At 45.1% G+C, this 70,268-nt stretch overlaps 1 protein-coding gene across 1 annotated transcript; it reads left to right on the top strand.

Moving 5' to 3' along the window:
• Positions 1-10,672: 10,672 nt before the first annotated feature.
• LOC148527171 (chondroitin sulfate proteoglycan 4-like) lies at positions 10,673-60,092 on the top strand. Its single transcript, XM_088469427.1, has 10 exons — positions 10,673-10,828; positions 32,425-32,588; positions 33,745-37,293; positions 38,585-39,055; positions 44,139-44,315; positions 49,136-49,334; positions 52,260-52,391; positions 52,590-52,762; positions 56,968-57,151; positions 57,772-60,092. Exons 1-10 carry the CDS (start codon positions 10,744-10,746, stop codon positions 59,808-59,810), a joined length of 7,173 nt encoding a protein of 2,390 aa, XP_088325553.1. The 5' UTR covers positions 10,673-10,743; the 3' UTR covers positions 59,811-60,092.
• Positions 60,093-70,268: the final 10,176 nt, after the last annotated feature.

The following is a 70,268-nucleotide window of genomic DNA, read 5'->3' as shown; positions in this document are numbered from 1 at the left end:
ACAGATTTAAGTTTATATCACAATATTGCATTATGGCTGAAACATAGTTAAGGTGCATATCCATTAGGCGACCTGAAAGTCTGAACGTCTAGCGTTCAGACCTTCAGGTCGCCGAGGTGTGGTGCCCACAGTGAATGACGTTTACTGAACTACATTCAGTGCAGGAGCCCAACTTCCTATATCTGAGCATGCTGAACCTGACAAGCGTCGTCAGGTTGACAGGCATGTTCAGTAGATAGTCGGGGTCATGCACGCACATCGCTGGTCCTTGCCGGCTATCCATTAGCAGACTTTGTGAACACGGTGACCAAAACCACTTGGTTTTGCTTGGATTGTTCACAAAGTTGTGTAATGGATAGGCCCTTTATTCTGTTCTGACAAATCAGGAGTATAACTAAAATGATTGAATCCACAAGAGGGCACAATTGTACTGTTTATGCTGCTGACAAATCTACATTTTACAATAAAAAAAATCAAATCCACTATTATGTATGTCTTCAGTGTTTTAAGAATGATCGAGGCGTAGGAACCGAGGGGAGGGGGGGAGGGGAGGGTGCAGTTGCCCCCCCCCCCCCATGATATCTGTTTGGGTGGGCAAAAGCTGTGTTTTGCCCGCCCCCCTCCCCCCCATGAACTTCTACACAAAAGTGAATGGGGATGAAGCGATAATAGATCTATTTGAACTCGCCCACTGCTGTCATTTCTGTTTAACAAAAATGAAGTTATTTTCATGGTTACGTACATATTCTTCTCGCAAACATTTTTTTTTTTTCTTTCTTAGAAGCCCCACTTATTTTACCATCACAATTTGCAGTAACCATTAGCAGACACATGAGACCAGGAAGCTGCACGTCCCACTGACTGTTCTTGTAAGTTGTACAACCATGGTACAGAGGGCCTGATTCAGACCCGCTTGCGAGCGCTATGCGCTCACAAGCGGGTCGATGGTGGCCCAGGGTGCATGCGCATGACGGAGCCGGCTCTGTCGTGCGCATGTGCAAGACCCGGATAGCGACGGGCAATCCGTCGCTCCGGTTCTCGCAACAAAGGGGGCGTGCTGTCGATGTTGAGTGACAGCACGCCCCCTTTGGTGGGCGGGCCGGGGGTGTGGCTGCCCAGACAGAGGCGTTCCCATGGGAACGCCTACCATCTGGGGCCGACCCCACTGACATCACAAGTGATGTCAGTGGGAGTGCTTTCGGCTCTGTTAGAGCCGAAAGCACTCTGGGGCTTGCGGCAACGAGACCCTACCACAAGGGTCTCATCGCAAGCCCGATGGTCACGATGGTCTTGACCATCACGACCATTTTCCTGGCCGCTCGCTATAGCTGTGGGTGGTCACCCACAGCTATAGCGAGCGGCCAGGAGGCCGCTCTGAAAAACAAGAAGGACGGCCCTGATTCAGAGCGAGCGCTCTGTCAGAGCATCCAGCTCTGAATCAGAGCCAGAGAGAGCGAATGATTGCGGTCTGCGGACGGTTTAGAATGTTAGCTGCAGTCTCAGTCTGTTGCCAGATCGTAGCACATACCAGATATTATAGCATATACCATAACCAGTGAGGCTGTGACTATAGATTTAAAATTACTCCCAATCAAATGAGATTAGTTTGTCAACGAAATCTGAACAAAAACAAAGTTAATGACTATGAAAAATGAAAATTTTTAGGTTAAACAATTGAATTTATCTATCTTTCTAATGGAGCATACACACGGTCAGATGTGTCAGATGAACGATTGAACGATTTTGCAAACGATTTGAATGATTTGAACTACGAATGATTTTTGACTGCATTAAAATGACTGAAATCATCCAAAACTGACTGCAAACACATCAGATGTCAGATATCGTTATCTGAACATCGGGATCACGCATCATTCATTTTTCAAACATGTCAGATATGTCAGATTTTCCTTCAGGTATGAACGATTGAACGATTTTTTAAATCGTTATCGTTCAGATCTGAAGAAAAATCTGACCGTGTGTATGCACCATTACAGCTATTGTACTAATTGGTAGTTAATGTTAATAATAATATTTATTTAATAATGTAAAAATTAATATTTAGAATAAAATAGAAAATTAAACTGGGGTTGGCCAACCCCAGATGCACTGACGGAAATTAATATAGGATTGGGAGTCTTTGTATATCTACGGTCACTGTTACAACTGTCATAAATTGAGATACCAAACGCGAGAAAAAGGGGCTCCAGGCCCTATAGTAGTCTTGGGCCTTTTACCCCCCTGAAAATTTTCGTTCCTACACCCCTGAGTATGATTATGTTAATAAATTTTTTTTTAACCTTTATCTATACTTCATGTATTTATGTGTTGGTAGGGGATTCCTAATGGTTTTAATGTCCCTTTAGGTATAGTGTAGATTTTTGTTCCCTGCAATATAATAAATAATATTAGCAAAAGAAATATACAGAAACTGTATAATTATTTTCAGACACTTGAAACTTTATTTTACAGAGAGATTGCAGGGACTAAGGCCCTGATTCAGAGCCGGTCGCTCTGAAAGAGCGCTCGCTCTGAATCAGGGCGTTTTTTTTTTTGTGCGGCCTCCTGGCCCCTCGCATAGCTGTGGGTGACCACCCACAGCTACAGTGAGCGGCCATGATGATGGTCGCAGTGGTCAAGACCATCGCTACCATCGGGCTTGCGACGAGACCCTTTGGTAGGGTCTCGTGGCCGCAAGCCCCAGAGAGCTTTCGGCTCTAACAGAGCCGGAAGCTCTCCACTGACATCACTTGTGATGTCAGTGGGGACACCCACAAACGACAGGCGTTCTCATGGGAACACCTCCGTTTGGGCAGCCACCACACCGGCCCGTCCACCAAAGGGGGTGAGCTGTCACTCAACATCGACAGCTCACCCCCTTTGTTGCGAGACCTGGAGCGACAGAGTGCCCGTCGCTATCCGGGTCTCGCACATGCGCATGACGGAGCCGGCTCCATCGTGCGCATGCGCTCTGGGCCATCATCGACCCAGTTGTGAGCGCTCAGCGCTTGCGACCGTGTCTGAATCAGCCCCTAATTGTGCCGAGCTGCCAGAATGAGAGGTGAAATGAGTCGTGTATATAAATAAAACTGTTAATTTTACTTTGACAATGAATGAGGAAAAATGAATGGATAAATGTGTGGACTGAAGCAAATAAAAAATATATTTGTAGTGCACTCACACAATCAAATGAATTATCTATAGCAGAATGGCATGCAAAGAGTGCTACTGAAATGTTATATTAGCCTAGTGTTACAGCAATAAAAATACATTATGGCATATACCTTATTGCAGCATTACTATCCATTTATTTATATAACGCAACCAATTATACAGTGCTGTACAGAAAATATTGTCATTTACAGCAGGTCCAGCCCCAGTTGAGCTTACAGTATAACATACAATAATTGGGTACATGTTGGTCAGCAGCCAATTATCCTACCAGTATGGTTGTTGGGAGAACGTACAAATTCCACACATATAAAGTTGGTAATCAAGCTTGTGATCCCATTCACATCAGTTCCAGCCCCATTTCAGCTTACAGTATAACATACAGTACAAAGACAAAGTCAGGAATCAAGCTCGTGATCCCAGTATCTAAAGTATGGGGACTGTGAAAATTATCGGGGGACAATTGCAAGCAGGAGATGTTGCTAATATCTCCTATGTTACATTAATGATGAATAACCCTGGCACTTAGGGCCTGATTCAGACCTGGCCGATGTTTGCAATCTGCTCATGCGTACAAGAGGCAGTGTGCGTGCGCGAACCTGTCACTTCGAACGGGAAGCAATCGCACCCAGTACACAGACGCTCCGCAAACATGAGTGACAGGGCTTACCGTTTGTGGGTGGTGACGGGGTGGTCGATGGTAACGGGGGTGTGGAGGTGCGAACGCAGGCATGTCTGTGCATTGGTATGCCATTTCAGGGGCGTACATTATTAAGACGCATTGTCAGTGTACACGTCACATGTCTGAATTAAACACAGCAGCGCTCGCAGTGCTTGCGGTAGGGTATGGTCAGCCACAAGTGCTGCGTATGGGTCCGATGTCAGCCGATGTTACAGATTGTTTCATACACTTCCTGGAGATGACGTTTGTTACTAAGGGAAAGTGGGCATCTTGTGTCAGGCTGGTGGGCGTCTAAATTCATACCGCGATCGCACGGCAAAACATAGTGGACATGCCAATGTGTTGCTAGCGATCGCGGGAGTTGCATACTTTGGCTGCGGACAATTGTGTGCGAACGCAGCCTTGCGACCGGGTCTGAATCAGGCCAATAATTTCTACAAAAATAGGTGAATTCAGAGGTCTATCTGATTTCAGATGAATCCCCTGGAGCAGGGCTGGCACAAATGCGCGCTAATAGAGATGGCGGCTACTTTCACAAGCGGATGATAGGGCCGCATAGGCGAACTCTGAACACAAGCAAATATTCGCCTTTATGTCTGGGCACACAATGCAACCACACCTGCGGCCGACTTGTGGGAAACACTGAATCAAGGGTCTGATTCAGAGCCGCTTGTAAGCGGCCGCTCGTTCGCTCTGAGCAATGTTCGCACAACTGCGCATGCGTATGGGTCGTAATGTGCATGCGCAAACCAGTTATTGCGGTTGGAAATTGTGCGCACGCAAAACAGCGAGGGGCTGCTAATTTAATTGACAGAATGTACCGTTTGTGGGTGGTCACAGGGGAAGGTGCTTGAAAACGGGGGAGTGGAGATCCGAACGCAGGCGTGCCAAACGGTCAAAAGGGCATTTAATGGGAGTGCATAATTAGTAAAGGAGCATCATCGACCACGTCACTTGGTTGTCTTTTAGCCTGAACTGCTCGCAGTGATAGCGGTAAGAAAAAGCTACCACAACCACTGCGAGCAGTTCTGATGCCTTTCGATGTACCTGATTAATCTAATAAATACAGGAGATGACGTGTGATGTGAACGGCAAAGGGGCGTCTTTACAAAATAGCGAGCGCATTTTTCGTTTGCTCGCTCAGACATAAAAGCGTCAACAAACCGCAAAGAGCGAGCGCTCAATTTAAATAGCCGGCCCCTTTTTTGGAACGACCGTCCGCAAATAGCGTCCGGCTGTGAACTTGGCCCCAAGTCTGGTGTCTTTAGGAAGGTGAAATGGGGCCCATCAATCATTTCATATTTGCGATGTATTCCCCAAAAACACCCTTTTTCTGGGGATACCCGCAAATGTTAAGAAGTATTATGGAGGGATAGCGGGATATATCTCTGATATCTGCTGCTGTCCCTCCATTTCCACCAGCACCGCAACCCCCATAGGTTTCTATGGGAGATGCAATGCTGTCAGATTTACCTTCGCATTCCGGAACTTGGCCCCCGCAGCTTACGCCATCTGAAGATGGCATAAGCTGCTGTAGCCTATGGGCTACATATCGCAATACTAGCTGGAAGACCCTCCCCCTGCAATGGCCACCGCGCATGTGTGGTCTGTACTGGCTTCAACTAAGAACCTGGGGTGCGATGAATATTGTCTCTACTCGTCATACCAGTATGTGGTATCTTGGAACTAGGGCCCGATACAGCCCCACTCGCTAGATGCGTTCGCACGCAGCCAAAGTATGCAAATCCCGCAATCGCATGGCAAGGCATTAGCACGCCCACTATGTCTTGGCGTGCAATTGCGGTGTGTATTTAGACACCCACCAGCCTGTCTTAAGACGCCCACTTTCCCTTAGTGATACACGTCATCTCCAGGAATTGTATGCAACAATCGGTAACATCGAGTACCATCGGAAGCATACACAGCACTTGTGGCTGACCATACCCTACCGCAAGCACTGCAAGTGCTTCAGTGTGTAATTCAACCATGTGACGTGTACTATGACGCTGCATCTTAATTATGCACGCCTCTGAAACGGCGTTAAGACGCTCAGACACTCCTGCGTTCGCACCACCACTGCCCAGTTTCCATCGACCAACCCGTCACCACACACAAACGGCTCATCCTGTCACACAATCTAGCGAGGCGTTTATCTGCAAGGGGTGATCACTTCATGATCGCATGGACTGGTTCGCGCACTGCGATGCGTACGCATGCGCACGTTGCAAACATCGGCAGGCTACATGTGAACGGGTCTGAATCAGGCCCCTAGATCTAAGCATCTAATCAGTCTCATTTCAAAGTCAGCAAACTCTCCATAGTGGTCAATTTGCCACATACTCATCGGCCAACATGGTTGCTTCCTCTGGGGACTGTTTGTTATGGTTACATACCCACTATAAGACCTCAGGAGGCAGCTAGTATCTGGAAATTCACTTGATACATCTTCAGATTAATGGCAAAGCAGGCCAGGAATCCTCTGCAAAGTTCTACACAATTGCTGCACACTGTGGGACTCAAACCATAGTGAGTTTGTCCTTTCAGACTGGAACCTAGATATCGGAACGATACTGCCATATCAATGCTATGCACCATGGACTCGAAAATTTGCAATGTCTATCAATGACCTCACTAATCTCATTATAAGTGGTGATGTGTTGGTGCCCTCTGTGCAATCCTGTCCTGGTGTCACATCTGCCCAAGCAGCTGGGTGCTGGTAGCAGCACTGTGCCTACAGCAGTGGTTCCCAAACTGTGCGCCGTGGCACCCTGGGGTGCCTCAGGACACTTGCAGGGGTGCCTCAAGATGATGGTCCAGCACCAGGTCACATTATTTATGGTCAATGTAATGTAAATATATGGATAAACAGAAAGACAAACCTGTCCACCACCACATAACTGATCCTAAAGATGACAGGTAAGCACAATTTACTTCACTACATTGTTTTCTGAATTTCTCAATCATAAACTATTGGCTTAGGGGTCACGCGAAAACAATGCTAATACACTAGGGCGCCTTGGTTCCAAAAAGTTTGAGAATCACTGGCCTACAGTATGAATTCTATGGTGCTGGCTCTTTTCTCTTTGGTAGCAGCTGGTCCAAGAACCACCAGGATATTTGCTAATGTGTTTAGATCGCTGGTATCTTTGCATGCGGGTGATTTTACTACACAAGTTAGACACTGCTTCATCTGCTGAACCTCCACCCATGATGCCATCTTCCCTCACACAGGTGTGTTCTTGGTCCCGCTCCAATAGGCAAACAGTTAACACCACCTTAGTGCCAGATCACCAAATAACTTTCACACAGCTCTAGGAGATGCTACTCAACCCTTGGTAAGAAATCTCCCGCTAAGCACTGTTTTTTGCACTTGTGCTTACTTCCTATGACATCTTGTAAATCTTTGCTGTGACTCATGTCCAATTCATTATGGTGACCAATTTCATCTATTTGTGACCCTTCCACAACTAGGAGATCCCATCGCTTCTCTGCCAGCCGACTAGTCTGCCTGTAGATCAACCTTACGCGTCAACCAGGCCTTTCTGGAACCTCAACACAGGGCAATAAATCACGTATGCGATGAGTGACACTCTTTTATTGTATAAAAGCATACAAAACATGCAATAGCACAAATGACAATTACGAGGAGGTTTATACTGCAGCCGTAAAACTCTACCCCCCATTATCAGGTAGTCACCGCCTTGTTGGCACAATCCAAGCAGCTGTGTCAAGTCTTTGGCCCTGATTTACAGGCGCTCGCTATTTGCGAGCGCTCGCTCTGAATCAGGGCGGGCCGTTTTTTTTTTTCACCGGCCTCCAGGCCGCTCCCTAAGCTGTGGGTGACCACCCACCGCTTTAGCGGGCGGCCTGGCGAATCGGGCTTGCGACGAGACCCTTGTGGCAGGGTCTCTTCCACCGCAAGCCCCAGTGAACTTCCTTGTTTAATAAAGCAGGAAGTTCACTACTGACATCATGTGTGATGTCAGTAGGGCCGCCCCCAAACGGCAGGCGTCCTTCGGGAAGGCCTCTGTTTGGCCAGCCAACCCGCCTACAAAACGGGGCGAGCTGTTGATCAACATCGACAGCCGCCCCGTTTTGCTGAAAGCCCCCGAGTGAGTCAAGTTCTCACTCGCTCCGGGGCTCGCGCGTGTGCACTACCCGGCCATCGACCCGCTTGCGAGCGGGTCTGAATCAGGCCCTTTGTTCTTCGACCCACTTCGCATTTAATACATCGAAATTTGCTACCCAGCAATTAGAGCAAATGGTACGCCAACGATTAAATATTTACTATTTTCACCAATGTAAGAATAACTGTTAACCATGCAAAAATGATGCACAGTACAGCGCTAATGATATAATGTCCTCACAGAAAAATGATTAAATACCAATGAAGTTGGTTTCTAAAATAATTTTTATCGGTATTCATTTATTGTTCTGTGGGAACACTATGGGCCTGATTCAGACCCACTCGCGAGCGGCTGTCCGCTCGCAAGTGGGTCGATGGTCTGCACTGAGCATGCGCACGACGGAGGGAGCTCCGTCGTGCGCATGCGCCAGACGTGACGAGCGAAGGACTTTCCTTCGCTCTTTGTGTCTGATCAAAGGGGGCGTGCTGTCGATGGTGATTGACAGCACGCCCCCTTTGTTGGGCGTGCCGGGGGCGTGCCTCCCTGACGGGGGCGTTCCCAAGGGAACGCCTACCGTCAGAAGCCGGCCCACTGACATCACTAGTGATGTCAGTGGGAGTGATTTTGGTTCTGATAGAGCCAAAATCACTCCGGGCCTTGCGGTTGATAACCTCAACCGCAGGCTCCGGCTCGCAGTTTCGATGGTCGCGATGGTCAAGACCATCGCGGCCATCAAACTGCACGCTCGTATAGGCTGTGGGTGGTGACCCACAGCTATACGAGCGTCCAGGAGGACGCTCCATAATTATGGAGGGCGGCCCTCATTCAGAGCGTGCGTTCTGCTCAGAGCGTACGGCTCTGAATAAGGGCCTATATCCTATGATTGTCACAGTATTCTATACTTCTAATTTTGACTAAGTGTTGAGAAAGGAGTGACCTCTTGTGAGTAGCTGCTTGTAACATTATTTGAATCTTGAAGTATTGTCTATTAGTAATATTAGTGCCTGTACAAGTATGGGGCAGATTCGTTTAGAAGAAGTGCTTACCTCGGGCAGATAGCCTAGAGCTTTAACACCCAGGGCTATTCATTTATAGGCAGGGGTGTCTTAAGCATGTGCATTCCCCATCCGGGGCCCCATCATCTCTCCCTGGCGGCCGCCAGTGCACTGACAGCAGCAGCAATTTCCCTACTGCGCAAGTGCAAAATACAGCGGCGGACATTTTCTAGGAGTTGTGTGTAGCGTTGCTCCAGCCAACGTGGGACTTCGAAGAGGTAAGTATTAAAAAGTATGGGTGCAGGGTGTGCGGTTTCGGATCCCCCTGGACTCTGGGGCCCGTGTGCACCGCACACCCTGCACCCTTTATAAATACGCCCCTGATTATAAGCCTATTTCCTCCTGCTGTAAACCAGCAGCTCACGCTCGTTAACCCATAGAGTACAGGGTAAGTACCTGGAGCTCTGGGTTAACGCGCTCACAGTGGCGCGTTAAGGGCGAAAGCCATTAACACAGGAGGGTGCGAACTTAAATCTGCGTTAAGTGCAGACTGCGGGCAATAATTGAATATCCCCAGGCACTGCTACAAGTCTGAAGTAAGCATTGCTTCTAAATGAATCTGCCCCTAAATCTGCATATACGCCTTATGACGTTGTGACCCAGCGATGCGGCGACCACGGTACATTGTGCGATCCATTCACACTGCACACTCCGGTGTACGATGGTGCAGTGTATTGTTACATGCTTAATGCAAGAGCACTCAGGGGCCTATTCATTGTTATTTATCGTGATAATTAAGTAAATTAACACTCTATCTCGCCGCTGTGTACGCGGAGACAGCTTCAGGTGGCGTTACCCAATAGAAGCCTATGGGCTTCTTATCGGGACGTTCCCCCATGGAAGGGATCTGATTGGATCCCTCCCATCACCCCCCGTAGCCCGCATTCTTCTGCGGTGTTAAACCCGGAGGTCCCTCTGTCCAGAGCCATCGCAGAGGACAGCTCTTATCGGGAGAGCTGTCCTTTGCGATATTCTTGGTACATACCGCGGTAACGAACCATGGTATGTACCCAAAGACAGGGTAACGTTCGGCCGCGGCTCAGGTGGACTCGGATCCCTGTTTGGGGCGGTTGGGATTCCACAGAATTCAGATTAAATTCCTACCACTGTCTCATTCATTTTGGTATTTACAAAGAAGCATAATGTCACTTTTAATGTGAGAAATAATATTTTTTGTTTAGGTATTTCTGGTTTACAAAATATCATATCTGGTTTTCTAAAACCACAATGCAAGTTGCTGATAAATAGTACTCCATCCAGTCACTGCATTGTAGGAGCCGTTTTACACACTACTAGGTAATCATCATGCAATGTACTTGTGTCACCAATGGTGTACCTACATGGGTAACTTATTTCTCAATGTATATAAACTATATTGCATATTACATGAGAGTAATAACGATAATTGCTATAGTCTCCTGGGTGCATTCTCTTACTCCAAACAAACCCTCCCCACATCCCTCTCCTGCGACCCTGCTGAGGTCTCCCCCCTCCCTGGAGTAATGAAATCTCTGGAGCAGACTACACAGGAGGAAAGTTCGCAGCCGGCAGCCCTCACTCCCCTCTCCCACCCCCCAGCACTGGCTGACGTCAGGCCGCTCTGCGTGCTCCTGGAGTTCGTACAGGCAGCCGGCTGCTGGGGGCACACAGGGCAATGGAGTTAGAAGGAACACTCTGCTATAGTATTATGTGAGCTCCCGCAGAAAGAATGAACTTCTGGGCCAACAGCTTCCCCTCCGGAGTGATTGTACTGGGAGTCCTGCTGTGCGGCAGCTGCCTGCAAACTAGAGCAGGTAAGAACGCAGTACACTGTGGGCAGCCCACCTGTGCCCCCACCCTGTGTACACTGGCACTGTGCAGCCCTCACCCTGTTGCACTGACACTGTGCAGCCCTCACCCTGGTACACTGACACTGTGTGTGCAGCACTCACCCTGTGTACACTGGCACTGTGCAGCCCTCACCCTGGTACACTGACACTGTGCAGCCCTCACCCTGTGTACACTGGCACTGTGCAGCCCTCACCCTGGTACACTGGCATTGTGCAGCCCCCACCCTGGTACACTGACTGCAGCCCTCACCCTGTGGACACTGACACTGTGTAGCCCCCACCCTGTTACACTGGCACTGTGCAGCCCTCACCCTGGTACACTGGCACTGTGCAGCCCCTACCCTGGTACACTGACTGCAGCCCCCACCCTGGTACACTGACTGTGCAGCCCTCACCCTGGTACACTGACTGCAGCCCTCACCCCGTGTACACTGGCATTGTGCAGCCCCCACCCTAGTACACTGACTGCAGCCCTCACCCTGTGTACACTGGCACTGTGTAGCCCCCACCCTGTGTACACTGGCACTGTGTAGCCCCCACCCTGTGTACACTGGCACTGTGTAGCCCCCACCCTGTGTACACTGGCACTGTGCAGCCCTCACCCTGGTACACTGACTGCAGCCCTCACCCTGTGGACACTGGCACTGTGTAGCCCCCACCCTGGTACACTGGCACTGTGTAGCCCCCACCCTGGTACACTGGCACTGTGCAGCCCTCACCTTGTGTACACTGACTGTGCAGCCCTCACCCTGTGTACACTGGCACTGTGTAGCCCCCACCCTGGTACACTGGCACTGTGCAGCCCTCACCCTGTGTACACTGGCCGTCAGCACGCTCAGGGGAACGATACACCATCAGTCAATCACTTTATTTAATTCATTTTATAATTAGTATCCGTTTAAATTGCTGCTTTGTCTGAATGCTCATAGATATTAGCATGTAAAGTTTTCATTAATAGTGTAAAGTTCATTCTTAGTAAAACCAGCGTCTTGCACTAAACTTGCCCATCAGTGCTTGAAACGGTTAAACGGAACGTTGCGATTATAGCTACACTGTTATTTTGTATGCAATTATAGTAAGATCGTCATCAGCAACAAGCTTATAGGTGCTATAGTTCCTGCAGAAACCACATTTGTGTACATGAATTACATACATACACTGTATTAATGATGCTCAGTCTGTACATGTTGCTGTAATGATTACAGTACTATCATCTGTATGTCCCTGGGACATTGATGTTGATGGTTTATTGTGGTTTAGTAATTGCTTATTCAAACGCTGTTGTGAATGTGTTTTGTTTTATTCTTCACCAATTTAGGAGTTCTAGTTAGTGGTGTCTACAGTGCTGATAAGGCTGTAGGTAGCCCTGTATAATTAAATAAAACTCCCATGCTAAATATCACACATTAGAATCCTATTGTGATAAAGAAAGGAAATTCATATTGCACATTATTTCTTTGGATACACAGTGATATGTGATTTTTTTTTTTTTAAATATAAAGTAAAAGGGCTCTATTTCTCATTAGTGGGTCAGTGCACTCCTGCGCATAGAGATTTCACCAGGGGGATCCAGCCTCTCCGGCTTTAAGGGGCTAACTGTTTACTGAAGGCGCACTCATTAGAATCTTAGGGGTAGCTTTGCTGAAGTCTCTAAAAATAAAAAGTGGTGGTGTCGCCCATAGCAACCAATCAGATTGTAGCTATCATTACTTTATAGCATTATTTGTGGTGATGCACATTTTATGTGATTTAGGGGCCATTTTATCAAGGCTTTTTTTTTTTTTTTTTACATAAAATTCTAAACTGGAATTTCTGCATAATTTTATGTATACCTAATATGTACTTAGGGGTCTATTTACTAAGACTTGGATGGAGAAGTCCCAACCAATCAGCTCCTAACTGCCGTGTCACAGGCTGTGTTTGAAAAATGACAGGAGCTGATTGCCTGGGACTTTCTCCATCCAAGGCTTAGTAAATTGACCCCTAATAGTCTAATGCAGAAGATTTCACAGAAATCTCCTGCAAAATACCAGCTACCTCACAGTGGACTGCAGTCCCCATTTTAGTTAATGAGGACTACCGTGTGAACCCTATTTACCAAACATTTTAAAAGCTTTGCTTTTCGAAGTTTGGCCCCTTTTATTTACGTTGTCCTCAGATGTGTAAACTGATTTATGCTATAGGGGCTTTCCTGCCTGCAGCCTCTTTACGGCTTTAGAATCTGATGCTGTGCACAGGAATATTGTCAGATTCTTTGGAAGTGTCTTTCAATAAGGTGAAAGACTCCTCCAATGTGAGATGTAACTGGTTATCGCTGTCCCTGCGAGTTATTATAGAGGTCCTCTCTATAATATGTCCCATATTTGTTTAAATTAAAAAAAGTGTGCCGCATTGCTGCAATTATGAATACATAAGCCCATTAGAGTTTTGTAAAATGTTTAATACATATAAAAAAAAACTAAGGGCCTGATTCAGAGCCGCTCGCTATTTGCGGTCGTTCGTTTTCTAAAAAGGGGTGGCTATTCAAATGAACCGTTCGCACTTTGCGGTCTGTTCACGCCTCTAAGTCTGAACGAGCGAGCAAAACTTGTGGTTGTAATTTTGAAAAATACGCTCCCTGGCCGCTCGCACCATACGTCATGTCCGCTATTTAATAGATTAATCGAGTACATCGAACAGCGTATGAACTGCTCGCTATTCTTGAGGTTGGTTTTTTCAACCACTATTTTGCGAGCAGTTCTGAGTTAAAAAAAACCAAGTGACGTGGTCAATGATGCTGCTGGATTAATTATGCACTCCCTTAAAACGCCCGTTTTGACCTTTAAGCACGCCTGCGTTCTGAATTTCACTCTCCGTTTTCAAACACCTTCCCCTGTTACCACCCACATACGCCTCCTTCTGTCACTCAAAGTAGCAGGCATTCGCTATATAGCGAACAAACGATTTTCGGCCGCACTGACTGGTTCGTGCATGCGTATTAAAATCCGTACGCATGCGCAGATGTGCGAACATCGGTCAGAACGAACGAGCGGCCGCTTACGAGCGGCTCTGAATGAGGGCCTAACTCCCTACAACACATCATTAATATAGCATGCATAGGTACTAGGAATAGTGATGACTGTACCATTTATATTTAGTCATTTGAATTTGCTTTTCATCTGATCTAAAATGCTTCTAAACTGTACACGTGATGTTACATAGAAACCTAGTATTTGAAGGTAGATGAGAATTACTTGGCCCATCTAGTCTTCCCTGGTGGTCAGTATGCCGGCACCGATATCCCAACACCAGTCAGCGTCACGGCGCCAGCACTACGGCCGCTGACATCCCATAGGTAAGTATTGGGGTTAAGGGTTAGGTACTGGGGGGAGGGTTAGAGTTCGGCTGTGGGAGGGTTAGGCACTACGGGTGGAGGGTTAGGGTTAGTCGCTACGGAGAGGGAGGGTTAAGTTTAGGGGAAGGGTAGTATACTTACCTGCCTGTGTCGAGATTTTAACCTGTTCAGGATGCCAGCATTGGGATTCTGAGCGCCAGGATCCTGAGTGCCAGCATTCCGTACCCAACCTCTGTACACTGCAAGCTTGTTCATTAGATGGCACAGTGGCACATGATTAGTATTGGTGGTTCAATGAGTCCTATTCCAACCAGTGCACAATCTGTGTGGAGTTTATACAGCAGTCTACCCTTGATTGTGTGCGTTTCCTCTGGTATTCTTCTAGAGTCCAAAAAATATATACTATTAGGTCATAGTTACCGACATTCTGGTAGCCCCTCTGGGAGGGGGCCTCAAGGATGGTGCAGCAGGAGGTGTAGGGGTGGCTGAAGTGGGCAGTGCGGGGGTGTGATGGAGCGATCTCATCCTCGCCCCCCCGCTTTATAATGCCGATATTACCAGCATTATAAAGCATAGGGCGGGGCTACGATGATGCAATTCAATGCAAATCGCCTCATCACCCCCGGACTGCCCACTTTCGCATGGCTGGTGGCCATGCCGAGGGACGTGCCTACTATTGCGGGGGGCCGGGAACGACACTAGATTTTCAGGAGGCTCCCAGCAGTCCCTGTAGACTAGGCAAGTATGTATTATGTTAACAGTTTTGGATGAAAATAACCTGTGAGTGTTCTGGATGTTTGTGTGCTAGAAACATGTACGGTGGAAGCTCCCCTGGGCAGGGACTGATGTGAATGATTACACATTAGCAGTGAAAGTGCTGCGTAGTATGTTGTCGCTCGGTATGCAAAGTTTAATTATAATAATATTCTAGTGACATCCTCGGCTTTAGGCATTTTTGCCACTGATTTATCACTATCTCATATATACGGGTCTATTTACTAAGCAGTGTTAGGAAACAGAGTGAAAAGTGATAAGGTGCCAGCCAATCAGCTCCCAACTGTCATCTCACAGGCTGTGTTTGAAAAATGACAGATGGGAGCTGATTGGCTGGCACCTTGTCACTTTCTTATCACTTTTCACTCTGTCTCCTAACACTGCTTAGTAAATAGACCCTATAATATCTTAATATGTATAGTTTGGAACAGAGAAGGGAAATAGGGGACATGATGGGAAGAGATGTACAAGAACACGAGGACATGCACTGAAACTGGAGGGAGGTAGGCTCAGAGGAAATTTTATGAAAAATTGCTTCACAGAAAGGGTAGTGGATAAGTGGAATAGCCTCCCATCAGAGGTGGTTGAAGCTAAGACAGTGGAACAATTTAAACATGCTTGGGATAGGCATAAGAATATCCTTAAGAGAGACCTAAGGAGCAAGTAGGCTGTGTTTGAAAAATGACAGTTAGGAGCTGATTGGCTGGTACCTTATCACTGTTCATTTTATCTCCTAACACAGCTTAGTAAATAGACCCTGTGTTTCTAATAGTGACAATATAAAGATTTGTGGACTATACTTTACAGTAAGGCATGGATTGTACAAAAGGTGATGACATCAGAATACATTTTTTATACAGGTGATATTTACAGGGTTTTATGTATATTAACATGACATGTATTAGCGTATAATCCAACAATTGTCCAGTTTAAGATACTGATATTCTTGTAGCTAATGTGCAGTGATCTTTAATGCTGCTCTGCCAGTTAGGGAGGAAGTTGAGTATTATAATTCCACTCTTCCTCAGAGCCTAGGGGGCCATCCATCCAGCCATTTTCCCCTGGATTCTGTAGTAAGTCTTACTGCTGGCGTGGTATCCCTTTGGTGACTAGCTACTAGCATGGTATCATTGCTGCTAACTGCTGTTATTGGAACCCAGTGTGGGCTAGCTGCTGGGCTGGGATTCCTGTGGTGGCTAGCTGCTGGCATGGTATTCCTTTGGTGGCTAGCTGCCGTGGTGGTTAGCTGCCTACTTGGGATCCGTGTGGGATCACTGTGGGTGCTAGCTGCCGGTGTTGAATCCCTGTGACGGGCAGAATTTGGTGTGAGTTCCCAGAGATGGTTAGAAGGTGGCAATATATTCACCCCTCTTAGGACTGTAAATATGTACCCAGAGTGTACCGTCACGGCAGCCCAATACATGGCACCTCTTCCCGGCATAGATAGATAGATATGCACCATATTTATTTTCCTTTTTTGGGGGGAGCGGGCACCAAATTATAACTTGCCTCTGGGCGCCTGGGATGAATTTACGCTACTGGGAGGTCCCTACCGACAAAAAGGATGTTCCTGGACCTGGCGAGGTAAGTAATGATAAATACCAGTGGCATAGCCATTTTGTATCACTGCGATACTAAACAAAATATGCAGCTGATATTTAGGTTTGTTGTTAAATGGGGTCCATAGACGCTAAGGGGCATATTTACTGAGGTGCAGGTTTTTAGAAGTGGCAATGTTGCACATAGCACCCAATCAGATTCTAGCTGTTCTATTCTAGAAGATGCTAGATAAATGTTAAGTAGAATCTGGTTGCTAGGGGCAACATCTCCACTTCTCAGTAAATGTACCCCTAAGTTCCAAACATTCCTGAGATACCATTTTATCCCTAACTGGAAAATAAATACATAGGAAATGTTTTGAGCACAGTTGTTAGTAAGTTATGACTCCTTTTAATTTTCCCAGTATGTAATGTATTTCCCTGCAGCAATTGTGCCTAATTTGTCTCCTATATCGTCTACATTTCTGTAGCCTGTAATGTGTGGAGGAGTTACAAGGATTAGAAAGCAGATGTCATGTACTACTTTAAAGAGCAACAGCTGAGACCCATTCACCCTCCTAAAATATACAGAAGTGCAGATCTGTAGTCTTTCTACCTCCTTAACACATTCTATGCCAGAAAACAAATTTGGTGGAATATCGCCTGAACAATGCTACATTATGAATATGTATTAAATGTGTCCAGTCAATATATATGAATTAAAAACAGTAAATTTAAGAATACTGACAAATTTTGTATAGATAGGCTAGTAAGGTAAAATACAATGTGGCTTATTTACCAGGTCACCAACATTGTGTTTACGGTACAGATGTGTCCACATACATCTATCCTCCGTGCGCTACGAGTCTCGTTACACAACGCGTGAGCGCTGTGTGACACGGTAGTGCCGAGCGTCTTTCTGTGGGACTTTTTCCCTTCATAAGCATCTTATTCGCACAGTGATGCCGCTTCTGCTGGTTAAAATGATATGCAGCATGCCTATGTTCTGTGTGCGACTGCGGGTGTATCTGCATACGAAATGCTTCATTAGTGTCAGTGGCTGTGAGACTGTAAGGTAGAGTTTTGCATGCAGATACATCCGCTACCGAGTCACGACACAGCATGGTGCGAATAGAAGGGCTGGTCAGGTCCGTAGAGAGCCCGCCCGGGTAACGGAGGTGGCGTGGCCTAATCATGGGAGGTGTGGCCACGCCTCCTTGACAAAAAATGAAGAATAAATCACTTTTGCAGCACCGCGTAGCTGTCCCGTGCGCCGGGGAGGGGGGCGCTGCAAGCCCCCCAGCCCGGCGCTAAGCCGGGGGGCGCGACCAGTGTGATCGTGCCCCCCACAGCCATAGGAGACTGCTCAGGCTGCAGCAGCAGCCGCGAGCAGTCTTGCACTGTAGCCCAGCACAAGCTGTGTGCTGAGCTAATGTGAGGGTGGGGGGGCGACGCCGGCCCCTCTAGCAAGCCCGGGTAAACTGTACCCACCCCCCCCCCTGTAGGTGCCCATGCGGCTGTTTAGCACTCAATGACGCTAAGTGTATGTGGACACATCTGTAGGTGCCAAAACATTATAACCAATCAGACTTTGGCTTTAGTTGTAACTTGTAACTTGTAACTTAAAATAAACAGAGAAAATCACGGTCTTTGCGTGTGCCCAGAACTTTCCACGGCTGCTCAGCTGCCCCAACCTCTCTCTAAAGCGTTTGGTTGCAGAGCAGCAGGTGAGGTGACCTCCCAACCTTGCTCCCCTGAGGGACACCGAGGCCTATGGGAGGGACAGCAGGGACAGTTGGGAAGTTTGCCCAAGTTATACTTGTCAAACCTGGAGAGGAGTTGCAGCAGGCCACTGAGGGGCGGAGCTTGGAGCCCCCTCCCTATGGACCCATATTTCCCAGTTTTACTAGGAAGTGGGCAGGGTGCGGTAGAACCACCCACTCTGCAGTGAGTCCGCGAGCTACCTGAAAAATAGTGAGTCACCCGGACATTCCATGAGAGTTGGTAAGTATGGCCTAAGTGCAGTGGGGGTCATTCAGACCCGCTCGCGAGCGCAGGACGCTCGCAAGCGGGTCGATGTTGCCCCACTGCGCATACGCACGACGGAGGGAGCTCCATCGTGCGCATGCGCGAGACCCGGATAGCGACGGGTTCTCCGTCGCTCCGGATCTCGCACCAAAGGGGGCGTACTGTCGATGTTGATTGACAGCACGCCCCCTTTGGTGGGCGTGCCGGGGGCGTGGCTGCCAGACGTAGTCGTTGCCATGGGCACGCCTAACGTCTGAAGCCGGCCCCACTGACATCACTAGTGATGTCAGTGGGAGTGATTTTGGCTCTGATAGAGCCAAAATCACTCCAGGGCTTGTGGCAGCGAGACCCTACCGCAGGGTCTCCGTTGCAAGCCCGATGGTCGCGATGGTCTTGACCATCATCATGGATGCTCGCATAAGCTGTGGGTGGTCACCCACAGCTATGCGAGCGTCCAGGAGGACGCTCCATTTTCATGGAGGAAGGCCCTGATTCAGAGCGAGCGCTCTGGTCAGAGCGTTCAGCTCTGAATCAGGCCCAGTGTTCGTAATTGCTGTTGAATATATAATTAACAACCATGGAAAGTGTAAAAATATCAGTTAAAATTACAGATAAAAAATGTATAGGGCCCCATTTATCAACGAAGCATGAAGACTTCCTTTCTGCATTAACAAACTGCGGTAATCTAAGATTACCGCTATTTGTCCCGGCATCTCTAGATGGCGAGAGCGATGCAGTCATCATTTATAGCAATGGGGACCCAGCGCTGCCTTTCAACGAAGCCTTCCAGGCTCTGCCGGGCCTCCCTATCATGCACATGCGCAGACGGGACCGCTGGTGTTTACCTTCGTTGATAAATGGGGCCCTCCATTTTCAATGGTTCAGTATGTTTTGTTTATATGTGTGGCATAATCTTTTAAATTAAATTTATGTTTAGTCAAAACCTACAGAGTGAGGAAGGTGCTGCGCTGACAGAAGGTTTGACCCCTAGGAGTTAATTTATGAAGCTATCAGGGTGATTGATATTGTTTCAGGGAGTCTCCCTGACAGTCAGAGTGAGTTGGCCCTGCCCAATTTTAAAACGCTAAAATGTGCCCTGCCCTTATGGCGGCACCCCGCTAAAACAGCCAGCCGGGTCCCGTTCCCACCTGAGGGCCACAGTATCCAGTGGAGGGAAGAGTTGCAGTGAAACAATCAACGTCTGGTGAATAGATGCTATGCGCATGCTGCAGGGAGAGATTTGGGGCTGCCCAGCATCTCCGTGAGTGCTGGGCACTACCTACAGTGATGAATGGGGGCGTTTCTTAAGGACACGCCCTCTTTTCATGTGATCACAGACTCTTTTTTTTTTTTGGACATGCACGTGCCTTCGGTGCGTGCAATAGTGCCCTCTTTACCCACAGACTTCCTACCCCACTACAGTTCTAGAGTGAACACCAGTCAAGTATGATTCAAAGTGAAACACACAGCTTAGTAAATTTACACGCAAGTACCAGAAGTTCATCTTTTGTTGATTTTGAGCATGTAAGTTCCCAGGACACAAATTGGCTCTTTAATAACCTGCAAGATGCAGGCACAGGGTGATTCCAGCGAGTCTGCTTGTATTTTTAAAGTCTCAATCATTTAAAAGGCAATAATGGGCTGGTTTCGCCTTTTTAAATGATTGTCGCTTTAAAATCACTGGAATCTCGCCCGTTCCTTCATCTCGCAAAGCTCACTGTGTATGATATATGGTGCTCCAGCCAATCAGCTCCCAACTGTCAACACCTTTTTCGTACACCATTAAAATACGCAACGAGCTTTATCACTTGTTGTGAATGATAAAACTCGTTGATAAATGAGGACCTCTATTTGAAAAGTGACAGTTAGGAGCTGATTGGTTGGTACATTATCTCTTTCTACTTTATTGCTCGGCTTAGTACATCTCTCCCAAAGACTTCTATCACAAGATAATTTTATATCTGCTTCTAGTAGGGAGTATTCAATCTTTACCTAGATTGGGGATATATGTTCTATATCGCTGAATATTCTCTGTGTAGATATCTAATTAGCCATTTATAGAAAAATGCACTAGTGCACCCTCCTCCCCCCACCTAATTAGGTATTCCTCTCATTTTATTCACTAGAGCACTTTCCATCTCATCCTACACATACATCACCACCAATTGTGATATTCCATGATGCAAGGATAAGGGGTCTTATATTCATGACTATCTTCATAAAGAGAATATCATCATTACCAGCTTCATAGTTTCAGGCCTACTTTCCACATCAGATGGAACTTTCGCACCATCCTCCCTGTTACATGGCCAGCGTTGACCTGGGGGAGGCGGGGGTAAATCTATTAAACTGCATTTTTACAGAAGGGGAGGTGTTGCAATCAATCAAATTCTAGCTATCATTTTCTACACTATGAAGGGGAGGTGTTGCATGTTGCAACCAATCAAATTCTAGCTATCATTTTCTAGACTGTTAAAGGGAGGTGTTGCAACCAATCAAATTCTAGCTATCATTTTCTAGACTGTATCAGACACATTATCACCCCATTTGCATTGATATTGTTATAGAATTACAGATAAATCTCAGAGGATAAATTCATAACAAGATTATTCAATAATTTTTTTAAATTCTTTATATGACATTGCAGAGACTACATTCTAATCAGTCAGTTTCTCAATAAATCAGTCAGGATCCCTTTGCCATATAACATTTGTGTCTACTGTAAACATCGGTTTTCTGAGTAAAGTCTGACCTTTTAATATGACAATGCATTTATTTTGGTACTTTGATTAAAATGTGTAGGAATGATATGTCACCCCAACAAAGCATACCATATTTAAAATACAGATGAGTGGTTCGGTTTTGATTCTGTTCTTTTTGCCAAATTAGCACAAGTTCGGATTAGGTTGGATTTATCTTATTGGCTATCCAAAACAAGTGGGAGCCAGATAGCCAATATGATGCAGTTTTTGAGATCCGAACATAACCGAGTAAAACCGAACCCGCACATCTCTAATCAAAAGTATATAACCTAACGCAAGTGGTGGTACCCCTGAATTTATTGACGCTAGGATGGGGTGATCTGGTATATAGTCCCACCCCCTAAGCCTTTGGTCGTCTTAATGCTTTTTGTAGTATTGGGTAGGGGTGTCTAGGTGCTCATGTGATTTTATCATAAGCCCCCCTCCCCACCCACCCCACCCCACCCCACACACCATAGCAAGATGATGAATTCTGGCTTTGAGCAGGAGTCTGCCGATCTTGTGCTTAAGTCCGGAAGCATGTTGGTGCCATATACCTTGTGAGTTCTCTGTTGCACATGCGCATATCTTTGTGAAAATGGCATAGGAGCCATTTTCGTTGTGATTTCTTCAGAGGCTGCCGCACAAGGTAAATATATTGAATGTACGCAGAGTGTGCGGTGTGGGCCCATGAAATAACTACTGTTGTGCACATTTCTTGAAATTGGCCACCCCCTTTTTTTCAAACAAAGATACCCCTTAATGTGTAAGTGCCTCCTTATTTTTTCTCATACTTGCCTACGTTTGAAAACTAGTTTCAGGGAGATTTTAGATGGCTCCACGTGCAGCGTGGAGTGGGGGCGTGACCAGCTCCACCCAATGGGCGTGTCAAGCTCCACCTATGGGCGTATATATTGCCACTCGGATGTGTACTGTACCAAATTCATTTATTTATGACCAATGTTATAGGCAAATCAGTGCTAGTGGCTGACAGTCATAAATATGCAGACAAACAAAATTACAGCCCTGTCCACCACCGCCACATAACTGAACCTAAGAATGTTATACAGTCAGGTCCATAAATATTGGGACATTGACAGAATTTTCAGATTTTGTCCTCTATTCACCACCACAATGGTTCTGAAATGAAACAAACAAGATGTGCTTTAACTGCAGACTTTCAGATTTAATTTGAGGGTAATTACATCCAAATCGGGTGAACGGTGTAGGAATTACAACAGTTTCAATATGTGCCTCCCACTTTTTAAGGGGCCAAAAGTAATGGGACTATCAACTCAAAAGCTTTCATGGACAGGTGTGGGCTATTCCCTCATTATTTCATTATCAATTAAGCAGGTAAAAGGTCTGGAGTTGATTCTAGGTGTGACATTGGGAGGCAATTGGGAAGCCTAAATACCGGCAGCCGGCTTCCCTACCGCCATTTCCCGGCAAGGGTGAAATGCCGGGCGTCTAGATGTAGACGCCCGCATTTCCCCGACGCCGGGAGACCGGCGCCCGGCATCCCGATCGTAGGGATGCTGGGCGCCGCGAGCGGACAGCCGTGGGGGGGAGCGTTAGGTTTAGGGCTCCCGGGGGGGACTTAGGGTTAGGCACCCCCCCGGGAGGGTTAGGGTTAGGCTAGGGGGAGGGAGGGTTAGGGTTAGGCACCCCCGGGGGGGACTTAGGGTTAGGCACCCCCCCGGGGGACTTAGGTTTAGGCAGCGGGGAAGGGGGTGGTTAGGGTTAGGCACTTAGAGGGGGGATTAGGGTTAGGTACTTGGGGGGGAAGTTAGGGTTAGGCACCCCTAAGGAGGGTTAGGGGGGTTAGGTTAGTAAATACTTACCTATCCACGATAGGGATTTCCAGCGCTGTCGGGCTTCCGCTGCGTCGCACTCTGCTCCTGTCGGGCTGCCGCTGACGGGAATCGAATCGCTGATTGGTATTTCATACCAATTCTCTGACATTTGCATTTGGAATCAGTTGCTGTCAACTCTCAATATGAGATTCAAAGAGCTGTCACTATCAGTGAAGCAAGCCATCATTAGTCTGAAAAATCAAAACAAACCCATCAGAGAGATAGCAAAAACATTAAGTGTGGCCAAATCAACTGTTTGGAACATTCTTAAAAAGAAAGAACGCACCGGAGAGCTCAGCAACACCAAAAGACCCGGAAGACCACGAAAACAACTGTGGTGGATGACAAAATAATTATTTCCCTGGTGAAGAAAAACCCCTTCACAACAGTTGACCAAATCAAGAACACTCTCCAGGAGGTAGATGTATATGTGTCAAAGTACACAATCAAGAGAAGACTTCACAAGAGTGAATATAGAGGGTTCACCACAAGATGCAAACCATTGGTGAGCCACAAAAACAGGAAGACCAGATTAGAGTTTGCCAAACAACATCTAAAAAAGCCATTACAGTTCTGGAACAACATCCTATTGACAGATGAGACAAAGATCAACTTGTACCAGAGTGATGGGAAGAGAAGAGAAGGAAAGGAACTGCTCATGATCCAAAACATACCACCTCATCAGTGAAGCATGGTGGTGGTAGTGTCATGGGGTGGGCATGTATGGCTGCCAATGGAACTGGTTCCCTTGTATTTATTGATGATGTGACTGCTGACAAAAGCAGCAGAATGAATTCTGAAGTGTTTTGGGCAATATTATATGCTCATATTCAGTCAAATGCTTCAGAACTCATTGGACGGCGCTTCACAGTGCAGATGGACAATAACCCGAAGCATACTGCAAAAGCAACCAAAGAGTTTTTTAAGGCTAAAAAGTGGAATGTTATGCAATGGCCAAGTCAATCCCCTGACCTGAATCCGATTCAGCATGCATTTCACTTGATGAAGACAAAACTGAAGGGAAAATGCCCCAAGAACAAGCAAGAACTGAAGACATTTGCAGTAGAGGCCTGGCAGAGCATCACCAGGGATGAAACCCAGTGTCTGGTGATGTCTATGTGTTCCAGACTTCAGGCTGTAATTGCTTGCAAAGGATTTGCAACAAAGTTTTAAAAAGTGAAAGTTAGATTTAGGATTGTTTAGTTTGTCTCATTACTTTTGGCCCCTTAAAAAGTGGGAGGCACATATAGAAACCGTTGTAATTCCTACACCGTTCACCTGATTTGGATGTAATTACCCTCAAATTAAATCTGAAAGTCTGCAGTTAAAGCACATCTTGTTTGTTTCATTTCAAAGCCATTGTGGTGGTGAATAGCGGCCAAAATATGAAAATTCTGTCAATGTCCCAATATTTATGGACCTGACTGTATAGGCAGAATGTACTTCTTTTAATAATTTCTGCTGAATTTCTGAATAACCTTTTGGCCAACGGCTGTCATGAAAAAAATGCTGATACTCTCTAGGACATAAAATATTCTTTATGGATCCTGAAAAGTGGGACAGATCCTTTGCATGCTCCTCCACAACCATTTACCCAGACACATTCACACAAATAGATCCTCCCCTCCTCTCCTCTCCCGTGGCATTGCAGTCAATACATTTTGCAAGAGTTGCTAGTGAGCTCTGAACAACACTCAGTGTCATGCAGCTCCGGCGCCGGCTCCTCCGTCTGTCCTCCACTCCATAATCACTCTCCCAACAGTCTACACTGGCCGGGTGTATGAGCTGGGTGCAGGGGAAAGCGTCTCCGGGCATTAGCACTGCACTCATGACTCCCTGTCCTGTACCCGTGACCCATTGTGGTCGTCCCCGCCGCTGATGCCGTCAGCATTAGTGTGCCTGTTTGATTTGTAGGCTATGCTGGCCGCCGGCATCCACCCCGCGGTAGCCGGCTTTTAACGTGACGTCAGGAGTGCAGTGCTAGAGACGCCTCCTGGGGGCGCCGCCTCCTGCACACCGGCCAGTGTAGACTGTAGACTGCTGGTGCTGGGAGAGTGATTATGGAGGACGGACTGAGGAGCTGACGCTGGAGCTGCATGACACTGTGAGTGTTGTTCAGAGCTCACTAGCAGCAGCCGCCCTCAGTATTTCCAGCTTCAGAAACCGGGAGATGAGTTATAATTTGCGGGGCTGCGGGAGGCTCCATTAAAAATCGGGACGGTAGGCAAGCCTGCTTTTTCTACTAAGATTTCTGCAGTGCACTGTGTTATTGTCTGGCAGTCTATGTACTAAGCCTTGGGGCCAAGTGTAATAGGGTGAGAATTTAGCAGTAAAAATGGGATGTAGTCTGGAACCCGACGGTCTAAATGCCGACCGCCGGGTTCCAGACTACTTTATCCCGACTAGGGACAAATGACAGGCGTCTAAGTGTAGACGCCTGTAATTTGCCCGACGTCGGGAGACCGGCGCCTGGCATCCCGATCGAGCGGATGCCGTGTGCCGCAGCGGACAGCAATTTTTAGGTTTAGGGCTCCCGGGGGATACTTAGGATTAGGCACCCCCCCCCAGGAGTTTAGGGTTAGGCTAGGGGAGGGAGGTTTAGGGTTAGGCACCCCCGGGGGGAGGTTAGGGTTAGGCAACCCCCCGGGGGGCTTGGGGTTAGGCAGCGGGGAAGGGGGGGTTAGGGTTAGGCACAGGGGGTGGAGGTTAGGGTTAGGCACCCCTAAGGGTTAGGAGGGTTAGGTTAGTTGATACTTACCTTTAGGATGATCGGGATTTCCAGTGCTGTCGGGTAGCCACTGTCGGGAATTGAACCGCCGGCCATGCGCCCGCCGGTAATACATATCACACCCGTAAAAATCTCACACTAATGCATTGATCGAGTTGTATTTTCAATACAGGAAACACCTGGATGAGAGTTTAAATCTTGAAAGTTTTTTTTGAGTCTGAAAAACATGCAAAGTCCTGTGACTTTATTACATTGGCTGAGTTTAAAAATGTGACAGTTTTCTCACATTTTCTGAACTTTCACCCTATTACATTTGGCCCTTGGAGAGAGAGAGAGAAAGTACCAACCAATCACCAATCCTAACTGTCACTTTACAGGCTGTGTTTGAAAAAAAATGTCAGTTAGGAGCTGATTTATGGCCATCCACGTTATCGCTCTTCAAGGCTTAGTACATAGCGTTGTTTAACCACTTATGGTGCGTACACACTAGATGATATGCTCCCTGAGTGATATCGTCTAGTGTGTCCCCGGCAGGGTGTGCTCAATGTCATTCATGACATTGAGCTCACCCGTTGAACGATATCATTAACGAGATCGTTCAGCGCCGGGCTCTCTTCCCTGTTCCCCAACATGCAGCAACCTGACGACATCGTCAGGTTGCCCTGCATGTTAACCCGATGAGCGATGATGACGAATGACCCGCGGGAACGCGCGTCGTCGTTATCGTTCATCGTTTTTGTGATAAAAATGGACGATAAAGTGGACGACTGAATGTTAACGATATCGTTATCGTTCAGTCGTCCACTTTAATCGCCCACTGTGTACGCACCATAAGGCAAAGAAGTAAGGAATCAGGCACCTGAGGCATTAATAAAATGGCAAAAAGGGAATTATCTGTCAGCAGTGGACGCTCTCTCGGGATCAGGGGCGACAGGGGCGGTTGGGCAGGGCAGGTGTGAGCCTGCCGAGAACAGGTGCCGGCGACACCTGTTCCCGGGAGGAGGGCGCTCTGCAGCTGCGGCCATCCTACTGCATGCAGCAGCACAGTGCTGCTGCATCAGCTTGGGGCAGGGTGGTAGTGTGGACGGCACATAAGTGCCGTCCACACTACACAGCACAAACACACAGCCACCGGTGCCGGCAGCTGTGTGTTTGTTTAGCAGCCGCTGAGAGTCAGTCAGACTCTCATCGGCTGCTGCTCCCACTGCCAGAGCCTCCGTCTTCCGGCTCAGGCAGTGGTTGATGGGAGAGACGCCATGTCGTCTCTCCCTTCATGCAGAGCGGGCCGGCCCGGGAGGATGCCGGACGGAGGAGCAGACGACAGAGCGGGGATTAAGGTAAGTGGAAGTTGTTTTTTGTGTGTGTGTCTGGGGTGGGGGGGGGGTACTAGGGGGACTGCAGGGGGTAGTACAAGGGTCCCTGCTGGGGGGTACTACTACTATTAGGGGCACTGCTGGGGGGTATTACTACTAGGGGCACTGCAGGGGGTACTACAAGGGGCACTGTTGGGGAGGTACTACTACTAGGGGCACTGCAGGGGGGGTACTACTACTACTAGGGGCACTGCAGGGGGTACTACAAGGGGCACTGCTGGGGGGGATTACTGGGGGTACTACTAGGGGCACTGCTGGGGGTGCTACTAGGGGCACTGCTGGGGGGACTACTACTGGGGGCACTGCACACTGGTGGGACCACTACTAGGGGACACAGCATAGAGGGGGATTACAACTAGGGGTTCTCGTGTGGGGACTACTGTTGAGGTGGGACTGCTACTGGGGGCACTGCTGGGGCAGACTGCTACGGGGGGCACTGCTGGTGCAGACTGCTACTGGGGGCACGGCTGGGCTGGGCTCGACTCTGTGTGGCTTGAAGGGGCCCCCGCAATTTAGTTGCCCTGGGGCCTCCTCAAGCCTTAATCCGGCCCTGCTTGGGATTGAGCTCACATTTCTGTAGTTTCGGATTTATTGCTGATGAACTTTGAAACAATGGCTGGGACAGATTGTAATCACTTGGATATCTTTGTACAGGTAATACATCTTAACATAAAGAGATTTCAAAGCAACGGCGATCACTTACGGTGAACATTGTTTTCACAACACTACACAGAAGGACTGTATTGGTTCCTTATTAAGAGGATCTTATGTTCTTCCTCCACAAACTCCCTTTATTCAGCTGAACTGTCCCGTACGAATACTGATCTAAACGCCGGATGAATCTATTAGGCAAATTGTTTTCACATATATTGAGATTGTTTAAGCGTCTCCGCTGGCAGAGTTAGGATTACTCAATTAGAACAGTGCAATTTTAATGTATGCTTTTTTTATTGGATTAATATATTTTTAATTTTCATTAAAGGTATTAGCGGTTTATTATTTATATTAATTTATATAGCGCCAGTATATTCAGTTGCGATTTACAATTGGTGACAGAACAGTAATAAAACTACTGTACATTGGATAATTACAAAGAAGTAAGATGGCCCAGCTTCTATTAGTATGTTTGTTCGCTAATAACTAAGGCCCTCATTCAGAGCCGTACGCTCTGAGCAGAGCGCACGCTCTGAATGAGGGCCGGCCTCCATAACTATGGAGCGTCCTCCTGGACGCTCGTATAGCTGTGGGTCACCACCCACAGCCTATACGAGCGTGCAGTTTGATGGCCGCGATGGTCTTGACCATCGCGACCATCGAAACTCCGAGCCGGAGCCTGCGGTTGAGGTTTTCAACCGCAAGGCCCGGAGTGATTTTGGCTCTATCAGAGCCAAAATCACTCCCACTGACATCACTAGTGATGTTAGTGGGGCCGGCTTCTGACGGGAGGCGTTCCCTTAGGAACGCACCGTCCGGGAGGCACGCCCCCGGCACGCCCACCAAAGGGGGCGTGCTGTCAATCAACATCGACAGCACGCCGCCTTTGATCAGACACAACGAGCGAAGGAAAGTCCTTCGCTCGTCGCGTCTGGCGCATGCGCACGACGGAGCTCCCTCCGTCGTGCGCATGCTCAGTGCAGAACATCGACCCACTTGCGAGCGGACAGCTGCTCGCGAGTGGGTCTGAATCAGGCCCTAAATTCCATATCATTTGAAAGAGGGGACTCTTCTTTTTTTTTTAAGTGAGAATTCTCCTGAGTTTGCCAGTATCGGGGAGATCATCCTCCATCTCCGAACTTCATAACATGATCCGTATTGCAGAGAGTTAAGCGGGTCATACATCTAGGTCCCCGAATGCCCATTCTGCCGAGCTGATCTGCCGAAACTGATAGCACAGGACTTTTAGGCAAGTCCCCGCCCTTTGAACTCGTACAGTGCTGAGGACAGGTGTGATTGTCCTTCGAACTGAAGGGGTTAATAAACTCATGAGTTATCTCTACATGGAAGCCCATGAACTCAATCTGATTGGCGTCTCTCATTTACTCAGGTGTTGGCTACTTTGTATGTGCGGAACTTCAGTTACCTGGACCTCTAAGCTATAATAAATAATGGATGCATTTGGTCATACCTTAGAAAATGCCCTTGACTTGCAGTCTTATCTGCAATGGATTTGGTCTGTAATCAGGAAAAATAATTACCATAAGAGATCATAGCATAAAGTAAAGGATATATCAGGGTGTTTTACTGCTGGCAATTGTTTTAAGTATTTACATGCCTGAACAAGTAGTGCCTGGAATGCAGGAATACTATGGAAATGTGGTCTGTTTCTTTTATCACTGTTTGATTTTACTCAGCAGAGGAATTTCAGACGTATGGAATTTAACACGCAAAAAAAAATATATATGTATAATAAACTCTTTTTAGTCAGTTGCTGATAACTTGAGTAGAGCAAAACCCAGAAAGCCTTTTTTTTCCGTAGGAGTTGAGACCTTTTTGTGGCACAGATGTTTGTATCTTCAGGCTGCTATTAATGATTTATAATTGTACCAAATCATGGACTAGCATAGCAACCACAGTCACGTAGTGTTCATTCTAGCACCCTGCAGCTGTCACAACCTGTGCAGTTCCTCTTTCCTGCTTGGGGTGTCGCTCTATGCTCTGGAACTTCTAGCACACACTGGTCTTTATCTCAGCAGTGTGTTGCATTAGCTGAGTGTGCCAGAAGCACCAGAGCAGAGAGCGACACCCCAGGCAGGAAAGAGGAACTGCACGGCTGTGACAGGTGCAGGGTGCTAGAATGAACACTAGTCATGTAACACAAGATGAAGTGACCAGGGAGGCATTAGAACACCAATTTTAGCTATTTCTGCTCTGTGTACTGTAAAATCCCCCACCCCCTTCTCCCTTAAGGTGCCTACACACTTGGCAGTGTCCTCACCATCCGACATCGTGTCCGATTTCCCCTTGAACTCTCTCCGTCAGTTGTGGGCACGATTTGGTGTTAAAAACTATCCAATGTGACAAACGTTCTATTGTGCCTCCTAACTATTCCAGTGCATCGTTACTGAAATTGTCAGACCTGCCCTACAGCTCGACAGATCTGAAGATGCGATGTACGACCAGTGGGTACGCGCATCGTGATCGTGAGTAGACACTCACGATTAGGACATCATTTACACGATTTGTCGTCATGATGCGACGGAATCGGGCAAATCGTGTAAAATATCGCTAAGTGCGAAGGCACCTTTAACGTGGCATGCTAAGAGCTGTATGTGAAACTGGCTGCCATATTTGTTGAAAATTCCAGAGTAATTTTGAAAATTAGATAATGGTTTGTAGAAGTATGGCTAAGTAAAATCAAATGCATGCTTAAAACTAGACTTTCTTGGAATTTAAACTTTTTTTTTTTATATCTACATTTCTTCATTCGTGTGTTTCAATGGTCCCATTTCCATGATTTAAAACTTAGCGTTTCCTACATTTTACACAACACAAATGACGCTGATAAGTGATTTTGTCTGGTCTTATTTCTGTACAGTAGTTTATGGCTGTTTGCATGATTTTCTGCACCTGTCAGCAATGGTTGTGGCTTAAATAAATAAATACACTAAGTACAAGGGATGCACACATATTTTTGGCCATGTAGCCTATGAGTGGACTAAACCATGAAAAAGTAACCGCTCATTTACCCATTGACATCACTGAGGCTTGAACTGCCTAACTCCTATGCAGGCAGGGTCGCTGAGATTCCTGGCGGTCCTCGGTACTCTGAGGGGCGTGGACGTCGGAGGGGTGCGGCTACACCCCCATGTCTTTTATATCTTTTAAAAGTATATGGATAGTGTCATTCTAACACCCTGCACCTGTCACAAACCGTGCAGTACCTCTTTCCTGCCTGGGGTGTCGCTCTCTGCTCTGGTGCATCTAACACATTCAGCTAATGCAACAAACTGCATAGATACAGACCAAAGTGTGCTAGAAGTACCAAAGCAGAGAGCGACACCCCTGGCAGGAAAGAGGAACTGCACAGCTTGTGAACACTAATGTGTATATATGAACACTAATGCATATAATAATAATTTTATTTATATGCACTTTTCTCCAATAAGACTCAAGGCAGGTTATTCAGCCGGAATTTAGCTAGGTGCCCAGGAGCTATTCAATTCCTGTGCCCGACGAGAATGCTCGGGATTAGCCGCATTAAGCAGCTTCTACCGTGCTAAGTGGCGAGCGTGATGCAGATACGGAGCACTCGTCACTCGCAACTAACCCCAGAGCCCTACTTAATGTGGATTTCTGCTCGCACCTCAGGAGGGTGCAAGCAGAATTTCTCAGCCTCTGGGCTAGTTGCGGAAATCACTTGAATATCCCGGAGCTAAATTCCCCTGTAACAATTGAATCGCCCCCAAGGCGTAGTACACAATACAGTGAAGGCGAGGCAGCCGACATGTTCACACTACAACAGTTACAGTGAGGAATATACAACATAGACAATACAGTTCCAGTGGTGGTAATATATAAATGTATATGTTAAATGTATATACTCCAGGGATTGTGGACACTGCACTGCACACTGCACTGCACACCTCCCTGCAATCATGGTTCCTTACAGAGACCTGGCCCGGGTAATGCTTTCCAGCTTCCCCCCCCACCCTCTCAGCGGCCCTGTATGCATGGACATAACAGCAGCTTATGGCATTCCAAGCGGCTTGTACAGGGCCCAGGGATGAGCATGAGCATTCATGTGTCTTTCATTTAGTGCCGTCAGTAGGGGGTAGCCGACCGCACTGGCATCTGAGGGGATTGACACCAAAATAACAGAGCAGCTATGTTGTCACCAAGCAGGGGTGATGGATGACGCTCGTATCCACTGTGCCAGGACTCGGGAACGCGACACGTAGTCACGTCCCCAAAACATCATACACCAGGGGACGTGGTGTTGCAGACACAAGGCCATGCCCCCTTTCTCACGCGAGGAGTCCACAGTGGCGCAATGGGTGACACCAACCCTAGTGACGCCACTGCTTTCATTTCTATTGCACGTTTTACTTCAACACGTTGATAAATAAAGCTATGAAACAAAATAACAATATCTGTATTACTATTAGTTTGTATGATATCTGAACCAATCAGTACTTATATAATTAGTTTCATGTTTATTTTCTCTGTTTTTTTTCTTTCCCTGTCACAGCTTCTTTTTATGGTGAAAGTTACGTTGAATTGAAAAAAGTTGAATTGTTTGCCAAATCGTCTCTTCAGTTACGTTTTCGAACCAGCAAAGCAAATGGGTTACTGTTCTTGGCAGCTGGGAAAGAGGATTACTGCTTGGTTGAGCTACGCGCAGGACGTGTACAGGTGGGACATGTACATGACAACCTATGACTAGTTGCTTCTCCTTATTCTTTCAGAACCTGGTATCATCTTGGAGAACTTTTTATTTTTTTAATTTTTTGTACTTCAAACTAGTTTAGTGCAGACCTCATACATGCCTCACTGTACTGTACAGGGATTACTTAACTGCTTTTTCAAAAAGTTTCCCAGTCCTTGATCACAAATACCAAATTAATTATTATAATTAACTCTTATTTATATGGCACCACTAGTGTTCCGCAGCACCTTACAAAGTACATAAACAAATAAGTGAACAGTGACTTAAAGTACAATACAATAGAATGCAGGACAAGGACATGGATAATATACATTGCTACAATCGCGACCATAATACCCAAATAGCAACAGAGAACGAAGAGGGCGGTCAGGAGAGTAAAGGAAGATGAGGTCAGAGATGTAAATGGGAGAGGAATGGATGAGGACTTTGTAAGTGAGTGTAAGAACCTTGAATTGGGTTCTGAAGGGGAAGGGGAGCTTGTAGGAGAGGGGAGGCAGATGTAGAACGTTTGGAGAGGAAGTGAATGTGCCCCTCCCAGCCAAATGTTTGTCATTTAGCACCTGTTTAAATAGGTGCCATGGTGATTCAACCATATGTCCCTTCCAGTGAACAACTCATTGATAATATTTGAATTTTTCCCAATGGGTCATCTTCTTCACCCACGGTTGCACTCTGACAATATCTGTGGCACTGAAAATGATGTAAGGGGTGCGGGCACCTTTCCGGACAGCTGCATGAAGACTGAGGGTTAGACTTAGGCGAAAATTACCCCAGGCCCCCCCCTCCACTATTTTTTTTTTTCAATGCATCTTTAAGGGTCTATGATTTAAAGGGCTGATTCAGGGTTGGGAGCCAAGCTAATAAAAAAGGAGCAATTTTGCTCCTGGGCAAACCATGTTGCAATGCAAAAAGGTCCAAATACATTAGTTGTATTTTAATGCATGTAGCCCACAAATACTGGACCGCTTTTTGTTTATGTTGTGAAGTTAGTACGGCAAGAAGCTACCTTCCATAGATCTTTTTGCAAGCTCATGCTGCCATATTAATAGTCTGTGTTCTCAAACTATATATTTGTGATTTTAAGATCATCTGCTGCTGACAAATTTTTTTTTTTTTTTTTAGGTGAAATTGAACCTTGGAGAAGGTGAACTGGTGCTTCTCCTTGACCAAGGACCTAACTTAAATGACTTGGAATGGCACTTTGTTAAGTTACAACAGGAAAAGACAGATGTTATACTTACAGTTGATAAATATGTGAAATCTAATGTCATGAGTCCTGGTGGGTCGAATACACTCAATGTACAACATGGTCTCTATGTAGGTGGACTTGGAGACCTCAAAGTCCCATATGCGAAAGGAGTACATCAATACTTCAGGGGGTGTCTGGAGGATGTTGCGTTCAATGAGTATGAATTGCTTTCTTCCCTTAGGCCATATCCTGGTCTGAAAAATGTCCATGAGGTTTCTCTAGGATGCAGTGATGAGTTCTTTATAAGTGAAGATGATCCCATCAGTTTGTTCAGTTCCAAGTCTTACTTAGTATTTCCCCGTTGGACCATAGAAGAGGCAGCAGTCTGGGAGTGCCTTGTGCAGGCCTCTTTTGGAAGAGGTTTACTTCTGTATCATTCTGGAAAAGCTGAAGATTTTATTTCACTGGAAATAATTGATTGGACTGTGAGAGCCACGATCAGAAAAGGCAAAAATATTGTACATCTCAATTCCACAGGTGCCATCACCGAAAATAAATGGCATCATATTAAACTTAAAATCACATCAAGATATCTTCACCTGACACTGGATGAAAAAACAGAAAGAGCTTTGCTCCCTTCTCACATTAAAACGCACGGTTCCTTGTACGTAGGCGGCGTCGATGATGCTTCTCGTGACCACGTAAGAAGCTTGGGTCTAACAACACTTTCCGGAAAGCATGCGAAGGGAGGAGCATTTAAAGGATGTATTAAAAACATAAAGGTTAATTCGGTGAAGTATGGATTAAAAAATGTCTTGGCTACGAGGGATATTTCACCAGGTTGCAAAACTGAAGTGGTGTTGAGTACCGTACCAGCAATAGAAGCAAGAACTTCCCGACTAACATTTGTGGAACCTACCACTTCAATTTCTACCACATTGGCAACAAAGAATAATGGAAACGATAACTTTATTGTCCTTAATAACTTGGTGGTTCAGGAGGGTAGCAAAGCAACTTTACAATCTAAACATATCAAATTGAATTTGGACTTTAAAGGGCTTGGCCTGCGCCAGTCACAGGTTTCGTTTACGGTAGCTGAATACCCGCTCCATGGCGAGCTGAAAATGGATGTTTCTTCGCAGCAAGATAAGGACACATTTACTATGCTGGATCTGTGGCATGGGCGAATAACGTATGTTCACGATGGCTCAGAAGGAACAAGTGATAATTTTAGCTTTTCTGTTACTGCAACCAGCAAGAATGAGAAGCCCTTGTATCTGCGAGAGAAAAAACACCATGTCTTCAACATTATGGTGACACCATATAATGATGCTCCGGAACTGTTACTACCAGAGGGGAACTTGTTCACCTTACTGGAAAACTCCAAAAAACGTCTTACCGGTAATCTGCTAAACATTTCTGATGTCGACACGGAGCCGCAGAACCTGCATTTGGTGATACTTGGCAACCTCAATAAAGATGCTGGATTTTTAGAAAACGTGAGAGATCCAGAAAATGCACTTACCACATTTTCTTATTCCGATCTACTTGAAGGCAAAATTTTTTATGTCCACCATGGGGTCAAGAACGCCAGGCTGGTGCTGAGGGTTAACGATGGTGACAAAGTGAGCAACACTGTTGTGTTGAGAATTTTGGCAGTTCCTCTTAATTATAAAGTAATGAATAACACCGGGATTGTGGTGACACAAGGGGGAAATGCGTTAATCCAGAGCAGCAATTTAGCAGTGGAAACCAATGCAGTGAATCAGGACGTAGAAATTAAGTATGACATTATTGAGATGCCAAAGTTTGGTCAGATCCAGAGGAGAAGCTCTGGAAATGAATGGAAGCAAGCTGTCTCATTTACTCATCGTTCTCTTGAGCGAGACCGGGTGCGATACCTCAGTACTTACAAGGAAATTCAAGAAGCGGACGTAATGGAAAAAGTTACATTGAAAGTCACCATAGCAGACCGGTCCAGTGAAGATCTAGTGTTTCCAATTAAAGTTCGGTGGCTTAAATATACATTGCTAAAAAATGTTCCTTTAAACATTGAAAGCAGAAAAAAGACCACAATTGGGTATGACAACCTACACGCTGTTGTAGAGGGCATTACAATTGAGGACAAAGATATAAATTACAAGATCGAGTCTTTGCCCAGTAAAGGGAAAATTCTGAATAAAAATGAGGTTTTAAGCGAAAATGCAATATTCAGCCAGTTGGACGTCACAGAAGGAAAGATTGAGTATGAGCTAAGCAATCGGCATCATGAAGACACCCAGGATACCTTTAATTTCATATTGTTCACCCAGCATGTGGAGTCCAAACCGTATAATTTTACAATTGAAATTAAAGCAGATTTGAACAGCATCATTCTGACAAACAAGGCCTTGTCGGTAGTAGAGGGTGAGACGCAACTTGTAACTAAAGATGAACTCTTCGTTGAAACATTAAGTAATAAAATGTTTTTTTACAAGGTTTTGAAAAGTCCACTCCATGGCAGGCTGAAGCTGATCAATTTTTCAGATTCCCTTCTAAGCAACGATAACATCACCTCCTTCTCCAGTCGAGATATTTTTGGTGAACGTCTCATGTATGTCCACGATAACTCTGAAACGGTGGCAGATTCCTTTGTTGTTCTTGCTTCCTCTGTAGCTTTCGAGCCTGAAAATATTGACCTAGCCACTGTTCCCGTGCAGACAGAATTCACTTTTAATATATCAATCGTGTTGAAGAATGATGAGAAGCCCATCCGTGTGGTTGACCAGCTTTTGCATGTGGTTCGGAACGGCCAGAGGTTGGTGACTCTGGAAGACTTGTGCTACCATGATCCTGACACTGATTTTAATGATGGGCAGTTGTTGTATTCCAGACGTGGTATTCCAAATGGAGATCTCGTTTTAGCTAATGATACTTCAAAGAAGCTTTATCAGTTTACCCAGGAAGACTTGGAGGAAAAACGCGTACTCTTCATACATCACGGTGTAGACTACGGTCGCTTTGTCCTGTTTGTAACTGATGGAAAACATTACACATCCTCACTTCTAGAAGTGAGTGCATCAGAACCCTACATTAAAGTAATTACCAACACAGGGTTGTTAGTGCAGAAAGGCAAAGAGAGCATACTAACCACAGCAAACTTTAGTATTGCTACAAACTTGTACGTCGAAAGTGATCGGGACATCATTTATAATATTCATTTACTACCAAAACATGGAAAGATTTATGTTAAGAACTTGATCAAAGGATCGTTCACCCACCAAGATTTAAAAAACAGCCACGTGGTTTACAAACATAATGACGGCAATTATCTTTCTGACGCGTTCAACCTTGCCGTAGATACTAACACGATGACTGTGGATGTTGAAGTTAAAGTTCGCGTTTATTTGGAAAGTCATCAGCAACTTCCAACTGTGCAACATCTTAACAGCCTAATAGTAGAAGAAGGAAGACCGGTTAAAATAGACAAAGACAAGTTGCAAGTGAGTATTTTTCATGATTTTGATTAACTTCCATTGTAGTGATTACTTACCTGTTTTATTGGAGGTGAGATATCAATGTGATAATACCTTTATCCAAAATCCACATCATTGAAACAAGTCTACTATAGCTTCTCTGGCAGTATATGAATCTCTAATGCCTGTAGTTCCAAAATATTGTTAGGCTATTTTAGATAAAATGTATATGAATAACTAATAGGGAGTTTGGAACACCTGTGTTACCTGGAACCAGGGAGACTGACTGCAGCCAATACTGCTTGTTCATTCTGTACTGTAGAGTTGTGGACTGAGAGTTGGGCCTCGGCTTTAGGAAATAGAGGATCAAAACTGATTAGAAGAGTGGTCTTTGGGCAGGGGAAAGGTTTGACAATATTGATGGCGTAGCTTAACGAATAGTCAGGTCTGGAAGGTCTTATAATGACAGCGAGCCAGCAGAAGGGAACACGCAACCCTCAAATTGGCTTAATGTATTGTAACACGGGCTATAGAAATGAGAACTCTGGACAGGCAGGTATTTGGTAAAGCAGTGGCTTTTATTGGCAGCAAACACTGCACCTTAGCATACTTGAGCATAGGCCTGGATACACACAGGCTCAGAACAGAAAATAAGCAAATAAACCTAAAAGTAAATGTCCCAGCACTCCATGTGCTTAACAGTCAGCAGTTCCAATATCCATGGACCTTCCAGGCCCTGGCACTCTAATGCTAACCACCACCCCTGGCCTATCGCCTGGCCAGCTTGTCCAGGATCAGGAGCCAAGAGCATCAGGTGTGTGAGAGTTTTAAACCCTTCCTGTGCTGCTGACTTCCTACTGGCTCTGGGTGACCTGGAAAAGCCGGAGTTGCATATGCTATTGCAGCTGCAAAATGTGCCGATCTTGTTTTCCTCTCCCACTGTGACCACCTGGATTTTCACACCTCCACTGCTAATGCAGAATGCCCAGGCCTCACTCCTGCCTCCCTTGGAGGGAGCTGATCCCACCAGAATGTGGGCAATTCAGGTGAGCGACAACCCCTCTCACCGCAGTATGTACTGAGAGATAGCATACAACTATATCCAGCAATATACATATTCCTGTATAGGGCGCAAATAAAAAATTTTTTTCTTTGAGGGCCATTTTTGCAGCCATTGTTGACCTCTGTTTTGTTTGTTTTTGTGAACCCACTTTTGGACAAATGTATTTGAAATGTAAGCCTGTGCACTGCAATAAATAATTGTATTTGAATGTAAAATTTGGCCTCCCATCAATCTCCATGTGTCTCCTTATTCCAGGTTGTCCATGTGGATAACACGCCAGATGAGATTGTTTTTACAGTGATCAGAAGTCCATCACATGGACATATCCGTAGATTTGCATATGTTGAGGGCCGCTTTCCTGAAGATCCAAAGTCTACCATGACGTTTACCCAGCAAGATATCAACAAAGGGAACCTCCAATACGTACAGACGGAGGCTGGCTGTTTACATGATAACTTTACCTTGGATGTTACCAATGGGGTGCGAGAGATCAACGGGATTACGTTCTCTGTGGATATAATTCCAATCCAGATTCCTCTAGAGGTCCAGAACATTACTGTGAGGGAAGGAGCATCCAAAGCTCTGACACAGGATCATCTATACATTCCTACCAAGCATTTCCAGGGCCTTAATTCTGAGTTTGTTTTATTAGATGCACCCAAGAACGGCTATATTGAAAACACCAGGTTTCCTGGGATAAGGTTATCTAGATTTACCAGAAAACAGGTACAGTGTGCATTACATGATTTAAGTGATCACCAAAATCCAATAATTCAAATATGTATATATTTTACAAATGTTAAAAGTACTGTATGCTTAATTATAAAAATGCACTGTATTTATATATATTTTTCCTTATTACTGATGTAGGCTTTGGTCTTCTTGCAAGTTGAAAACTGCATTTTTTTTATGTAGGAGGTTTAAGATGAGTTTGACCAGGGACAAAATATCTGTTGTATGAACTAATTCATCTTCTAGATCCCTTTGGATATCCACTATCTAAGGGTTCAGCAAACTGTAAGGAAAAATTTGTATCCATTCACTTTATTGGAGATGCCAGAGCAGTGAGGAGGTTTCTGGAGGCTGATGTGCTGATCTTGCCGGAGGGAGTTATTTGTCCAGTCAAGTGAATGAGGAGTCTATTTACTAAGCCTTGGATGGAGATGAAGTCGACGGAGATAAGGTACCAACCAACCAGATCCTAACTGTCATTTTTTAAACACGTCCTGTGACATGGCAGTTAGTATCTGATTGGCTGGTACTATATCTCTGTTCATTCTATCTCCATCCAAAGCTTAGTAAATAGACCCCTGAGTCTCTGTGACTGTCAGTGTCACAATATGGGGGGGGATTGAAATCAAGCTGTAACTCATAGGCTGAAAGATGGACTGTGAAAGCAGCAGAGTCCCCTAACCACACAATAGTGACGGAGAACTCATGAAACAGTTGTGTTGCCAAGCGGAGCTCTACACGGAAGGCAACTCCAACATTCAGTTTATTGGTACCCCGAGCAGTAAGAACTGTTGCTGTTCTGATGGTGACTTACTGACCTCCTCCCACATTATACTGGTTCAGACTTTTTCCCGCCTGGTTCCTGCCACATAACACTCATTCTCCACTCCCTTCGCTGGCTGCCTGTAAGATGGCAAATTTATTTCAAGATTAGCTTACTGACTTTCCAAGCTCTACGTAACCAGGATCCAAAGTATCTGGAGCAGCTTCTGATAACTTACACCCCACTGGCTTACCTCCATCTGAAGATGAAACAGACGCAAGACCAACTGGTTTACTCAGCATTTCATTAATGCCCCTTTTAGTTTAGTGTATTGTGGCAGTGTGATGTCCTGAGTGACATAGGAGTGTATTGTGGCAGTGTAATGTCATGAGTGACAGAGAAGTGTATTGCAGCAGTGTGATGTCCTGTCCTGAGTGACTGAGGAGTGTATTGTGGCAGTGTGATGTCCTGAGTCACTGAGGAGTGTATTGTGACAGTGTGATGTCCTGAGTGACATAGGAGTGTATTGTGGCAGTGTGAGTGACAGATGAGTGTATTGTGGCAGTGTGATGTCCTGAGTGACAGAGAAGTGTATTGCAGCAGTGTGATGTCCTGTCCTGAGTGACAGATGAGTGTATTGCGGTAGTGTGATGTCATGAGTGACAGATGAGTGTATTGCGGCAGTGTGATGTCCTGAGTGACAGATGAGTGTATTGTGGCAGTGTGATGTCCTGAGTGACATAGGAGTGTATTGTGGCAGTGTAATGTCATGAGTGACAGATGAGTGTATTGCGTCAGTGTGATGTCCTGAGTGACAGATGAGTGTATTGTGGCAGTGTGATGTCCTGAATGACATACTGTAGAAGTGTATTGTGGCAGTGTGATGTCCTGAGTGACATACTGTAGGAGTGTATTGTGGCAGTGTGATGTCCTCAGTGACAGAGAAGTGTATTGCAGCAGTGTGATGTCCTGAGTGACAGAGGAGTGTATTGCGGCAGTGTGATGTCCTGAGTGACAGATGAGTGTATTGTGGCAGTGTGATGTCCTGAGTGACAGGAGTGTATTGTGGCAGTGTGATGTCCTGAGTGACAGATGAGTATATTGTGGCAGTGTGATGTCCTGAGTGACAGAGGAGTGTATTGTGGCAGTGTGATGTCCTGAGTGACAGGAGTGTATTGTGGCAGTGTGATGTCATGAGTGACAGATGAGTGTATTTTGGCAGTGTAATGTCCTGAGTGACAGAGAAGTGTATTGCAGCAGTGTGATGTCCTGTCCTGAGTGACAGATGAGTGTATTGCGGTAGTGTGATGTCCTGAGTGACAGAGGAGTGTATTGCGGCAGTGTGATGTCCTGAGTGACAGATGAGTGTATTGTGGCAGTGTGATGTCCTGAGTGACAGGAGTGTATTGTGGCAGTGTGATGTCCTGAGTGACAGATGAGTATATTGTGGCAGTGTGATGTCCTGAGTCACTGAGGAGTGTATTGTGACAGTGTGATGTCCTGAGTGACATAGTTTATTGTGGCAGTGTGATGTCATGAGTGACAGATGAGTGTATTTTGGCAGTGTAATGTCCTGAGTGACAGAGAAGTGTATTGCAGCAGTGTGATGTCCTGTCCTGAGTGACAGATGAGTGTATTGCGGTAGTGTGATGTCATGAGTGACAGATGAGTGTATTGCGGCAGTGTGATGTCCTGAGTGACAGATGAGTGTATTGTGGCAGTGTGATGTCCTGAGTGACAGAGGAGTGTATTGTGGCAGTGTGATGTCCTGAGTGACAGATGAGTATATTGTGGCAGTGTGATGTCCTGAGTGACAGAGGAGTGTATTGTGGCAGTGTGATGTCCTGAGTGACAGGAGTGTATTGTGGCAGTGTGATGTCCTGAGTCACTGAGGAGTGTATTGTGACAGTGTGATGTCCTGAGTGACATAGTTTATTGTGGCAGTGTGATGTCATGAGTGACAGATGAGTGTATTGTGGCAGTGTGATGTCCTGAGTGACAGAGAAGTGTATTGCAGCAGTGTGATGTCCTGTCCTGAGTGACAGATGAGTGTATTGCGGTAGTGTGATGTCATGAGTGACAGATGAGTGTATTGCGGCAGTGTGATGTCCTGAGTGACAGATGAGTGTATTGTGGCAGTGTGATGTCCTGAGTGACAGAGGAGTGTATTGTGGCAGTGTGATGTCCTGAGTGACAGATGAGTATATTGTGGCAGTGTGATGTCCTGAGTGACAGAGGAGTGTATTGTGGCAGTGTGATGTCCTGAGTGACAGGAGTGTATTGTGGCAGTGTGATGTCCTGAGTCACTGAGGAGTGTATTGTGACAGTGTGATGTCCTGAGTGACATAGTTTATTGTGGCAGTGTGATGTCATGAGTGATAGATGAGTGTATTGTGGCAGTGTGATGTCCTGAGTGACAGAGAAGTGTATTGCAGCAGTGTGATGTCCTGTCCTGAGTGACAGATGAGTGTATTGTGGCAGTGTGATGTCCTGAGTGACATAGGAGTGTCTTGCGTCAGTGTGATGTCCTGAGTGACAGATGAGTGTATTGTGGCAGTGTGATGTCCTGAGTGACTGAGGATTGTATTGTGGCAGTATGATGTCCTGAGTGACAGAGGAGTGTATTGTGGCAGTATGATGTCCTGAGTGACTGAGGAGTATATTGTGGCAGTGTGATGTCCTGAGTGACAGAGGAGTGTATTGTGGCAGTGTGATGTCCTGAGTGACAGGAGTGTATTGTGGCAGTGTGATGTCCTGAGTGACAGAGGAGTGTATTGTGGCAGTGTGATGTCCTGAGACTGAGGAGTGTATTGTGGCAGTGTGATGTCCTGAGTGACAGAGGAGTATATTGTGGCAGTGTGATGTCCTGAGTGACATACTGTAGGAGTGTATTGTTGCAGTGTAATGTCCTGAGTGACAGAGGCGTATATTGTGGCAGTGTGATGTCCTGAGTGACATACTGTAGGAGTGTATTGTTGCAGTGTAATGTCCTGAGTGACATAGGAGTATATTGTGGCAGTGTTTTGAAGGAGGAGGCAACAAAACAACATAAGAGACTGGATTGGTGGATTCGAGGATGACAGACAGCAGACTTGTATGAGCAGGGGAGATAATGATATTGTCAAGCATGAGGGAGACTGGAGGTGGGGTTGTAACCTTAGTTAGGGTGAAGATGATGAGCTCTGTTTTGGACGTATTTAGCTTTAGCAATGGTTTGGACATTCAGGTGGAGATGGCAGAGACCGTTGGACACATGATATACAAGTTAAGGAGAGGTAGATTTGTATGCTGTCTTCAGAGGTGATAGTGGAGGCCAAAGGAGCATATTACAGTATGTTACAGAGTGCAGAGGTATAAAGAGTGAAATGTAGAGAGCCAAGAGCAGAGCTTTAAAGAACCCCAACAGAGAGAGGAAGAGGAGCAGAGGATGTGTCAGTAGTAGAGACACTGGAGGAGCCGTCAGAAAGGTAGAAGGTGATCCAGGAGAGAACAATGCTACAAAAGACCAAGGGAGTGAAGGGTGTCGAGAAGAGAAGGGTGTTCAGCTGTAGGGAAACAAGGAGGGATGAACAGGGAGGAGCTAATCTACGACTTTACCACAAGTAGATCATTGGTCACTTTAGTGAAAGTAGTCTCAATGGAGTATAGAGGGCAGATGCCTGATGCTGAGACTCAGAAACAGTGAATGGAGAAAAGCTGGCTCAGGCATGTGTATTCACTCAGGAATATCGGAAGTAAGAGGAGGAGAGTAATGGTGTGGCAGCTGGAGAGAGCAGGCTGAGGCATAAAGAATGGGGTGAATAGTCCGATAGGTGGGTTTGTTGTAAATAAGAGCATTAGTACAGAATAAAATGTGCTGCAGTGGCTAAATGTTACATGTTCTATATGATTTGCATCTTCATTGATGATTGAACATCATATTATTCCTATTTTCTGGATAAAATAAATAGGGATGTGCAGGCTCGGATAGGTTCGAGTTTGCACGTGGAGTTCGGATTTTTCCCTCCAAAAAAACGGAACTCAGAAAGAGGCAAAACGTCATCTTGCATGGACGAACATCATCATTCCTGGACTTTTGTCCAGGAATGATGATGTTCGTCCATGCAAGATGACGTTTTGCCTCTTTCTGAGTTCCGTTTTTTTGGAGGGAAAAATCCGAACTCCACGTGCAAACTCGAACCTATCCGAACCTGCACATCCCTAAAAATAAAGAGTAAAATGGAATATCAGCAAAACTGCTTGATATACAATGGAATGTTTGTCCTTATAATGTCCTAGGTATACTATTGTCATTTGTTTCTTTCTTTTTGCAAGGTGGTACAAGAACTGATCTATTACGTGCATGATGATAGTGAAACCTTAGAGGATAACGTGACCATAATTGTGAATGATACTGAACTTTCCAAACAAAGTCTTCCGCGGACAATATTTGTCACCGTCACACCAGTAAATGACGAATTCCCCGTTATAAAGGCTAACAGGATTTTCCAGGTAAAGTCCTATATATTTTATCTTATTTGGGCTAGTACTGCTGCCTTTATTTTTGCCTGTATCTTTCATGCATGTAGTAAATTCACTTCCTCAGCATTTTAATCCCTAGGGGGAGATTTATGAAACCTTCTAAATAGGAGAAGTAGTATTGCCCATACCATCCAATCAGATATTGGCTATCATTTTCTAGAATGCATGAAAGCTTTCATCTAATTGATACTCTATAGAAGGTTTGATAAGTCACTCCCTAAATGAGTGATGCCAACACTGCTCAGTGCTAGACTGTAGACAATACATAGGCAGGATGTGTCCCAGTGATGATGGAGGCAGCACTGGCTTTATTGACCCTCATTACAGGTGAGATACATCTGTTCTTTTGCACTTGTGATGTTGCTGATTTCTTGGGACCCCTGTTATCAGGTGGTGGAACAATAAAGCATAGGATCATATTCAATTTGAGGCGAAAAGTCCAAGGTGGGATTTTTCGCCATCATCGCCATTTTTTCCAGGGATAAAGTATCAGACGTGTGCCCGCTTATCCCTGTATTCAATTAGGATCCGGAGAAAACGGGACCCGGCGGAAAGGTAAGTATCGTAAAGTTCTGTCAGTTTTTTGGGAAATCATGCTGTCACCCCCCCAAAAGCTGGTCTGACATGGGGGATCACTATGGGTACCCCCGATTTGGCCTGCTGAAGGTGATCAGGGTTTTTAAATAGCCGTGGCAGGTGCATAAATGTGATGAAGTGATGAAAAATAGCTCTTAGCTTTTTTTTGGGGGGGGGGAATAACTAGTCCCATCAAATTTGGGGTACATGAAAATGGGTGCAAGCATATTTTTAAGTCCCTAAAGTAATTTTTACAATTCTTCAAAAATCCACCCGCATTCTAGAAAACACCTGCCGCATACTTGGGAACCCCTCCGGAATCAATTTCGCTAGTTTAGACGTTTGTCCCTCATTTTTTTTTTTAATCGTCTCCAAAATGAAAATACCTTTTTTGGGGTGTCCAAAGGACATTTTTTTTTATTTTTTTACACAGAATACCTTTGAGGGACATTCCAAGGGGTGCCGGCTTTTTTTTTTTTTTAAAAGCCTGCACCCCAAAACCCCAATTCTGCACTTTTTTTCGCCACCTATTCAGTGGTGGAAACTTCTCCCTGTTTTTTTACAAAGACTTTTCGCACCTGCAAAAAGTCTTTGTAATTGAATATGGGGATAAGTGAAATTGGCGAAAATGACATAATCTGCGATAAATTATCGCCGATAACCGACTTTTCGCCTCTAATTGAATATGGCCCATAGTTTATGGACCATCTTGGGCAGATCAAAAAAAAATCTGTATTCATGACTTTAGTTCAGTCAAAGTTTTTCACACTATTAGGTCCAGGTATTAGCTATTTAAACACACACGATTTTTGTTATTTTAGCTTTTTACCAAAACATATTCAAGTTAGTCTGCACTTTAAAACCATATTTATAATATAACTATCAGCTGTAGTTTAACATCCAAATTGGAGAAAGGGTTTAGGAGATACAGCTGTTTAATATGCAGACCCCTTTTTTAAGGGGCCAAAAGTTATTTGACAATGGACTCAGAAGCTGTCTCATGGACAGGTGTGGGCTATTTCTTCGTTATATCTTTATCGATTAAGCAGGCAAAAGGTCAGGAGTTGATTCCAAGTGAGGCATTTGCATTTGGAAGCTGTTGTTGTGAACCATCATATGGGCCAAGGAGCTCTTAATGCAGGTGACACAGAACATCTTTATGCTGCAAAAAACAAAAATATCCATCAGAAAGATATCGGGAACCTTCGGAGTGGCCAAATCAACAGTGGTAAATCCTGGGAAAAATGCACTGGTGACACAAAAAGTCCTGGATGTCCATGGAAGACAAAAGTGGTGAATAATCGTAGGATCCTTTCCATAGTAAAGAAAAACCCCTTCACAACAACCAGCCAAGTGAAGAACACTTCCCAGGAGTTGGGCATATCATTATTCAAGTCTACCATACAGAGAAGACTTCACAAGAGCAAATACAGAGAGTTCACCACAGGGTGCAAATCATTCATAAGCCTCAAGAATGGGTGTGGTATAAAAGACCGTTAAAAGGTTGACAATGTCTATATAGACACCAGATATTAGACAGGCAATAGGTCTACAGGGACAAAAGGTCGACATGGCAGGAGGTCGACAGGTACAAATGGTTGACAGTGCCAAAGGTCGATACGTGTTTTTTTTATTTTCTAACCCTAATCTTCACCCTAACCCTCCCCATGGAGATTTAACCCTAACCCTACCTTCTGGTGCCTAACCCTACCTTCTGGTGCCTAACCCTACCTCCTGGTGCCTAACCCTAACTGTTGGGGTAGGTGCCTGACCCTAATCGTCCCTTCTAATGCCTAACCCTCCCTCCTGGTGCCTATCCCTAACCCTCCGGTAAGTGCCTTACTCTAACCGCAGCCCTAAAAAATAAAGTGTGTTGACCATTTGTGTGTCAAGCTTTTGACAGGATCGACCATTTGTACCTGTCTCCCTTCTTCCATGTCGACTTTTAGTGTGTCGACATTTTGTCCCTGTCTCCATATATTCCCTGTTTAACATCTGGTGTCTATCTAGACCAGTGGTCTCCAACCTGTAGCTCGCGGTCTTAGTTTTTTTTAGCTCACCTATCTGCAGTACTGCCGAGTAAACTAGGAGGAAGTGACCTCTGACGCGTGCTCCCCAGTGGTGTCGCTGCCATGGGTGGAGCCACAGGGAAGCACATCAGGTGATTGCTGCAGCCTCTACAACAATCGCCTGACGTCCTTCCCTGTGGTTCCATCCACGCCATCCACGCTATGCCGGAGCGAGTTACTTCCACCCAGCCCTGCCGGAAAATCACACAGCAGCCCTGCCTATACAGTATCTTTTGCTCCTCCACTGCACATACCTCCTTGGAGCCGGTAATTAACCGTGAAATGTGCCTGTGCTTAAAATGTATTTACAATATCACTGTAATAATTAATGCATCGTTGTTTTCTATAAAACAATTTGTACAAATTTTCATTAAATGACCTTTAATTGTTCGGTTATTAGCCAGATTTTTTTTTTTTTTTTTTTTTTACAATTTTAGTAGCTCTTCAAGAAGCTTCATTTTATTAAAGTATCTCGCACCTCCAATTAAGGTTGGTGACCACTGACCTAGACACTGTTGACTTTTTAACTGTTGATCTATAGTCTGCAACCCTGAAAGAATAGAAAGGCCAGATTACACTTTGTAAAATAAAAACATCTAAAAAGCCAGCCTAGTTCTGGGACCGCATTCTTTGAACAGATGAAACGAAGATCAACCTGTACCAGAATGATGGGAAGAAAAAGGTATGGAGAGGGCTTGGAATGGCTCATGATCCGAAGCATACCACATCATCTGTAATACATGGTGGAGGCAGTGTGATGGCATGGGCATGCATGGCTTCCGGTGGCACTGGGTCGCTAGTAATTATTGATGATGTGACAGAAGACAGAAGCAGCCAGGTGAATTCTGCAGTGTATTATACTTCTATATACTCTTATATACTGTCTGCTCAGTTTCAGCCAAATTCAGCAAAGTTGATTGGACGGCACTTCGCAGTACAGATCGACAAGTTGTTCTCAACCCCATCCCAACCCAAGAACAAACAACAACTGAAGATGGCTGAAATACAAGTCTGGCAAAACATAACACAGGAGAAAACCCAGCATTTTGTGATGCCCGTGGGTTCTAGACTTCAGGCAGTCACTGCCTGCAAAGGATTCTCGACAAAGTATTAAAAATGTAAAAAAAATATATGGTTATGTTGCATACGAGCTCCTGAAAATAGCAGACTGTGTATACAAATGGTTGCAATTACTAAATGTTTCATACAATATTTTTGTTCAATACCTTGAAGTAAAGCTGAAAGTCAGCACTTCAAATTGCATCACCATTGTTTCATTTAAAATCCATTGTGGTGGCGTAAAGAGCCAAAATTATGTCGGTGTCCAAATATATATGGACTTAACTGTATGTCGGTAAGCATTGTGACCATTTCTTTTCATAATACAGTACATCATGTTTAGTCAATGTAAACATTTAAATTCTGGTTCAATAAATTAAATATTGCTAAAGACAACTTATTCCAGCAGCCTTCATTTCAGCATATGTTAGCAAAAGATATATATACTTATGTATTGAATTGTCTGTTTATGTATTTGTAATTAAGAAAAAGCCTTAGCGTTTTATATACACACATATACACTACAATGTCTGATGGCTTAATAACACACGCACACATACCCACCAGGTGTCCTGATATTGGCCATACCGTCCCGAACTGCAAACCTTAATAGGGATTCAGTTTCACCCAGAAGTGTATGTTTCTGGACAGATAGAGGTGGAGATTGGTTGTTTGGATTGGAGCAGGGTATTCTTGACTACTCTCCCGGAATTTCCTGGAGACTCCCGGATCTTGGGTGGCTCTCCTAGGCTCTGGGAAGAGTAAGCAAGTCTCCAGCAAGCCACTCCAGGAGGAGGCTTTCTAAATGTCTGTAACTATGGAGCAGGGTTTGGGGCAGATTGCGTCTGTCCGCTTTTTGAGTTTGCATATCTATACGTTGAGAGGTATGTACGCAGCAGTTGAAAACAGTGACGCATGCAGAATATAGAATAAAGTTATATATACATTTGTTTGCAATAACGTATTCTACAGCAGGGATTCTATAACTATTATATATGTAATAGATAACTGGGACTATTCAGTGTGTTTTGTCACAGCCAGTGGGACTTATCTTCTGTAAAATTCACCTGCTTTTCTGTCTCCTAGGTCTGGGTTGGCTCAGTGACAGAAGTAACATCCAATGATCTTTCTGCTGAAGACCAGGACTCCTCCCCCGCAGATCTTGTGTTCTCCATTACACCACCCAGCAATGGCCACCTAGCACTCAAATCCAATCCAGATAAAAGTATTCTTAATTTCACTCAGAAACACATAAATGACGGTCACCTGGTGTTTGTACATGGTGGTAAGCATTCTATTTCTACATTTTTATAGCTCCCATTCATAGGGCCTAATTCAGAATTGTACAGAAATCTGATGGGGACAGGGAGTGTGCAGGGCCAGCTAGCATTCTTGAGAACGGATGAGTGTCATAATAATTGAATTAGTCTGTTACATCTATGACATGGGCAGTCTGGGTGTGCGCCTTCCCCCAATTGCTCCCGCTGCTGGCAAGACATGATATCCTAGGAGGCTGCTGGGGGGTAAGTATAATGGGCCCAGGATGGAGGACGAAGGTTGGGCAGAGATCGGAGACAGAGCAGGGGCGGAGGATGGAGGCAGGAATGACGGCAGAGGGAAGACTAACGTGAACTTATTTTAGGATGGGTACAAAAATACTAGTATGTTATAATTTGCCCGTATTTTTGTTCAGAAAAGTGATAGGCACAACACATACATATTTTGAAGTTGGCAGAGATGGAACAAATTTAAGCCAATGAGATCACCGGAGTATTCCCAGCAGCACAAATTATTTCAGGAGATGAATGTGCTGATTTTTTAGGAGGCAGTGGCTTGTCCTCTCATGTAATTTATGTTTCATAAAGTTATTTTAAAATGATTCCAGCTTAAATTAAATTAAAATTGGAAGTGAGATTGAGGTACAGCGCTTCACTTTTTCCACATTTTGTTATGTTACAGCCTTACTCCAAAATGGAATAAATTCATTTGTGTCCTCAAAATTCTACACACAATACCCCATAATGACAACATGTAAAAAGTTTTTGGGAGATTGTAGCAAATTTAATATATAAAAAAAAACTAAGAATCAAATTTACAATAAGTATGTACAGCCTTTGCTCAATACTTTTGTTGATGCACCTTTGGCAGCAATTACAGCCTCAAGTATTTTTGAAGATGATGCCATAAGCTTGGCACACCTATCTTGGGCAGTTTCGCCCATTCCTCTTTGCAGCACCTCTCAAGCTCCATCAGGTTGGATGGGACGCGTTGGTGCACAGCCATTTTCAGATCTCTCCAGAGATGTTCAATCGGATTCAAGTCTGGGCTGTGGCTGGGCCACTCAAGGACATTCACAGAGTTGTCCTGAAGCCACTCCTTTGATATCTTGGCTGTGTGCTTAGGGTCGTTGTCCTGCTGAACGATGAACAGTCGCCCCAGTCTGAGGTCAAGCGCGCTCTGGAGCAGATTTTCATCCAGGATGTCTCTGTACATTGCTGCATTCATCTTTCCCTCTATTCTGACTAGTCTCCCAGTTCCTGCCGCTGAAAAAACATCCCCACAGCATGATGCTGCCACCACCATGCATCACTGTAGGGATGATATTAGCCTGGTGATGAGCGGTGCCTGGTTTCCTCCAAACATAATGCCTGGCATTCACGCCAAAGAGTTCAATCTTTGTCTCATCAGACAAGAGAATTTTGTTTCTCATGGTCTGAGAGTCCTTCAGGTGCATTTTGGCAAACTCCAGGCGGGCTGCCATGTGATTTTTACTAAGGAGTGGCTTCCGTCTGGCCACTCTACCATACAGGCCTGATTGATGGATTGCTGCAGAGTTGGTTGTTCTTCTGGAAGGTTCTCCTCTCTCCACAGAGGAATGCTGTAGCTTGACCGAGTGACGATCGGGTTCTTGGTCATCTCCCTGACTAGGACTCTTCTCCCACGATCGCTCAGTTTAGATGGCCGGCCAACTCTAGGAAGAGTCCTGGTGGTTCCGAACTTCTTCCATTTACGTATGATGGAGGCCACTGTGCTCATTGGGACCTTCAAAGCAGCAGATATTTTTCTGTACCCTTCCCTAGATTTGTGCCTCGAGACAATCCTGTCTCAGAGGTCTACAGACATTTTCTTCGACTTAATGCTTGGTTTGTGCTCTGACATGCACTGTCAAGTGTGGGACCTTATATAGACAGGTGTATGCCTTTTTAAAATCATGTCCAATCAACTGAATTTACCACAGGTGGACTCCAATTAAGCTGTAGGAACATCTCAAGGATGATCGGTGGAAACAGGATACACCTGAGCTCAATTTTATGCTTCATGGCAAAGGCTCTGAATACTTATGTACATGTGATTTCTTAGTGTTTTTTTCTTTTCTTAAAGTTGCAAAAATCTCAAAAAATTTTTTTACACGTTGTCATTATGGGGTATTGTGTGAATTTTGAGGACAAAAATGAATTTATTCCATTTTGGAATAAGGCTGTAACATAACAAAATGTGGAAAAAGTGAAGCACTGTGATTACTTTCCGGATGCACTGTATATAGAGGTCCAGTTGGTAGTGCTTGGGTTATAGATATTTCTATGCAAGTTATTTAATTCATCAGCCATGCAGACTTACAATGTGTTGTGTTTGATACGGTCACATTTTTCTAAATTTTCTATGTGGCTATTTTTAAGATAACTATTTCTATTCTGCTTTTGTATGTAATTTAATATATTCATCCTTTAATATTTAAATTAAGCCCCGTACACACTGGATGAGTTATGTGAACAGTAACGATATCTTTGAACGATACATCGTTTAAATCATCCAGTGTGTATGCACTTACCAACGAACGATGCGCGCTCCCGCAGGGCCGTTCACGATATCCCCAGTCGTCTGTACAGTCCATTCTGGGGATACCATTAGCGATGCCATGCTGCCGAATGCAGCATGGCCACGCTCCACCCCCCACTGCGGTCGTCTGTCGTTGCCAGCATCAGCAAGTGTGTATGCACTTGCCAATGCCGGCACCCCTGCCAGGCCCGCAGCATCCGACATCGCTAAGTACACACATCGTCCAGTGTGTTCGGGGCTTTAGACCAAATGCATGTTAAAAATATCGGATTAGAGTCTTTGCATGCAATTTACAGTAAATATGTTAATCTTGATATATTATTTTAGTTGATTGTATTTTTGATGCTGTACGTCTGCTTTCATCCTGTTTTAGGGTCTATGTCCGGAGGATTCAACTTCCAGGTTACAGATGGTTTGAACTTTGCTCCAAGACAAATTTTTAGCATTACTGCAAGGACACTGGTTATCAATATAGTAGTTAATAAAGGACTGGGTGTTTTTCCAGGTAATTGCTGCATACGCATCAAGACGTTTATTTGGTTATATAACCCCCGTTATAGCGAGGCTTGGCGCCGTCATAAAATCCTTCTGTATATGTGACACAGTTTATGTCCATGTTCCCTTTTGCTGTCTTCAAAATCACATTGTATAGCAATTACTTATAGACATTTCTTATAACATTTACAGAACTTTTTTTTTCCAGGAAAGCGGAGAATCGTTTCTTCTGATGTTTTAAAGGCCGCAACTAACGATGATGGCAGTCTGCAGAACAGAACTATAACGTTTGTCGTTACTAGTCCTCCCAAACACGGGCGGATTATAAAGATAGGAGAACAAAACACAACTGAGGAAGTGCCCAGCTTTACACAGCTAATGGTCAGTATTACATCTATTATAACAGTCTTTTATTGATTATGTGACAGCTGACATAAATCATTACTAAAATGTACCTGTGGAAACGTAAACCTGCTCTTAAAGATAATTTAAAAAAAAAATTTCCTAATTATGTCATACATTCATAACGCATTCAGACAACCCTTAGAACCCTTTGTACAACATCATTTGACCAGTAATTAGCTTCATAACCAGGTCAGAGCATGTTTTTTACCACCACATGAACTTTTATAGACCCAATCGTATTATTCTACAGACTTATTCTAGGCGGAGGTCTTCACTATTAACTCTAATAGTCCTAGAGTATTTGAATTTACTTTAAAGGACTTTGATTCCAAAGAAGGGAGAATCCACCATCTCCAATACAAGTTTCTCATCACCCCAGACACCTGGTTATTTACTATACCCTACCCATCTCCAGTTATTCACCATTCCCCCATACCTATTTGCTTATCACACCTGCCCATGGTTATTCTATCCCCCCTTATTGTTCATTGTCTCCATGATTAGTCACCACATTTAGAAATGTTGGGTTGAGATATTTCAGCCAGTCACATATTGATGATGCAGCTCTCATACACTGATAGGCTGGCATCACGGTGCTGTGATGATCTCATCACCCCATCGCCACGGCACCGCGATCTCATCTTATCGACTAGAAGTTGCAGTGTCCTCATATGATCGGACACATGGACAACCACTACCCGCTGCTGCCACTATCTAAAATAACAGATGCATCAGGGACATGAAAATTAGTTTGGTGTCAGCAGAGTTCCCAGGGGGGAGAAGCCAATGCTACGCCTCCGGTAGCTGCTTTTTCTAAACCACTATGGAGTTTTAGCTTGTGAGCATTGCCCTATTACCTTAGATATCCAGCCATGCGTAATTACTGTGTTTGTTTCCATCTGTAAAGTACACTATTGGGGGAATTCAGTTTTGCGGATGTGCCGCCGGGCATCGTGCACATATTGGGCACCTATGGAAGTTTTTCCTCTCACTTCTATGTTGATATGATACCGACCGGCGCGATGTTGCCGGTCCGGAACGGGACATCATGCCGATGTCGGGGAATTCTCACTCCCCAGGTGACTAAAACTGAGGCTGCTTCTTGGCAATACCCTGGTACATTTATTTTACTATCATATCGCCTTATTAAATTTAGGAGCTTCGGAACACATGGCTCAGTTTTAGATTACTATAATAATGTGTTTCCATTTTGCTTATTTAATGGTTGTGAACAATTAATACTACTTTTTTTTTTAATAATTGGGAAAATATTTATTTGTCAAAAATAATAAAGTTTGATTAATGGGTATGTTAGTGCGGGAATCGCTGCATGTGACCAGCATTGTCATGATCTGAGTAAGGGCAGCCTACCGAGAGGTGCAACAGGCAAGGTAAACAATATCACACAGTAGCAATGCTTCTTTTGTCCTGCTGTGATGCCCTGCAGGTGCGTGGTATCACTTAAAAACCTGTCCAAGCCACAGACAATACCCAGCCATTGCAGATTATGATTTTATAGCTATTTCTGACAACGGCCATCTCATAAGAGATGAAATTTCATTGGCCATTTTGGAAGTCTGACTGTCCGTGACATTTTTAATAAAGCTGATTTAAAAAGAACATTTGGAGAGGGCAGAGTGATTGCCAGCAGGCTGAAATGGCAGTTGGAGGAGGAACTGAGAGAGGCGGCCATTACACATGAGGGGGTGTGTGCTGTGAGTGCTGCTCCTGCACAGAAGCATAGGAAACAAGCAAAATGAGTGGCTGGGACTTGTAGTGCCACAGTCTGTTTCTAGTGTTCACTCTAGATCCGGCAGCAGGCAGGGCAGCGGACATAGAGACAGGGCACTTCTGCGCACGCCCGAATAGGGGGCATGACCAAAGAAAAGGGGCGTATTTTAATGACGCGCCCCCTTATCGTCACTCCTAGGGGCGTGCCCGGCACTTACGGACATGCCAGGCAGCCCCCAAGCGCTGCAGTCACAGTGAATGGATGCTGCGCCGCCGTTTTGAACACCCACGGGACACTGTGACCCACGGATGGAGACACAACCCGCTGGCTGTCTCAGCGGGGCGCCGCGCTGGAGGGCAGGGTGCTTTCTGCCCTTCAGAAATAGGGCAGGGCGTGGCACCCCGATAAAACAGCCTAGTGGGAATGCTATGTTTCAGTGTTATTAGCACAAACCAAACGTGTTCCAGTAAGCTGTGCCTACCTTTTCCCGGAGGGAAAGCTGCATCCTAAGATCCTGCCTAAGATTTGGAGACAGAAAGACATTTGTTACACACACACAAGCAGTCGTTTTGGGCATCGATATAGATACTATTAGTTCATCAACAGCGCTGCAACAATACTGTTTTTAACCACTTAACTGGCTAATATATTTTCCAAAAACCGCTCAGAAATTGTCGTTTTTCTTTTATGATTGAATTCAGTCAAGAGCAGTTATTTAAAACCTATCCAACACATATATATATATATATATATATATATAATGTGTGTGTGTGTGTATATATATATATATAATATATGTGTGAGTATGTATGTGTGTATATATATATATATATATATATAAAAAGTTAAATAAAATGTTTTTTTTTTTTTTTAAAATGTAAAGTAGAGAAACATCGATTTTTTTTTTTTTTTATTGATGTATCCGGCAATCGAGATTATCGGTGCAGATGCTGGGGCTGCTGTTACCCCGGCAGCTGCTCGGTATTCATGCTAACGGGGCAGTGCTGGCTCCACTAACTCCGGTGGCTGCTCTGCAGCCGCCGCGTACACGCTGAGAGAACAGCGGTCACATCGCTGTAGTAAGTGGCGGCTCCAGGCACGGACAAGCCGGTCCTTCGCATGGAGCGCCATTGTCGAAGGGCGGCGTTTGCAAGAGTTATACACCCAGGGGGGAGGGAGCGGGGCGGCAACACAGAACCACGCTAGGCGATCCAAACCTGGCCCTGGCTGTAATCATTTCTCGGCAGCTGCGAGGAGCAGCGCCAGGAAGCGGCTTCCTTTACTGGCTTTCCCCAGCGGCTGCTAGGAGCAGCGCCGGGTGTACACAGGGGGAAGCGGCTCCACTTACTAGTTTTCCCCGGCGGCTGAGATGAGCAGCGGCGGGTGTACACAGGACCAGCCGCCGGGTCGGGGGAGGGCGGTGCCGGGCTGTCTGATCACTGTGCCAGGCAGTGATCAGCAGACACAGGGGGATAATCTGAATATGTAGAGGGTAATATACAGCTGCCCACAGGGCGTTCCCTAGTTCCCTACTGGGAAAGCACAGCCTGGTGTGGTCGCATCTGATGCAACCATGCTAGGCAAGTGGTTAAGTAAAAACTAACTTTGTGCATACATGCAATTACGGGACCCAACGTGTACACACAGGAACTCAAATGTGACCTAGAACTGCAGGTATTATAGTCAGTGTTCGTTAAGTCTGTAATAACATTGTTATTTTAGACTCATTGTGCAGAACCAGATAATTCATAATTAAAGTGAGGTTGTGCATAGTGATACTTGTATTGAACGTTATTTGTGAACTACTTCATTGATTAATTTAAGTCAAACTGACCCATTCCAGTCACCGTTTTTGGTGTCGTTATTAATAAATGCAAAAATGATTAGCATACATTTTTGTTACAATTCTGTTTGTGTCTGTGGTATGAGTTGAGAGTTGCACCAAAGGAATAACTAAGAAGACTGATCCACCAGTGAGGTAACTCCAACTTTCTCCCGCACCGTAATATTTTTATTCTCTCATTTTCGGGGTATTACACTGCTATGTGTGGGCATGTATCCATACACAGCGGCTTTACTTTTTGGTTCAGTTTCTATTTCTTATAAAAAGTTCCAGTAACGGTAAGAAGAAATGAGTGAAATAATTTCAGAAATTAATACAATAAGCATCTGCCCAGTTATCCAGAGTGTGGATGGTGCTATAAACATTATATCAACTTGTAACTATAGGTGAGTATTGCCACCTATTTGCATACCAAAAAAAGCTCTGCACGGTGGTAATGAGAGATAATCGGGCTATGGCAGAGAGTGACATCATACATACCTCTATATGAAACTCATGCATCCATCTTGTCTGGGTTTCAATCTTTAGGTTAAGAAATCCTTTCTTAAAGGCTCAGCTGTATATTACTGAAATTTATATTATTTTGTGTCCATTTTAATTTTGCAGGTTGATGAAGGGGTAATTATGTATGAGCATACAGATACAGAAGTTTTGGTATGGAGTACACAGGATTCCTTTACCTTCACAGTGTCCTCTTCTCCAGCTGCCCTAGAAAAGCAGGCGTTTCTTATCACAATATCGTACGAGGTCATTGATCCCGGCAGACATAGCCGCCTGCTCGCCAACACAGGTAACTCACAGACTTTGGGCCTGGTTCTGGGTTGGGCACAAGTGGGTTTGCGGACGCCTCTTGCAGATTTCAGTACACTGTGCATGTGTCGTAGAAAGAACTGTGTGCCTGGGCTATGGACACAAATGGAATTTGCAGTTGCATGTTGATAGGGCCACTCTCTCCGTGAAATGGCCATTTACGGGTGGTAACTATGCAGACGCACAGAACTCTAGTGGGAGTGTCGTGTGCATGTTAACCTACTTCAGTAGCGCACAGACGGAGATGGGACACATTTTGTACTCCGCATGGTGTGGGTTCATGCCCAGATGCTATTGATGATTAGTTGCAGATGGGAAAACAGTGTGGAGGGGGGCGGTGGCATTGCACATACAAAACCATGGGTGTTAGGCATAAACGGGCGGATTCTTACATTTAGCACAAGCTAGTAAGTAGGTTACAGCAACCATACAGAAAAACGTCCATAGACGTATCCTACTCATAATCGGCCTTTTTGTACTTAACGTGAACGTGATCATTCTGTCTCATGCGTCTGTGCTTGCAATACATGTTTTCTAAGCATATATCATACTTTGTTGTCTTCCGCATTACTGACACTTTATATATTTATTTTGCATCAGGTGCTTCTGTTGTGGAAGGAGGAAAAGTTCACATAGACAAGTCAAAGTTGAATGCATTAAATCTTTTGGCCAGACTGCCGGAATCACAGCGGGCATCATATGAAGTCTGGTTCCAGGTGACCTCGTTACCCAAACACGGCGCAATTGTGGTCGGAGACAGGAACATTACTAAAGAAAAACCCAATTTCTCCCAGTACATTATTAGTAAGTTTGGGATTACGTACCTGCATGATGGAGCAGAGTCGCCCAGGGATAACTTTACCTTTGCCACCTGGCTAAATTTAAAAAGCAAATCCGCTGTGAAGCCCGACATTGATATCATAGAAGAGATGTTTAATATCACCGTAATTCCTGTTAATGACCAGGCTCCCGAGCTCAAGACGAAACGATCCAATCTGAGAGTCTTGCAAGGGAAAATAATTGCGTTTGGTCCAGAAAACCTAAACGTTGAAGATCTCGATAACCCACCAGAAGATATAAAATATACTGTGATCAGCCCACCGAACAACGGGTTCTTGGCAAAATCTGGCAACCTCAGTGCTTCCGTCCAGTATTTTACCCAGGCAGATATTAACAAAGGTGACCTATGGTTTGTACAGGATGGGAGCACAAGTTCTGGGGTGTTTTATTTTAGCGTGACGGACGGCAAACATAAACCATTGTATAAACTCTTTAATCTGGAAGTGACACCCGTTTCTATTACCCTGGTTAACAAAACGAATCTGGTCTTCACCCAAGGGCAACATTTTCTAACCGTTACCAATAGTAATCTTGCAGCTACAACTGATGGAAAGAGCATAGCGATAAGTTACGAAATATCGCAGCCTCCCATGTTCGGCAGCATCATAATGGACAGCATACCGGTGACGAAGTTTGACCAGGTCGATATAGAATCGGGCAAAGTAACATTGCACATCGCAAACTTCAACACATCTCAGGATAGTTTTGAGTTTATGGTCTTCACTTTAGAAACCAACCTAACAAGACAGGTAATTAACATCACAGTGGAGCCGCTGATAAATGTTCAACCGGGACTGAAAATACCAACAGGCATAATGTATCCCTTAAAGACTAAGGACTTGGATGCAACGGAACTGTCAAACCTGACCAGCAGTGACCCAGAATATCATGTTCTGGATGCACCAGTTTATGGGAGAATAAAGAGGAAAAGTTTTCCAAAAAATACTTATGTAGATATTGATATGTTCAAGCAAAGTGACATTGACACAGGACGTATATTGTTGGCTGTTGATGCCAATGTCACAGATCAGGAAATGGTGAATGATTCCTTTGTCTTTCAGCTCAAAGCATACGGAGTGCCGCCGGCTTTGGGGTACTTCAGTTATTCTGTGGTCCCATATGAACAACTACTCGTGGAAGTCACCACTACTTTAGAACCTCTTTTGACCAGCACTGCTGCTTCCTTGTACACCAGTGTAGCTTACGGGACAGGCACAACAAGTCACTGGCTGATTAAAAACCACACAGACGTTCCCATAAAGAGATTTGGTAATCGTAACCGTTGGGGAAACCAAAAAAGTGAGGAACCCCTGCTTTCTGTAGATGTAACATTCACTAGTACTTCCGCTAGAGGGATCACCACTAAACCGATTGCCGCTAGTCCAAAAGCAGAACCTAGCCAAAGCAGTGCGCTTTCCGTCATCATCCCGCTGGTAGTTCTTGCTGTCTTGATACTTGTGATCATCTTCATTGTTTGGTTTCTTCTTAAGAAACGAAGGGCAAAGAGGGCTGTACCACATGTCCGCAGCCACTCCTATAGCATGGTGCCCCAGATCCCGTCTCCGTACACAGAAAGAAGCGCCACTATACCAACCGTGACAGTGACCCCTCTACAAAGACCCAGTGACTCCTGTTCTGCAAGCCCAGTGCTGCCAGTCAGACAGGGCCATGTCCTTACAAGTTCAGCCCCTTCCTTTGATGTCCATACTCAACAGAACTGGCTGCAGATGGATCCAGAAATGATAGAGCATTGTCGGAAGACTAACCCCACCCTTAAGAACAACCAGTACTGGGTATAGCAGACTATACCCACCAAAACATTTATTATATTTTAACATATTTTATAAATATGTGTATTTTTGGTATTTACTGAAATAACCATTCTATTTATTTTTAATTTTTTTCATGCGCTATGCAATACTTAGCGATTTCTTATTAGTGTAACAGTCAGCTAGTATGGCCTGGTAAGGACTGTTAACCTGATTAAAATGTTGACAATATGTTAATAGACATATTTGTCATGTGATCCCTTTGGAAGTGTATACTTTCAGCATCGCATTTTAAATTCCATTAGTCATATAAATGACGTGCGTGTGTTGACATATAACATTGTCTTTGCACTTTTCTTCTATGTCTCCCATGATTATGTTGCACTGAGATGAGCTTGAGACAAAGACCTAACCTGGCACAGCTGCTAGACAGCTCTGATCATGGAACATAAGCTGTCAACTTAGGAGCCCAGCCAATGAGAACTGTCTGGTAGATGTGAAGGGAGGAGGGCTACAAACTATTCAATGATGACCATCAATGGTTTCACCAACCGATGGTCATCTCTGTTTTGTGACTGGCCTGTGGGGATATCCGAACCTGAGGGTGAGGGTGGGACTTCATGGCTGAATGGGGTGGACCTATGCAACATCGATGGAGGGAAACCATCTGGTTCTCCCCATCGATGGCAAAATCATTCAACATCGCCCATAAACCATTGATGATTATGAATCGTTGATGGCCATCCCTAAAGTAGCGTGTGGAGCGGGCAGGACCAGATACCAGAAACATGCCTGTGGTTGTTCATGCACCTCCCCCCTAACCACACAGACACACACATTTTCTTATACGGCACAATATGCACTCTCCAAATATTTCCCCATATGATACCACATCAAAGTATAAATGTGGCAAATCCTTTTCTGCAGCTGTTTTGTACTGGGCAAGAAGACCAGCAAATTTTCCCAGAAACCTCTTTGCAAGTTATTATTGGCATTCTAAATTGCTGGCGTATAGGAGAATATTGCACATAGGTCCATCTGTGCACCGCAATATTAGTTTGGGGTTCACAGGGTTGGTTGTATGTAGAAAGGATAAATGTGAGCTTTGTGTGAACTTCTTTGGTGTCAATTGGATTGAATAGCCTAAGCAAATTATGAGGGTGGTTCGGGAGTTTGATAAGCTGCCTAACAAGATGAGTTTTCAGGGATCACTTGAAAGTTTGAGGGCTGGGGGTAAGTTGCTGTACGAAGGAGGGAATTACGCTGAAGAAAAAGTCCTGTAGCCGGGAATGGGGATATGTAAAGTGTGGATGCGAAACTCAAATCGTGTGCAGAGCGAATGGGAGAAATTTTAAAGGGATGTGCAGTTTTGTTTCATCATTTCTTATGTTAGTAGAAGTTTTTCATATTCATTTGGTCAGGTACAGGCAGATATCATAGCGGCTGACCTAGCGGAGCAGCAGTAGAGGAATGTTGTGTGTGAAAATGAGTCTAGCTGCTGCCTACATGGAATCTAGGGGAGAACGTTTGGTTAGGGGAAGATCAGTAAGAAGGGGAATACAACAGCCAATATGGAACACTGAATGCATGAATTGAGTGTCTTATGTAAACAGGGGTGTATCTAGGGATCCAAGCGCCCCTGGCAATGTAATGGTCTGGCGCCCTCCCATGCAGTGCCCCCAGTAGTAACCCTCCAGTAGCAATCCCCCTATGGTGCAGTGCCCCCAGTAGTAACCCTCCAGTAGCAATCCCCCTATGGTGCATTGCCCCCAGTAGTCCCCCCTATACAGTGCCCCCAGTAGTAGTCCCCCCTATACAGTGCCACCAGTAGTGGCAACCCCCTCTAAATTGCCCCCAGTAGTGGCCACCCCCCTAAATTGTCCCCAGTAGTGGCCACCCCTATACAGAGCCCCCAGTAGCAGGCACCCCCCATAAAGTGCCCCCAGTAGTGGCCACCCCTATAGAGTGCCGCCAGTAGTGTCCACCCCTATACAGAGCCCCCAGTAGTGGGCACCCCCCCTTAAATTGCCCCCAGTAGCGGCCACACCCTATTTCAGTGGCCCCCCTACACACACCCAAAGAAAAAAAATATAACTTACCTGATCCCCGCTCCTGACGCGACCGCCGCTGTCCAGTCAGAGTCCTGCCCGCTCTTCTCCTGCATGGGAGAAACGTCATGACGTCCCTCCCACCATCACATGCTGCGGTGGGGAGCCGGCACACGGAGCTCATTAGTGACCTCCAGCCGGCTCCCTCCGCGGACGACGCAGCAGCAAATGAGAGTCTGTCTGACTCTCATTAGCTGGCTGCTATTACAAACACACAGCCGCCGCTGGCGGTTGTGTGTTTGTAAACTGTGTAGGGCAGACTGCTCTCACTGCGGTCTGCCCTACACTTGTGGGGCTGGGGGACTTGTCCACCCCTTGGCTGCTGGTGGCACTGCTGGGCGGCGCCCCTGGCGAGTGCCATCCTGGCCAATGGGTAGATACGCCCCTGTATGTAAAATATGTGCACATCCAGCTTGGTTATGTCTGTGCTCAAACTCAATCCTAAGGCAGGTGGTCCGAAGCTTCGGTAAGTAGAGGGGTCCAGCCTCTTGGAGATACAATGTAATGGAACTGATTCAGCACTTCACCTTTGTGTAGTTCTGTGAGTGTGGTGTGTGGGTAAGGTTGCTGATGTTATATGGTGATGTATTTCGTTGTGCAGATAAGAGGCATACAGATCTCACTAACCTATTCTCAAATTACGCCAAATAGCACATCCTAGATCACGCTGCTCAGCCACGCCTTGTGTCTCGCCACGCAGTTTTGTACAGAATGTGCTTTTTATATGCACCATGATTGTGTCAAACAGGCAATGCATGAATATCCCCGAACACTGGCGCTGGCTTTGCATGCAACAGCGATGTGTGACTCCGACGCCAACCTGGAACTAAGGCCAAATACCTTGGACCAATACAAGTGAGTTGCGCCTTGCAGCGTTATGCTTCATCTACACCTACTACACTATGACTTTGTATGCACCTGCGATGCGGATTGTAAATTACGATATGGGTTTGAATCGCTACCTGTGATGGAGCACCTAATTCATGTCATGCGTCCCCTGCCATATAAAAATCATTGGTAGCTTCAGATAATTTCTATGCAGCACCTAGAGATAGCGTTATGTTTTAGCCAAAGCCACTTAATACAGAGAGACTGCAGGATGTCCTCACGTTTCAAAATCACATTCACTAATAACTAGGGATGTGCGTCTGACCATTTTTGCTGCATTTGGATTTGGCTCTGATTCGTCGTCTGGATTTCGAATTGAATTTGCCAAACTGCTGTGACTGGATTTGGGTTTTTACAAAAATTGACAAAAAAAAGCTAAAATCACATAATTTGCTCTTTTTTTGTTCCTGGAGTATTAACCTGAATAACATTAATTTCCAGTCATTTACAGTCAATTTAGACCACCTCACAGCTCACAATATTGTTTTCACCATTATAGGTCAAAGACTGCAGTGAGCTGGCTGGTTACTATGTGACAGCAGCAGCACAGACACTGCAGTTTAAAGCACATCTATGAAACACAGAAGTGACAGAAATGAAAGGTAGTGCAAGACGGAATTGTCCTTGGGCCCTCCCACCCACCCTTATGTTGGATATTAAAAAGGACATGCACAGTATCTTCAAATACGCCATCTTTTCTCCTCAGCTATCGGCTCTAAGTCTCATCCGTCATACTCTCCCTTAGAGTCCCTCTGTCTACAAAGATCTACCTCCAGAGGCTTTATTTCTACCCTTTATAATTTATTAATTGCTCACAATCGCCCTCTTAAAGATCCACATGAATTAGCTTGGGAGAAGGATATGGGGGAGTCCCTGGAACCTAGGGAGTGGTCCAAAATTCACGAGCTGGTGGCAAAAGCTTCAAAATGTGTCAGAATAAAAGAAAATACTTATAAGAGGTTATATAGATGGTATATGGTTCCCACGCGTATCCGAGCCATCTTTCCGCAGGCCTCCGGCACATGTTGGAGAGGCTGTGGGGAGGAGGGCACCTTTGCACATATTTGGTGGCACTGTCCCAAGATTAAGATATTTTGGGCAAAGTTCATCGCCTAATTCTTTCGGTCACCAGTATCACACACCCTCTTGCATGTCTTACTATTTACTCCCGAGACCTATCCACAATTGTGACAAATTTACCCAAACACTCATAAGACACATTACTAATGCAGCTAACTGTGCGATTGCGGCCTCTTGGAAGAAAACAGACCCTCCCTCCCACACTGCTTTGATTAATACCATTTGGCGTGTGCACAGTTTGGAATATATCACTAGCCAAATACATGAAAGCCCTAATAAATTTACTGAAATTTGGTCCCCTTGGCTAGCTTACCATGAGACACTTTCTTGAATTTGGTTGGTATCTCAGTGGACGCTCTGCCTCCTTCCCCCCCTTTGCCTTCCCCTTACCAGTCTTCCCTTACTAACATTCCCCGATATCCCACCTTTTGTGGTCCCTCTCCCTTTTCTACTCATGCTGTTTTTTCTCAACCCTTCTTAAAATCACCGGGTATTATATGCCCTTCTAAGCAGAGGTATATTCCTTTAATGTTTATACTATTTGTATGTTTGGCTTTATACCAATTTGTGTAGATTTGTATGTGTTTAAGGATGTACTTTATAATCTGTACTCGGAGAAAATGTAATAAAAACTTTTCTCAAAAAAAAAAAAGGACATGCACACTTAAACAAACCAAGCACTTCAGCGACAGGGACTGCCACTTTTGTGGCTGAAGTGTTTGGTTTGTTTGGGCCCCCACAAAACAAGCTACCAATCGGCTTAAGGCAACAGCTCTACAGTGGCAAGATGTCACTGTCATTGCCATCCTCACCCTCATCAGTGTGTACATCATCCTCACACAATATTAATCAATCCCTCCTGGAATCCACCATAACAGAAGTCTCTCTACTGTTACGTAATTGCCAGGAAAGGTCTTCCTCATGGAATTTCCAGTTCAATTTCATGAATATCATCATTTCCACATTTTGAGGATGTAGCCTCCTATGCCGTTCGCTCACAAGGTTCCCGGCTGTGCTGAAAATTCTTCCGAGTACACACTGGAGGGTGGGCAGCATAAGTAATGCAAAGCCAGTTTGAACATGGGCCTGCAAATTGCCTTTTTTTATTTCCAGTACTTGATGGGACTTTGTGACATGTCTATTTGTACAGTGTCATGAAAATAATCTTCCATCATTCTTTGGATGGTGATCGTATCAGATGGTGTTACGGTAGAGGTGTCACTAATGTTGGGCAATTCTTTTAGACCCGACCAGATGTCAAGATGTTGGGTTGACTTATCTGCATCACCACAGCTTTTGGGAAAGCTGATTTTTTTTTTCTTTTTTCTGGCTGCTGCTGAAGAAACTGAATGAGGAGACGTCGTAGTGCTATGTGTCACTTGAGCTGCAATTTGCTCACCAGGAGCTCTTTGCATTTTTTAAGATCTAGGTCAGTTGGAAAGAAAGACACAGCATACGACTTAAACCTAGGATCAAGCACAGTTGCTAAAATGTAGTAATCAGATTTCAAAATATTGGCCACGTGTGGATTCTGGCGAAGTGAATAAAGTCTAGCATACTTTGTGGATTTGCTTTGTTTAATCTCCTCTTCAATTTCTCCAGCTGATTTTCCATAAGGCTAATTAGGGGAATCACCTTACTCAAGCTAGCAGTATCAGCACTCACTTCACATGTGGCTGCTTCAAATGGTTAGATCACCTTGCACAAGACAGAAAGTACTCTCCACTGTGCTGGGCTAAGGTACATTCCCCCTCCTCTCCCAATGTCATGGCTTGTTGTATAGCTATGGATGGCTTTTTGCTGTTCCTCCATTTGCTGAAACATATAAAGGGTGGAGTGCCACCTTGTTACCACCTCTTGCTTCAGTTGATGGCAGGGCAACTTAAACTGTTCTTGCAGGTGCTGCAATCTCCTGCATGCTGTTGCTGAATGCCGTAAATGTCCCAAAATTTTTCGGCCCACAGACAGCATCTCCTGCACGCCCCTGTGATTTTTAAAAAAAACCCTACACCACTAAGTTGATCCTGTGAGCAAAACAGGAGATGTATTGAAATTCAGCCAGCTGTAATGCTTTGACAATATTTGTGGCATTACCAGAAATCACAAATCCTGAGGAGAGTCAAAGTGAATCTGGTGATACACAGAGTAGCATGCCTCCTGAATGAGCTGGTGTTGTTTGTTAGATACTGCTTCTGCTGCTGCTGAATCAATTTACCCACCCAGTAGGCTGTCACAGTCATGTAATCTTTAGTTTGCCCACTACAGCTTGTCCACAAATCTGTGGTTAAGTGGACAGTGGGTACAATGGCATTTATAGGGCATTAATTAGGATTTTTTTACATCCTGGTACAGCTGAGGAATGGTTTTTGGGTAAAATGAAACCAAAATGGAATTTGGTTACGGGGATACATGACCTCAATTAACTGTGTAAAACCCACTGCATTAATTGCAGATCTAATACTAGCAAAGCCGTCATGGTGTCAGTGATCTGCTGTGCGACTGGGTGAGAACTGTCATATTTGCTTCCCCTTGCAAAGGATTGTTGAACAGTCAATTGTTTTGTTAAACTACTATTAATAGTCTTCTTGGTCCACTTTTGGGATGAAGTTCCACCCCCAGCAGCAGCAGGCCTACTACTCAAGGATTCTTCTGAGGAGCCCTGGAAAGGGGAAGAGTCCCCTAGCAATAACAAATTAGATGCCAGACTACCTCTGATCATTACTGAGGATATTGAGGATGAAGGTGTTGGGATCTAGTAGAGAGAAGGGAGCTAGCTGATGCTGGACTGCTTGTTATTTTTTTAGCATCAGTTTCTGATGTTATCAAATACTTGTCATGAGCTCGCTGCAGATGACATAGCGTGGAGGATCGTAGATGCTTACCGTCCCTACCTCTACTTACTGTGGTTCCACAATGGCTGCAGATGGCTTGACAAATGTCAGGATTTGGGTAAAAATAATTCCACACATAAGAGGTGGATTTATTGGTCCTATGCCCATGCATGACAATGGCTGCCTTCTTATCATGGCCAAGAGCTGCTTCCACTGGTGCCTGACTTACACAAACAACATCCTTATCCTCAATATCCTCATTAGTGCCAGTGTCAGCTACAGAAATATCCCCCTCATTCTCTTGCAATTCCACTTTGGCATCCTCAATTTCTATGTCATCAGCAATACTTATGCTGCTCATCCCCACAAATACAGAGGGAGCAGAAACTGTGGAAGGCGGCTTCTCTGACAGGTCAGGCTCACACATAGCACTCATGGACACACTTAGGCTCTCCTCTTGGATTTGTAACATTTGTGTTTCTGAACGCACAGTTTGATATACTGCCTTAGTGGTTTTCAGTTTTTTTTGCTCTTCTTCTATAGTCTGAGTGAAAAAGTCTTTCATTGTCATGAGAGACAGAAGACGCATCACTGACAGTTGCAGAACCACCACTCAGAAATAAAGCCAAGGCCTGAGCCTTTCCTTGCCACTGCGTGTGGTGAATGGTATGTTGCCAATTCTCTGTTTTTCTGCACAAACCTTTAGAGGTTTGTTTGTCTTTACGGAAAAAAACTATAAAATATAGTGAATGGCGCTGTCATGTGTGGCTGATCTAAGCAGCTTCTGGGAAGGAGGTAGTCAGCCTCCTAGAAACAATAGATAGAATAGAAAGCAGCGCTTATACCATAAATAAATTTAATGAATAAACAATAAATAAAATGAAATATATAAAAAAAAAAACAGAAACCTCAGTACTGAGAATTCAATTGATACAACATATGGCCATAATATAGAATACGATAGTTAAAAAGGCATGTAGCTAAAACCCTGTAGGCCCTGAAAGGATCACCATGGCATTAGGCCTGCACCATGATTCCAGGCAGCACAGTCCAGTGGTGGTATAAATATATTACCAGTCTTTGGTCACAATTGGAAGTTCTGATAATTGTTGGAGGTCCTCATAAATAGTAGGAACCAGCGCCTGCAGGTGAAGTCTCGTGATGACCAGGTACTGGATAATGGTAAATCCCAAAAGTCCAAATGGTGCTCCCAAAGGTGGAGAGGTGCTGCAGTCCGCAATTGTAAGTGCCAATTCACAGGGTTATGTCACCAAAGTGTTTTGCTGCTCAAAGGCAGCTTTTTCAAGGTGTCTATATGCCTGTAAGGTAGCCTTTATATAATGCCTTCTATTGGCAACCTGAATTCTCAGTACTGAGGTTTCTGGTTTTTATATTTATATATTTCATTTTGTTTGTCTTTACCCCTGTAAAATCTCGATTTTTTTATTTTTAAGTTTCAGAAACCCTAATTTTTTAAATACTCTATGCCCTTGAGCATCAGCTTTAGATGATAATGAAGGACTATTATCGTCATTATAACTGGTTCCAGCAGCTGCAGTGCTAGCATTTGCTTGCTGCTTCTGCTCTCCCCTCGGTTGGTTGTCGTGATCCATATTGATGAAAACACTCAAGTTGTACAAAAACTACTAAGTTACTAATATTATGTAGTTACTAATAACCACTCACTGTGGAGTCACAGAGGGCTAAGATCCAAGGAGTTACGTGCTTGTATACACAAAGGGCTAAGGCCCAAGGAGTTACGGTGCTTGTATACACAGAGGGCTAAGGGCCAAGGAGTTACAGTACTTGTATACACAGTGGGGTACAGCCCAAGGAGTCACATTACTTGTATACACAGTGGGGTACAGCACATTATTTAACTTTTTAAACTTTTAACTTTCTTGAAAGCTTTTTTTACTTTTTTTTTTTGGACACAGCAACTTTAATCAACAGAGTATAGCGCAACATACAACAGTGTGCCCCCTTACACAGTCACTTTGCAAGCACAGCCACTTGTTTGTCTCTGGACACAGCCACTTAATCAGCAGAGTATAGCGCAGCATACAACAGCGTGCAATGTGCCCCCTTACACAGTCACTTTGCCAGCACAGCCACTTGTTTGTCTCTGGACAACTTACTCACTTTAATCAGCAGAGTATAGGCCAATATACATAAGCGTGCAGTCAGTGTCAGTGCCCCCTATACAGTCACTTTACAAGCACAGCCAGTGAGTCTCAGCAGAGCAGCGTGCGAGTGAAATGGCGCCGAGTCCCGGTCGCGGCGCCTTATGTAGAGATGAACTATCGTGAGAATCTGAAATCAGGAGAATGACGTTCGGCCTCGCAGTGGAATCTGAGTCAAACTGGAACACAGAAATCGAACCATCTATTATGTACACTAGCGTTTTTTGTCAGAAGTCAATTATTTGTCTATATTTTTCTGGTGTGTGGGAGGAAACTGGAGCACCCAGAATAAACCCACGCAAGCACAGAAAGAACATACAGACTCCACACAGTGCCTTAGTCAGGAATATAACCCAAGACCACAGGCCTGTGAGGTAGTAATACTAACCATGCTGCCCACATGACTTTCTGTACTGTACTCTGATATTATGGGCTCTATTTATTAACATTATTTTTACTAAAATAAAGTGAAAAAGCGTGTTTTCACACCCCTTTCACATTATTTTAGTTTCACCTACAGTTACTATAGGTCAATTGGAGTAGAATTCGTAAAATTCTACTCCAACCCCTAAGTATCACTTATTTTTAGTAAGCAGATTGCATTTCCCATAATTGTAATGGGAAATGCGATCCGACCAAAGTTACCAAAAATAAATTGTAAAAAAATACCGGGGATAGCCCTGTGCCACCTAGTGGTGGCGTTATCCAGGGTCTCCCCTGGTTACCGGACTCCTGCCCTGCTCTATCAGGGAGAGCAGAGCCGGCCCCAGTGATCAGCTGTGTGGTCTAAACAGATCACACGCTGATACAGTGTAAAAAAAAAAAACCTGACTCCAGGGACCGGTGGTTGGGTCTCCGGTGATGTCTCACCTCCGATCAGCTGGTTTCCCATGCTGCACTACGGCCCGGTCATCAGGTGATCGGGTCCTAGTGCAGTACGGAATATCACCTGACCGGAGGACATGGAAGACATCACCGAGCCTGGATCATGCAGGTAAGTGTAATTAAGAGAGGGGGGGGGTCGCGGGGGGGGGGGTCTGCGATCGTGGGTGGCGGGGCTTCGCGATGGGGGCGGGGCTTAGCACAGGGGGTAGCAGCGACGGTCGGGCGGTGCATGCGCGGGGCATTAGTCACAGTATTTTTTTGTGAAAATACTGTGACTAGTGTGCGGAGGGGAGTCACAGGGACTGAGCTTTCTTGCAAGCTCTCCCTGCAAGGGATGTGTAGTAAATCCCTGTGATATTGCCTGAATTCGCAATGTAAATTCAGTCGGTAATATCACACTACAATCTGCATTACAAATGCGGATTGTAGTAAATAGAGCCCTAAGGGTGATATGGATCAAACTTTGGAGGGAGATAAAGTACCAACCAATCGGCATATAACTACGATTTTACA

Source organism: Taudactylus pleione, unplaced genomic scaffold (genome assembly GCF_031769625.1).
Source record: "Taudactylus pleione unplaced genomic scaffold, aTauple2 ptg000092l, whole genome shotgun sequence".
NCBI classification, from domain to species: Eukaryota; Metazoa; Chordata; class Amphibia; order Anura; family Myobatrachidae; genus Taudactylus; species Taudactylus pleione.
This window is presented reverse-complemented; position numbering and strand designations above follow the sequence as displayed.

Excerpts from the sequence above, each read along its gene's own strand:
- LOC148527171 (XM_088469427.1), top strand. The coding sequence starts at position 10,744 with ATGAACTTCTGGGCCAACAGCTTCCCCTCCGGAGTGATTGTACTGGGA. Across the intron at positions 10,829-32,424 it reads CTGCCTGCAAACTAGAGCAG|CTTCTTTTTATGGTGAAAGT; the intron begins GTAAGAACGCAG and ends TCCCTGTCACAG. Across the intron at positions 44,316-49,135 it reads AGGCTAACAGGATTTTCCAG|GTCTGGGTTGGCTCAGTGAC; the intron begins GTAAAGTCCTAT and ends TCTGTCTCCTAG.